The sequence below is a fragment of the Rhinolophus ferrumequinum genome, chromosome 9 (genome assembly GCF_004115265.2).
Source record: "Rhinolophus ferrumequinum isolate MPI-CBG mRhiFer1 chromosome 9, mRhiFer1_v1.p, whole genome shotgun sequence".
Lineage (NCBI taxonomy): Eukaryota > Metazoa > Chordata > Mammalia > Chiroptera > Rhinolophidae > Rhinolophus > Rhinolophus ferrumequinum.
In genome coordinates this window covers 83,595,290-83,666,565 of record NC_046292.1, presented here as the reverse complement: position 1 = coordinate 83,666,565, position 71,276 = coordinate 83,595,290, and the positions used below count along the sequence as shown (strand labels likewise).

The 71,276-nt window shown below is 45.1% G+C and overlaps 1 protein-coding gene and 1 long non-coding RNA gene across 6 annotated transcripts; one reads left to right on the top strand and one right to left on the bottom strand.

Moving 5' to 3' along the window:
- Positions 1 to 24,512: 24,512 nt before the first annotated feature.
- On the bottom strand, positions 24,513 to 47,389 carry TFAP2A (transcription factor AP-2 alpha). 5 transcript variants are annotated; one of them, XM_033115501.1, is made up of 8 exons: positions 40,334 to 41,619; positions 37,664 to 38,098; positions 34,469 to 34,520; positions 32,164 to 32,395; positions 30,132 to 30,250; positions 28,057 to 28,198; positions 26,111 to 26,395; positions 24,513 to 25,993 (listed from the first exon to the last, which is right to left on the bottom strand). In XM_033115501.1, the coding sequence occupies exons 1-8, from the start codon at positions 40,511 to 40,513 to the stop codon at positions 25,990 to 25,992; spliced, it is 1,449 nt and encodes a 482-aa protein (XP_032971392.1). In that variant the 5' UTR covers positions 40,514 to 41,619; the 3' UTR covers positions 24,513 to 25,989. The 5 variants fall into 5 exon arrangements, with proteins under 5 accessions (XP_032971392.1, XP_032971397.1, XP_032971394.1 ...); XM_033115506.1 differs by lacking the exon at positions 40,334 to 41,619 and adding an exon at positions 47,087 to 47,389 and having other exon boundaries at positions 24,515 to 26,395; positions 37,664 to 37,901; positions 38,041 to 38,098; XM_033115503.1 differs by lacking the exon at positions 40,334 to 41,619 and adding an exon at positions 47,087 to 47,389 and having other exon boundaries at positions 24,516 to 26,395.
- Positions 39,787 to 44,371, top strand: LOC117027588 (uncharacterized). Its single transcript, XR_004423946.1, has 3 exons — positions 39,787 to 39,908; positions 42,425 to 42,788; positions 42,995 to 44,371. It is a non-coding gene; the product is annotated as an uncharacterized LOC117027588 (long non-coding RNA).
- Positions 47,390 to 71,276: the final 23,887 nt, after the last annotated feature.

Below are 71,276 nucleotides of genomic sequence, written 5' to 3'. Positions count from 1 at the left end.
GATTTGAAAAACAAACAGAAAAACAAAGCTCTCTCCTTGGCCCGGCCTAAGCCCCTGGCTCTCTCAGTTTTCATCCTGCAACATTGTTAAGTGTCTTGCTCCATCAGCTCTGGACTCGCCATCATCTCCTCATCACCATCTTGACATGAAAGTGTCGGACAAAGTACTAACACTCAAGCCAATGAACTCCTTTACTTTGCATAATAATCCTCATTTTGCACATGATGAATCTGAAATACAGAGAGGTTTAGTAACTAAGCCAAGTCACCCAGCTAGTAACAGGAATTCAAATCTAAGCATCTGATTCCCAAGTCAATGCTTTGAATCAACCCCCATGCTTTGCTTTCCCCTCTCTCTTCAAATCAGAAATCTGAAGCCCATTGTAATTGGAGATCAGAGATGTGGAGGTCTGGCTCCTGCTGAGCATCCCACCTGACCAGGAAGACTCCCAGGAGATGGTAGAGACACGGAAGGCCAACTCATGCACGCTCACCCATTTACTGCCACTAACCCCTGAGGCTATTTGGGGCCTGGAAGCTTGAGTCTCAGGCTACCCTGATTTCCCTGAATCCATAACTTCTGATGTGAAGAGCAGTGCTCTAGGCATGCTAGCCTTGACTGACATATTTCTTCTACAGCTTATGAGCCCATAAACGCAGACGAGAAAGTCAGCCCAGTTCTGATACTGAGATGGAAGGTGACCCTATCTAAGTCCTTACTTTCCTTTCTCCTTAACCACGAAGCAGTAACAATAATCATCAGTTTTCATGCCAGAGAACTTTTGATTAGAAAATGATTGGAAAGCATGTTCCTTATCAGGAAAAAAAAGGCAAGATGAAGAACAATGGTATAATAGGTTCTTATTAAGTAAAGGGGAAATAAAAATCTATATTACGTATGTGTTTAAATTAACTAATAACATGAATGAGCATGGTGCAGAGCAGGGTGGGGCATGATGGGAAATGGGTAGATGAAGGATGGAATAAGAGAGAGAATTCTTCACTGTATAACTTTTTGTGTATTTTTTGACCGATGTACTATCTATTTAAAAACCAAACATATTGGGGCCGGCCTGGTGGCTCAGGCGGTTGGAGCTCCATGCTCCTAACTCCGAAGGCTGCCAGTTCAATTCCCACATGGGCCAGTGGGCTCTCAACCACAAGGTTGCCAGTTCAACTCCTCGAGTCCCACAAGGGATGGTGGGCTCTGCCCCTTGCAACTAAGATTGAACACGGCACCTTGAGCTGAGCTGCCCCTGAGTTCCCAGATGGGTCAGTTGGTTGGAGCGCGTCCTCTCAACCACAAGTTTGCCAGTTCGATTCCTTGAGTCCGGCAAGGGATGGTGGGCTGCTCCCTCTACAAGCAACAGCAACTGGACCTGGAGCTGAGCTGCACCCTCCACAGCTACGACTGAAAGGACAACAACTTGAAGCTGAATGGCACCCTCCACAACTAAGATTGAAAGGACAACAACTTGACTTGGAAAAAAAGTCCTGAAAGTACACACTGTTCCCCAATAAAGTCCTATTCCCCTTCCCCAATAAAAAATTTTTAAAAAGAAAGGGATGAAAAAAAAAAACATTCATTTTTAAATTAAAATCAAGTATTACGATAAGAAGTGTTAGCATTGATTGCTTCTGGACAGAAAAACCAAAAGGCGGGAAAATGGCATATTAGGTTCCCAAGGCTGCCATAACAAAGTACCACACACTGAATGGCTTAAAAACAACATAAATTTATTCTCTTACAGTTGTGGAAGCTAGAAGTCCAAAACCAAGGTGTCAGCAGGACCTTGCTCCCTTTAAAACTCTGGGTAGAGTCTTCCTTGCCTCTTCCTGACTTCTGGTGGCTGGCAATCTTTGGCATCCTTTGGTTTGCAGCTACATCACTCTTACCTCTGCCTCTGTTACCACATGGCTCTCCCCCTCTCTATGTCTGTGTCCAAATTTCCTTTCTTCTGTAGGGACACCAGTCATATTGCATTAAGTTCCCAACCGACTCCAGTATGACCTCAATTGAACTAATCACATCTGCAATGACCCTATTTCCAAATTAAGTCACGTTCTGAAGTACTGGGATTAGGACTTCAACATATCTTTTGGCGGGACCCCATAAAACCCACAAAAGGTGGATGGGGAGAAATTTTCATAGTGTCTCCTTTCATACTGTTTTATTATTTATTATTTATCACGTGCAAAAAAAGAAATGCGTAACAATAAAAAAATTGAAAAGACTATCATCACAAATAAACTGTGTACTGCTGGAAAAGAGGTGTTTTCCATTTGGGTTGCATTCTGAAACCTCACTGGATGAGAATTCTGCCTGCCCTTGTGCTTGCTTGGGGCTTCTTTTGTTTCGGGTTTTGGTTTTTGTTTTTGGTATGCTAAAATAAAAGTAAAAGTACATGCTAGGGAAGTGTATGTGTGTTTGTGCAAGCCCTCCGAAGCCCCAATCTTTTTGTTATCTTGGTGCATAGTGGGACCCCTCAGGTACAGAGTCACTTTAGTATAACTGGCCCCAAGCATCCTTCATTTTCAGTTTATGTTCTTCTCCTGTGAATACAGGAGGAAGCAAATATGTATCATCAGAACCACCCTCCCCACCTTTTATTAATTACCCAATAAAATCAAATGACTTCCTCATTAATTCAGATGATACCCATTTACCTAGAAAGCCATAAGAAATTCCAGGGGCAAAAAGGCCATGGGCCACACAGCAGCTGATATTTCAACTGCGATTACCTGGAGGAGTTCATTTGTCAAAATGAAAAAGCAGTTAAAATTGTTTGCTGGCAACAATTCCGAGTTGTGGGAGGTTTCAGGGAAATGGGAAGACTAACTAACTATGAGTACGCTGCTCCCAGAAAACCCCACATGAACACTTAGCACAGTCTTCACTTACAGAAGAAGTCAACGCAGGAATTTCTCTGAAAAGATGTCTTATTAAGTTGAAAAATCGGAGCCAATTCACAAACAAAGAAATCCAATTTAGTCATACATTTTTCAGGAACACATCTTCTCTCAAAGTATACCCATTTCTAAATCACGTGTGATTTTTGCCCTTTGTTTAACATCGTTCACACCAAAATAGCTAAGCCTTCATAAAATGTATCGCATTAACCTCACATTTTTTGTTGCTAATATATGCAAGGCTCTTTGCCAATCACTAGAAGGAACACAGATATAAATAAAGCATAAGTCCTGCCCTCTGTATACTTGTCATCTGGTGAAGGAAATAGACATAAACAATGAACCAAACACAAAGTAGAGTGAGAGTATTCCTTAGCTTTTATTAAACAGTCTCACTGCAGCTGGAGCATACACAGCATTATGTTTATTAACTTTACTATAACTTTTCAATAAATAATGATAATTATCATAGTAAGAGGGTTTAAATAGAATTCAGGCAAGGTTAAATAAAATTACAAGAATTATCCTATAAGAAATCTGGAGAAAAGACAATTGTTTCTGACTAGGGAGACTAGAGATGCTTTATAAGATGAATTTGTAAGCTGGGATTTAAAGGATAGGATTTTTATTTTTTTATTTTTCTGAGTGGGAGGCACAGCATTCTAGGCTGAGCAAAAACAGGAGGAATCCTGTAGTCCCTGATATATTCAGGGCAAGGCAAGAAGACTGGAGCAGCCAAAACATGGGTGTTTGGACGCACTTAATGAACCAAAAGTCTGAAAAGGCAGTTTGAGGTTGGATCAAGGGAGACCTTACCTGCCAGGCTAAGAGTTTTAGAAGTTAATCTTTACGAAATGGACACTGTTGCAGTTGTGTGGAGAGGAGATTGATATAATTAGAGCTACCTTTAGGAATATAAATCTAGGCTACAGTAAAATACTCAGCATTAATCCAGTGTGGCAGATGGAATGGGTGAAGAAAACCTGTATACTCGTATGAGGATCTTCGGGGAAATCTTGGTGTTAGCTCATTCCCACCGTCATTAGAAAGCCGTCTTAGATTTTCAAAGCACTCTGCAGTTTGCAGTATCCATTATTTTATCTAATCCACCCAGCATTCCTGTGAGATATATACAGTTTTGTCCATTTTACAGATGAGAAAATCAAAGCTCATAGATATTAAGTGGTTTGCCACAGCTAAAAATGCCCAGTTCCTCTGCCACGGCATCCTCTGCTCTTTCCACTGAACCACAACTCCAAACATGTCCATCTTCATTTTATAATGAAGATTATTTTCTCAAAGGTAACTAGTGTTGTGGATTTTTTAAAAAGGACATATTTGGCAATTTAAAAATGAGTTTCCCTTAAACAAAATTGCCTCTTCTGTCATCCTTGTGTGTGAACACACATATACTCACTCACTCCCCAAAATCTTTAACACCAAGATTTAAAGTGAAGCAAATGTTAGCAGTCAACTTTTAAACTTTTGAAAATGGTGTCATTAAAGGAATAACAGCCACAATAACAAGGCTACAATAAAACAGTCAATACTAATATGGTGTGAATGAGAAGAATTGTTTGCTACATTCCCTTAGGAATGTGGGTCAACCTTCTCAGGCCTCCCCTTCAGCCTTGTCTGAAACCTTAACAAATGGCTTTTGTGTCCCTGTCTGTGTGACCATGGTATGTGACTGGACAAGCAGCTAGTTCACACAAGAAGAGTTTATATATATGAAGTTTTATATCTACAGTAGCCCCTTCTGAGCCAGATGGATTGAAATGCTATTGAGAAGCACTGTGCAGTCCCACCCCTCCCTGCTTGGCCTTGTTTGGGAAAGTCACTAACTGCGCCTGACTCACTCTGCCCTTTGTTGGCAATGACTCCTAAGCCAGGATTCCTACGGCACCCCCAATGTGTTCGTTTACTCCTTAGGACTGCCCTGGATATCTTTGTGGGTGGGAGGCCTTTTTCATTTTTTAAACTTTGGTGGAAGGGGGAACAGAAAGTTCTATTATTCTTTTTAAATGAGGCCATTTCAGGTGAAGCTATTTTTGTGACCATCTTCATCCCGCTTCCCTTTCTCGGGCCATCTTTCTTCCTCCCTTTTCATTCAAGTTGTTCAGTAATTATCATCATTTCTTATTTCTTGATTTTTAAAGTCCAACTATTACATTTTCCAGCTTGTCTTATGTTTTACTACTTAAATGTCTTTGTAGAGTGAAAAATTCCTTCCAGAGCTGTCTCCAAAAATCTCAAATATTGGGTTCAGCAATTTCTTAGGTTAATTTTGGGACAAGATATTGAAGTGGTAATTACAGTTAGCCCAAAGGATAAAAACTGCAAACCAAAAAATAAATAAATAAATGATTTACAACCTTGCAAAGGAATTTTATTGCTTTCTCTGTGTATTAAAATTTGATATCTTAACCTTTACATGAACAAGAAGAAACATGTTTACAAATTCAGCAATCATCTATTTGTAATTAATAACATGGAATATCATCTTTCCAAAACCTCTCCTTTCTAGAGTCTCAACATTTTGCAGGAGGAAAACTGAGGCCAAAAGTTGGTTTTCCATGCTTTTCCAGGTAATTTCTGAGGTAACTACAAGAATATTTGAGAATTCACTTTCCTATTTTATGAGATTTGGTGGGGGCATGGGGGGTGTAGAATCTGTCTATATGAAGCCATGAATCAGGAGGATTTTTATCAGTAAAATGACAATTTTTTGGACAAATCAGCCCAATCAACTGCTGCTTTTTAACTGACTGGAAAAGGCAGCCACACAGCCAACATGCTAGCCTGAGACAGTCTCAATTGGTGGGGCAAATTCATCTATCTGGCCCAGGGGTCATCAGCCTTTCTTTCATTATTACTCCATCTAAGGAGAAAAACAATAAACTTAATTTAAAGTCTATCTAACAAAAGAAATTATATACAAAGGAATAAGATTTTGTCAAGTAGGGTTGAGCTTGGAGGGCCACACATCATTATAACATCTGAGATATTTTTGACTTCCAAGAACCAATGTTTGTCCCTTTGAGGGCAATATCTCCCCAGTTGAGATTGCATGCTCTGGCCTAATTTTATGTATCAAAATGATTCACTGATCCAGCCCTATTCTGTGTATAAATCTCTATTAGAACTTACCTTACTGTTCTGTAATTACATTTTTACTCATGCGCCGCTCCACCAGCACAGAAGCTTCTCGATGAAATTTTTGAATTCCTAGAAAAGAGCTCAAAAGTGTTGAATAAATGAATGAACACCTGAATGAATGAAATATAAAGACTGATTACCACAACAATGAAGAAGCCAGTGTGTCCTTAATAGCTCTGCTTCTTTATTCCTTGATTAACTGACCCGAGTTTCAAACATTAAAGACACCGCCAGGTGCTGCCTCAGACAAGGGCCTAGCGTGAAAATGTACGAAAGGTTTTCAAACATCCACAGGTTTTGCCCACTTTTTGGAGGGTGACAGGTGCAGTAGGCGGTGACAGAGACTTGATGCTCGTTTGATGTCTTTATGACCACTTCTCTAGCAGACACAATAAGGTATGGGAAGTAGTAATTATGTTGTCTCAAAGCAGCATTGCAAATTTACTCACAAAAATTAACACTTAACTTTTCTCACTGTTGTGCCAGAACTGGCTGCTAAGAGTGATGGCTCAGGCAAGGCAGAGCAGAGCACCCTGCAATTAGGAGGGAGGAAGACTGTGGAGGGGGCAGGGGCCTCAGACACCCACTCCTGGAAGACCCTGAGGTCCCACAGGATGCAGGGAGACTCATCAGGAAGAGCCAAATCATCTCCAATGGCTTTTCCTCCATTCAGCCTGCATGGTCCACATCCCAAAAGAATCGTTCAGCTAAAGTTTAATCAATTTCAGTGATTACCGCTGGAGAGTAGGTTATTGGAGGTACTCGCAATTACAGATAAGAAACAACATATAATAATAACAACAACAAAACCTGCCATATATTCATGCAGCATTTTAATATTTACAATGTGTTTTCATAAATGAATCAAATTTTGTCTTCTTCACACTGTGAACAATATAGACCAGGCAGTTTTTAGCTGCATTTTAGAGATAAGAAACCTGAGGACGATGGCCTGCCTTTGATCACAATGGCTGAAAGTCCTGCGGCAGTGCATTCTCCATTATAGTGTCCTGGGTTCCAGAGGTTACTCATCAGTGGTCTAAGATAAATTATTTACCTTCTCTTAGCCTTGGTTCCCTCATTTAAAAAATAAAGATACCAACAACAGCACCTATCTCAAAGGATTGTAGAGAGGTTAAATGAAGTAAAGTCCATAAGGCACTAAACACATAACTGACAAAAGATAAGGGCTAAAAAAGTATAGTTATTAGTATTAGTACTTATACTCAGATGACATGATATGTTACTTCACATGTGAAAAGTCAGAATGACTTGATTTTAGCAGCTCTCAAGGAAACAGAACAACATTCTCCTCCAGAAATAAAGTCATAAGACAAAAATGATACCATTAAAGAAATATAACACATCTTCCTTCAAAATATATTCCAGTGGAACATTATTAAGCCTTTAAAAAGAAGAAAATCTTGCCAGTTGCAACAGCAGGGATGAAACTGGAGGACATTATGTTAAGTGAAATAAGCCCAACACAGAAGGACAAATACACTGTGCATGAGCTCACTGTAACATGCAATGTAATATAGTTGAATTCATAGAAGCAGAAAGTAGAATGGTGATTGCCAGTGGCTAGGAGGAGGGGGAAATGAGAAAATGTTAGTCAAAGGCTGCAAAGTTTCAGTTATGCAAGATGAATGAGTTCTTGAGATCTAATGTACAGCACGGTGACTACAGTTTACAATACTGTGTTGTATACTTGAAATTTGCTAAGAGGGTAGATCTTAAGTATTGTCACACAAACAAAACAAAAATCAAGGTAACTATGTGAGGTGATGGATATGTTAATTAGCTTCAGTGTGGTAATCATTTAATTATATACATGCACAAGTATACATATAGATATCAAAACGTTAAGTCATACACCTTAAATATATACAAGTCAAATTTGTCAATCATATGTTAATAAAGCTGAAAGGAAAAAAAGCCTATTCTTTATACAATGACTTTCACCAGTAGACCTCACATCTCTTCACCTAAATTCCATTTAATAAAGAGGAATCTGGGAGGTGAAAAGGCATTTTTCCAAAGTTTGATAGAATGCCATTTGCCCGGCTATGTAAAACAATACATCTACCAAAACATCCCAAATCAAAATGTAAGCTTCATGAGGACAGGTATTTTTTGTCTGTTGGTTTTGCTTGCTATAATCCCCTGCCAAGAACAGTTCCTGCACATAGTAAGTTACCAAAAACTATTTGTTGGATATTGAAAATATGTAGTGCTTGGGTACCTCAGTCCATCTCCAAATGTTATCAAGTAGATTGTCTATTGAGTTATTTACCTTTCTGTTATTTGTCCACTCAATCATTCACTTACTCAACACATACCTATTAAGCACCTACTATGTGCAAACGCTGGGCTGGGTACTGAGGATAGAAACGATGCTTGAAATAGAATAAGAACTCTTGCTCTAAGAGTTTAGAGTCTGATGTACAGAGAGGAAGGACAAAAGTAATCGCGTCCTGCAGGTTGTCTGTGAACTTGCTGTCTCCCTTTCTCTTCTCCTAGGCATCCCTGTTGGGCTCCTCTTTCTGCATGAATTTTGAGGACGTTTGAGTCAATAATAAGCATTCTGTTGTATAAAAAAAAAAGAAAGAAAGAAAGAAAGAAAGAAAGAAAGAAAGAAAGAAAGAAAGAAAGAAAGAAAGAAAGAAAGAAAGAAAGAAAGAAAGAAAGAAACAGAGCAGCATTTCGTTTTTATTTTTCATGCTGATCCACCAGCTTCTGCACCTCTACAGTTTTGGTTGTGTTGTTGCTGCCAGGGTTATGCCGTAGTTGTTTCTCTCCAGTGAAAGAACCAGTGGCCAACCCAGATCGGATATAATGGTGCGACGCTGGACTGGGCCTCCAACCACATTAGCCATAGGCCGCATTGTTGCTGCCGCTGCTCTTATTTTAATTATGATTGTACGTTAACCACCACCTTCCTTCCTCTGCTTCCCTTCAGCTGCAATGATGTATGTTACTTTTTGGTAACTGGATTTCATTAACATTTATGAACTCTCATAAAGTAGTAGAAAAAGCAATTTGTGTGGAAGAATTTTCCACCTCATTAAACAGTGTTCTTTTGGGGGTCAAGCTGATATTTTTTTGTTGTTGTTGTATTTTTTTATAGGTCCTTTGTCCTTCTCTGAGCCCTGGGGGATGAAAGGAGAGCGGTCCACACGCGGCGGGGCTCGTGAGCCCTATAGAGGGCGCTAGACCCAACAAGGGCTGCTTGCTCGCTTCCACCTGGCTTTAACCCGCCGGCTTTTCAGACTCGCCAAGTCTTAGGTACCCACTGTGAGTCGCTACGGCCTTTTCCCTTCTTGGCCAAGTCTTATTCCTTTACCGCCTGTGGATGGTGTCGCCTAGCTAAGGGGAACGTGCGGCTGATCCGCCGGCCCGAGTACAGCTCACACCTGGGGCCTATAGGGATGCTCCGGGCTTTCTCCCGGGCGAGGGGGCACGGCATCCCCGCGCCTGGCGAAGACGATCCTTAGATCGGCTCTCGCCCTTCGATGCCCCCCTTGGCATAAACGCACTGGCGCCTCCCCCCATCCGAGCTCCTCGCCTTTGAGATAGGCTCCAAACCCCGGAAGAAAGGCCTGGGGGAAGTGGGAGGAGAGACCCGAATAGAGGCCCCGGCTAAGTCTTTTTAAAGCCCTTCCCCGTGTTTCAAGCTTAGATGCATCTTCTAGCCACGGTCTCCTGGTCCAAGCCGACTGGGTTCGTGTTCACACCCGGACTGCAGTCGGAGCTGGCGGGCAGTGAATGGCAGCCAGGAGTCGGACAGATCTCCGCCTGGTCACGGGCGACGCCTCTACTCCCCAGCCGTCCCCCATATCCTGCATCTACCCTCCGGGCCAGGGCCCCAAGACGAACCAGAGAACTCGCTGGAGTCAGTGGAGAGGGCAAGGGGAGCAATGCCGGAAGAGGAGCCTCCCCCACGCCCGGTCCAAAGGAACTGGGGAATATGACAGCAATCGCGATGGGCCTTTTAGAGACGCGCTCTATCCCACTCTGGGCCCAATATCCCGCCTCCAGGTCCCGGGGAAGAAGTAAAAAGGGCTTGACGGATTTGACACTTGGGGGAGTAAAGTGGAAACCCGAAGACGCCGAGGCCTGAGGGTGCTGTAAAGTAACCAAGGAACCAGGTGACAGGTGCTGGGGGAAACTAACATGTAAGGACCACCTTTTTCTATGCTCGATGTAAAACTGTAAAACGGTAGTTCAAACCCAAGAATCTGTGTCTACCTTGGTTAAAAAACTACTCCTGGCTCTCCAAGAAACCGGCCGTGTGATCCTTGTGACATGTTTTTCTGCCAGACAAATCAGATATTATGAAAGGAGACTTCTGAGATCTGTTAGCAGGTGACCCCGCAGGGACAGAAGCTCATCTGCGGTCCAGCCTCGAGAGAGGTTGTTCGCATCCGCGGGTGTGGACACGGTTCCCCGGCTTTTCTGATTTGCTGAGTCAACCGCGGACGGCGCGGGCTGTGTTGTTTCCAACCCAGGCGACTGTGCTTCGCTGACTAGTGTGTGTCGACTTGGTGGTGTAATTATTGTTTTGTTTTCTAATATGTAATTACTCTTTGTCATCGCTATTATGAATCCGCCGAGCCTGACTGGAGTAGCAAGATGGAATCAAGTTTGGGGTTAGGATTCGATGCGTGGGAATACTGATTTCTCCGCCCGCTGAGGACAAGGGGACCCCCTGTCTCTCCCCCTCCCCCCACCCCAAACCTAGCAAAAAAGAGGACGCTTGAAGTTCCCTCGCAGACCAGAGGCTATTAAGCCTGATCCCCATAGACAGATCCACTCTCTAGGAGCAGGAATTGCTGTTGCTGAGGTTCGTTTTTCTCTTTAGCGTATTTATAGAGGGTAAAAGAAGGATGAAGAGAGGGAGAAAAGGAAGATAAAGCAACAGAGGGAGAGACGGGATGGAGAGTTGAAGACAAGAGAAAAACAGAGGGGAGAAAAAGTGGGGGGAGATAAACACAGGTGCTTGCTTATTTTCAAATGTTTCCTTCCTAGATTTAAAATCAGATACTGGAGAGTTCCCTCCATTTCCCACTTGTTTTACCATTCCCTGCTTTAGCAAATCCCACTCCCCGTCCAAAGTAGCCACATAGTCCCAACACTAGCTCCCCCCAGTCTTGCCTCCCGCTTGGAGCCAAGCAGGCACAGTCCGATCCCCCCCACCGACAGGGTGACGGGTCGCGCCTCCCCTGAGGTGCCTCACTTGGAGGCCCTGAAAGGGCCAGAACAAAGAACTGACGCCGCGAGCGCCTCCTCCAGTGGCTGATCTCCTTGGGCCCCGCCTGCACAGTCCAACCCCTGGGCTGAGCTCCCCGGTGAAGGCTCCAAAACCCCCTTCGCGAGCGGAAGTTCAGCGCTGGGCTGGGCACCGCGGGACCAGCTAAGCTGCAGCGCGGCGGGTGCCCTGTCGGCCCGCGTCTGAGGCCTGCACCGCACGTGGAGCGGTCAGCCTTGCAGAGGGTCCGGCTGCCCAAGGCGGGGAAGTGGGGTCCCTGGCCGAGGAAAGCGATCCATTTTCTCTAACCATTTGCACGAGAACTGTCAGGTTAATGCTGCCTCTTTGGCCGCCCAGAAAAGAATGTGTTAAAATTCTTTACACGGGAGTCTCCCTAGACCCAAATGTACCAACAACCCTGTGGCACTCGCTGCGCCGACCGCCGGTCCCTAACCTCTGCCACCTTCTCCCGTTGAAATATGCACATCGCTCTTCAATAATTTAGACACCTAGGAGACTGGACAAGTATAATTTTTTTTCCAAACACACGAGCATCCGGCTTGCCATCAATCATGCTTTTGTTTTATGTGAGATGGGCTTTGTGTGTTTAGCTGCCCGGCTCCATTCCATTTGCATGCGACTATTTAATGGGCATTTATTTTAGCTTTGAAGATCTGCTTAAAAATCTAAACCCAGAAAAGAGGGAGGGGTGCCCCCCTTGTGGTTCGGGTGGATTTGCCTCGGGGGGCCCCCTTCCTTTGAGGAGATGGGCCCTGCGGGTCTCGATTACAGATGAATTTTGATTCCGCGGTGGGGCACATAATGGAACAGAAAAGATATGTTCTTTTTCCTAAATCTCAGGGTTTCTTTCTAGCAAACAATGCTCCAGTCAGTATTTGTGTATGAGACAAGTAATTGTGCTCCAAATGCTTAAATAAATCATTGATGGGTGAAATTACACATGCTCACTTAAAGTGTAATGTGATTAAGAGATTATGAGATTGAAGCTAATATCTTGTCTCCGCGCTCCTGGCCCCAAATCTTGACACCAGAAATTTATCAACTACAACTGTCCTGAAATTTACAGATACAATAGGTTTCTACTGACGACGAATCAAAGACAACCTCGAAAAAAATAAAAATATGTGTGTGTGTGTGTGTGTGTGTGTGTGTGTGTGTGTGTATCTATAGTGTTTTGGTCGTGGTTTTATTATAAAAGTACAAGAAAAGGAAAGAGAAAGAGATGATGATGGGGAGAGGGTGTTTGCTTGTTTTATCTTTTATTTTTAAAAAGTCAGTGGCGGGGGGCGGGGGAGCGTGGCGGGCGATACGTCTGCGAGCTGATTACTCCTCATCTGCAGGCCTCTCCATTTCCTGCACCGTGGGTAAGTCCTTTATCGGGGGAAGCCCCGGCCTCGCCCGCAGCCATCCTTCGCCTCGAGGCGCGCGCTGGGCCGGGGAGCTGGAGCCGCTCGGCGACTCCGTAATGACCTGGGTTCGCCGCAGCTGCGCCCTGACCCTTTGTGATGGCGCCGATAGCGCTCGGATGAAATTATGTCCTTCTCCGGGTGTGAAATTACCATGTTTATTAATTGAGCCAGACATTAGCTTTACCTTTTCTTTTTAAGCCGTGAAAATTTGTGATTCAGGGCAAATGATTCCCCGACAGACGCCGTGCTCTGCATTCCGCCCCCCCTTTCCCCGCCCGCGCCCCCCTCCTCTCCCCGCGCTCCCCTTCCCCCACGTCCCGGGAAGCTCAGGAAAGCTTTCTAGGTTTCCGTGCTGGAGAGCCTAAGGAGAGAAAGCCAGCGGGCCTGTGAGTGTGCGAGCGCATGTGTGTGTCAGTGCGCACGCGGGGTTTTTCTTCCTCGGGAACTGTTATCAAACAATAATAACAACCCCTGACTCTGAATTACAGCATTTCCCTCAGAATTGTTGATCAGTAAAACCCAAATCGTTTTCAAGACAAAGAAGCATCAATCAGCGACAAAGACAGATTTAACGTATTAAATCTTTATTAAAGTGAAGTCATTCTTATTGAAATGATGTATTGGGTGTGCAGAAAGATTGGTTTTTAGGGTGTTTTTTTTTTTTTTTTTTATGATGCTTAAGATGGAGATGGTAGCGGAGAACAAGCGCTGCGTCTTGTCCTTGTTCTGGGCAGGGGTTGGGTTCCTGGGGCTCTGCCCAGGGCCCTGCTACCGAGAACACCACTTTGGACCAGGAAGAGACGCTGATCCCTTTGCTTTGCCGGCCCCCACTTTGATTTCCCGAAGCACAAGTGTCCCAGGCCTTCTCAGAAACTTCCCGCCTTGGTCGCCGCAGCAGGGAAACTGATGCTCAGGCATGGCTGTCCATAAGTTCGCGAAGTCAGTGACTCCGGAGGCCTAGAGAGGAAAAGGAACGCCCAAGGTGTGCCCTGGTTCTTAGGAACAAGACTCAGTTCTCTCGATAGCCTAAAGAAAGTCCTTGCGCCCCAGGTCTGAAGGGGAACCGGAGCGTGTGTTTGCTCCCAGCAGGCTCTCGGGCAGTTTCCACAACCCTGCCTTCTTCTGGGGAAGATTGGAGGCAGGAGCTGACAGGCTTCCCGCTCCGGATGGACTCTAAATTAAATTGGCCTTTCGGACCTCGGATCCCGTCAACGTCGGGGAAACCAGGACGAGAGGGAGTTCAGAGAGGAGTCCTCTCTCAGGAGTCCGCTGGCCAAAGTTTTCTGCGTTGTATCTTAAATGGCTCAAATTCTTATCTCCCCAGGAAGGGGTGTGGGGCGGGGTTCTAAAACAGGCTGCTTCTCAGAATGGCAGCCACAACTTTAACAAGATGTATTTGTGTCTCCACCTTCAGACACACAGACATCCACACCGCCTGAAAATGAACTGTTGGGATCAATTTCCTTGGAATACTCAACTTTTTCTTTTCTATCATATTTCAGCAATGGGCTGAACACTATAGCCACTTGATTCAATTTAGTATTTGCATAACCAGGAGAGGAAGGTGGCTTTGCAGACTCAATGAATGGATCTCTTGTTTGTTGTGTGTGTGTTGTGGGGTTTAATTTTTAAATACAGGTAGGGGAGGAGGGCAATAGGAAGGCATCTCTAGGACTTTGCTGCTGCCCCAGGAGTCAGAAACAGAGAAGGTGACAGACTGTTGTTTCCTCGCTCCTCCAGGTTCTCTCCCTCTTTTCTCATACCCACTCATAGAATCCTCTACCTTCAAATACTCACTAATTGGATATTTCTTTCGTTTGTTCCAGGAAGTCGTGCTTTTAAAGGTAAATTCCTTTGGTAAACTGTTTGAAATAATTCTGTGGCAAGGAGAGATGGCAATGCTGTTTTATACGCTGCACGTAGGAAAAGAACAAGCTGATTTTCAGGGCAGTCTTCAGAAATAGAGCCAGTTTTAATAGGATTCCAACCAGTGCACTAATTAAATATTTCACAGCTCCCAAAGTTAATGTGCTAACATTGGGATTTTTTTTCCACCAAGTCATACAAATTGGCCTTCTGTAACACCATCCCCCACCTCAGCTACCCCCTCCCACACCCACCCACACACATACACACTCCCTGCCACAAACTCCTACCGGCCTTTTTCTGAATGGCATTACAAAGAATTTTGTTAAAGAAAAGTCAGACTAATTGCTGCCAGAAGACCCGTCTCTCAGAGAAGTCTGGTTTTCATAAGCCAGATTTAGTAAGAGTTGTGGTTAAATCTAAGCCTAGTAGAAGGTTCTTAGGCTTTCTCAGCAAAGGAGGGAAACACTAAGAAAGAAACACTAAGTTCAGTCGAAATACTCAGTGGGGAGAGAGGGGAAGAAAATGGGGTGAGACGGAAAATCAAGAGGATTCTCTGAATTCTTGTTTTCTTCTTGATTCATTTCCTTAGAAGAGCTTTCTCCAAACTTAGTGACACCCATTGAAATAGTTTTTTTCTAAGCAGCTCTAGTTTCACTGAGTCACAGAACAGTGACTTGATTCTCTTGATGTGACATGGCACGAACTTCCAAGAACTGGGAATTATACTAAAGGGTTTAGGAAGGGGATTTTCTAGCCCCAAGATTCTCTGAGGCACCTCCCTGCTCCAGTCTTGCCTTTAGACCTGATTGAGTTAGTGGCAAAAGTCCCCTTCAGAAACACAGGTGGATTCTTCCCTTTTTAAGCCATGTCACTGAGGAACACAAGGCTTTGCTAGAGTTTGAAGGGGCAGTGCCAGTCCAGGCTTCTCAGCCTTGTAACAGAGTTAGATATCAGCGGTGTAGGTGGAATTTGGAGAGATCAGTATTTCTTTGAGTGTTTAAAAAAAAAAAAAAAAACCACCTCTAAGAATGGTCTCATTTTGAATGAGCTAGTTTAATTTTAGGTTTTCCTCTTCAGAACTTTCCTCTATTCTGTTGCTCTTGGAGCTTTTTATAGGTACAGTCCTAGATGGTTAGAAGCCTCACGGAATTCATCATCTCCACATAATTGGCCTCCCCACCCCCACCTTGTTTCAGGCATCTCAAGACGCTCGAGTCACCTGCTTATGTCTCGTGATGAAAGAAGAGGGAACCCATCCAGTTCCCAGCCTCCGAACTTTGTGGGAATCTTCAAGACAATTTTGGCTTGGAGAAATATCCTCAAATTAGGATCACTCCCATGCTCCCTGACATGCCAGAAAACAGTTTCCCTCCTTGGATCCCGTTATTTTCAGTTCTTCCATTTAACTGGCTATGGAAGGTGTGGGTGAGAAATAGAATATGGAAGACTATGGTCTCCCCAACTGAAAGAGTTCTTCCAGTCCTTGCCATCCTGGTGTTTAGTATTTAACTTCTTTCTCCTTCCCAAGATTACTGCTTCCTACTGAATTTCCACCCCCACCCCACCCCCCACCCCCCGCATCTTATTGCAGGGATGAAAAGAGGATTGGAGGTGATCTTGGTTACTGTCTTTCTTTTGCTCTATAATTACAAAAAGATCATAATGTAAGCAAATGAATAAAAATTTCAAAACCACTCTCTCTCTCTTTCCCCTGACAATCCCCTGATGAGGTTTAGGTATTGAAGGATTTTATCCATTCTTTACTGTTTCATAACCATAACAAAGTAATTTCTTGTATATATGAAGTTCATGTGTCTCATTTTCCAGTTTCCAGGATGAGTAAGGACAGCCTTCTTCTCCCCAAAGTCCTATTATTTCCGATCCCACCGTCTGAACATTTTAGAAGACTAAAGCAGCCCATTGACAATCACCTATTGGCAACTGTGGTCGTGGAGGGTCTCACGTAAAAGAAGTACCAGAACCTCAACATTAACAGCAAACTTGCCTCATCCACTTGGTTAATCAGGAGACCTCAACGATTTCATCTGGCTCTGGAAGTGGATGAAGGATAGTGGGATTGGCATTGAAAGACCCATGTGAGTGAGAAGAACTTATCACTTGCAAGCACTTCATAATCTTCCTTAGCCTGGACCTGTAAGGAATAAGAGGAAGCACCAAAAAGTCCCGTGGTGTTTCATGCCATAAATGAGTGTTGTATTCTAAGGCTGTAGAACAAGTGCGATGTCCATTTGTGTTGACTTTCTCCTCCTTGATCATCATGAAATAAATTGTTGCAGAAAGAAAACTATCTAAGTCCCTTAAAATCAATCTCAAGATGAGGTGATCTGAGATTTGAAGAAAACTGTTCATTACTCTGACGTTCTCATTTTATAAACAAGCAGCAAAGCTGTGTTCCTATAATAGAACTACAATCTCTTCTGTTTGTGTGTATTTACATAATAATTGCTACACAAAATCAAACCTCATGCTTCATCTTTTGCGTTTGGCTTCATTACTTTCTTCTACCGCATCAAAAATATTATTTATATCAGCTTCTAAGGTCTTTTCCAGAGTTCATCTTTCACTCTGTCATTCCCCCCCCTTTTTTTCTCCTAATCAATAAAAGTTTTTTCTCCTGTAGCTAGGAATCCAGTCAAAATATTAAATCATGAGTGTGTAAGACTTCCATATTTACCAAAAAAGTATTATCATAAGGCAGACATCTTCAGATTCAACTTTGATTTATGCCTGTCAGAGGCCACAAACGAGAGATTGAATAGGTACATGGGAATCAGCGCTGGGGATTTTTTTTGTCAGAGCTTTTTGCTAAAGAGACTACCAGTAGTATCTTTCCAACAGAGTCCTTCCCTGTTCTCTGCCCGTGTCTCTGAGCTTGTTTCTGCCTGTCTTTTTATCCCACTGGACTGCCCAACTACTCCATGGAGGCAGTCAATTCTGTAATTTCAAAGAAAAAAATAACTGAGATGAAACGTGTTTTCTCTTTAAGGGTGACCTTTGACCTTTCCTTTCCATACACCTGACACCAAGGGTTTTAGAAAAAGACCTGTTTGGGTCTGTGATGCTGTTGCTTCTCTCTCTCTCTCTCTCTCTCTCTCTCTCTCTCTCTCTCTCTCTCTCTCTCTCTCTCTCTCTGTCTCTCTCTCTCTCTCCTCTCTCTCCCCTCCCCAAGCCCCCCTTCTCAGACGCTGAACTCAATGAAAAGTTGTTGCAATAATCGCAGCTCCGCGCTCCGCCAGGGCTGAGGGAGGCTGGCGGAACACGGAGGGTGTTTTGTTAAATGCTCCCGTCGTTCGCAGGGGCTGGGACTTGATAAAAGGAGACAGTTTTCTGAAAAGATTTGATTGAAATGGCGTGTGCCAGGGCTGATGGGAGCCAGCGAGGGACAAAGCGCCGCGAATCCATGGACACTCGAGCAATTATGCTTCCACGCTGAAGGTGGATTAGCGCGCTGGAAAGAAGCATATGTTTGGCCCGGGGCGACACTTCCCCCCGGCTGAGCTTAGAGAATGGGAGCGCGGAGAGCGGCTGGACCCGGAATATCAACTATCTGCGAAGCCCCCCTCCACAGCCCAGCCCAGCCCTACCAGTCTCCCGCCCCCGCCCCGAAAAGTCCGAGTGCATTTTTTATAAGGAGGGGAAGAGGACGAGGAGGAGGGATCTGAGAGGAGGGAAGAAGGGGGAGGGGAAGTCCAGAGGTGCAAATGGGCCTGGGATTGGCCCGGAGCGCCACCCAAGGCTTTCCTCTCGGGTCATCCTAATGGGAGATCCCTGCTTGGGTTGCATAAATACTCCCCCATAGAATTTCCCGCTGCTAAGGTAGTTCGGTCCTGGATGTTTAGTCAAACGGGTATTGGAAGGTCAACCAAATTGTTGCAATAAAACAAGGTGTTAATGACTTTTCAAAGACTCAAGTGGCTAATGGTCAACTTTGTGGTGGGCAGGCGGCTGGGCGGCTGCGTGGGTTCCCAGGCGCGCCTGGGGTCCAGGTGAAGGCAAGGCCTCGCCTCGGGAGAGGTGTCCCCGCATTTAGACGTTTGGTGACAGGAGTTAAGAGTGAAAAGCTCGGGGAGGCCTGGTGGGAGAGAAAGGGTGCGGGTGCCGGGAGGGAAGCCCCACGCAGCTCTCTACCTGCTTAGACACCCGGGCCGGGGATGCTGAAACTTCGTGCTGCCTTGGGAGTCGTGGAGCCAGAAAGTTTCCCCGATCCTGCCTCCAGTCGTTAATTAAAGCGAAAAAGGCCCTTAAAACTCTGACCTGCTGACTCCCGACTCCCCTCACTGCACCGGCAAGCGCGTGAAGGGAGGCGGGAGGCGCAGGCAAGTCCCAAACCTCTTTCTCAGGGTTTAACTGCAGCTTGATTGGGTCTAACCCGGACGCGAGCGCCGGTGGCCGCCGCCCAAACCTCCATCCCGGCTGCCCTCTAAGCCCCTGCACCCCACACCCCCGCTTCTGTCCAACTCCAGGCTCAAACCTCTCGTCCCCCATTCCATCTTCACTTCGCCCGCCTCCCACCTCCCACTCCAGGCCATCAAAATCAAGTTGCGAATTGCTTCTAATCGAAAGGGGCACGCAGGGGATTTTTTTCCGGGAATTTAGCTAGGCCGGCGCCCAGGCAGGCGGGCGGGGTCCGAGATGGGCCGGACCCGACTCAGTGAGGGGTGGGGAGTTAGCCGCCTCCTCCCGGGCGGGGGTCTTGGCTACCGGAGCTGAGATCTGGAGCTGGGACCGACTTCATGCTGTGGACAAAAGCGCAGCCGAGACTTGGGGGCTCCAAAATAGACAGGGGGAACCTAAAATAGGATTTGGTAGCTGACAAAGCAAACGGAAATTTGATCCTAGCATTAACTAAGTGCCTCAGGGGGAAAAAATCTTTTAAGCTATATTAGCTAAATTTAGTTTCACCAAATACTTCAAATACAAATATAAATAAATATCTATACATATAGGTGTGTATATTTCCCCAGGATAGCCTGAGTTTAAAAGAGTGATGAGCGGAAACAACTCAAGCGAGAGCCCCGAGAGATGTGCGTCCAGACAAAATAGGGGCCCGGTTTTTTTCACTTGTAAAAGTTGAGAGTTGTGGTGGACAACCCAACGGCGGGCCAAGCTAGACCACAAGACTCCACCTTTAGTTTAAGGGCTTTGTGTTTAGCGTTGTTATAGGAATTTAGCGGATGTAATATTTATTTCCATAGAAAAATCTCCCGCAGCGAAACTACAGCATAGAATCAGGCCACTTAAACAAAAAAATCCCTCCTTGAGGTTGAAAATATTCCCACCTCTAAAGGGACGTTAGTATAGAAAGTCAAAATAATCATAGGACGTTCCACCGAAGACATCAGACTCATTCTTGCGTTAAAAAGAGACAAAAGGAAGAAAGGAGGGAGGGAGGGGAAAGAGAGGAGAGAGAGAAAGATGAAGGAGGAGGGGGAAGAGAGAGAGGGAGGGCAGGAAAGAAAGAAGAGAGAAATTCCTGTTATAAGTATCCTTAGGTATCCACCATAGAAAGATTTTCTCCCTGAGCTTCCTTCTTCTCTAAGTAGATTTCTCCAGCAATATACTAAGTATTGCTCTTCTAAAAAAGATAGCATAGCACCAGCTTTTATTTCACAGAGAGATTTATGAAATAAAAGTTGGTGCTCTGCCATCTTTTTCAGACATCAAAGATGAAAAAGAAATAGTTTTGCACATGAATAATATTTAAGTTTAGTTATAAGACTCCAGGTTCAGCCTAAAATCTTTTATTCCCTCCTTTCCTCTTTTCAGTTATGATCCTAAAGAACAGAACATTAGTTTTTAAACACAGGAACTTTCCATATGCATGCATCACACAGTTTTCCATCCCAACATGCTTCTCTCTTCCCACTCTGATGACTATCCTACTGCCCTGGATGGGAAACAGCAGCTACTTCCTTGGGTGGAGATTTAACTTACTCACATATTCACAATTTGATTGAAAACGTTGCTCACCTATGTCCACATGGGCAAACATGAGTTTGGGCTATGCTTTCACAGAAAGAAGTCAATGTCTTGTTCAACCATACAAGTGCTCTCTGTTTATAAATACTGCACCTCGGACTAATGCATCCCTGCCTTCAGAGAAACAGTTGAGTAAACTCCCATCATCAATGGGGTCTTTAGTTCTAATTCGTAGTTAACTTACAAATAAAGACAAGCTTCTAAGAGGAACCCATAACGGGTCAGACTTTTTCAGGTTCTCTCCCACGGTGTGTCACAGGGAGGACGGGATCACTAAGAGTAGTAGTAGCAACAATAGGAAGCTGAGATGGCATGCCTGTGCGGCAACCAAGTTTAATACTAAAAAGTATTGTTCATTGAAATTCACAAGGAAAAATAGCCCTATGCAGAGGCGTGAGAACTACTATTGCCTGTTGTGCTCTGTGGATTCACTCTTCTGAGATGGGTGGTTGGGTGATATTTGGGGTTGACTTGGGTTTGTCTGTGGTGGCAGGTTTTCCTATTTTTTCTCTCCTTGCATTTTAGATTTCTTTTTCCCATCTAGCTCTAAATGATAGGGAAATATGGATGTGTTTCTTCAAATGCCCAACTTGGATAATCAAGCAAATTAAAGGACAAATTTTACTACTCTTTCCTCAGGACCGCTGCCATCTCTGCACCTGTAACTCAGAGAATGAAAACTGGTTATTTATGTTATACTTTCCGCCTCTTGGATCTCTAGTGAGTTGACCTGATTTTTATAGCCCTTTTACCCAAGCAATAGGGATTCTTCCCCTCACTTCACCTCCTGTCCTCCCCACCCCCATAGCTGAGTGGCTTAGGAGGAGACATGTAACTGGGATGAAGCAGCTGTTGGCTTCATGCCATCCTCTAACTTGGTTATTCTTTGGACACGTTAGGCAAGCATTAGTGATTGATAATGACGCTAATTAACCCCTTTCCTTTCCAAACAGTAAACTGCTGCCAGCAGGATGCTACAAACAATAAATATAAAACACTGCATACATCAATATCTGTTTAAAGAACAACTTCATGTGTGCACATTTAACCATACTGCTTTCAGTTAACAATTCGCTATTTATTCAAGCACTTCTCCAAAAGTCGGAGGGGGGAGGCAGAGGAAGAGAGGGGGTTAAGAAAAGGGGCCTGCGGCTTTAAGACCACAAAATGCTGTCATACCTGTCAGCTGCAGCAAAGTTAAGCTCTAATGGAAACCATGCGTAATTTTTTTTTTTAATTTCAGGTCAATACTTTTTAAAAACTTAATTAATCCAGCTGTTCCTAACCTATTTAAACTTAATTCAAGGCTGATGACCACATATGATTTTTTCTTTGTGGTGGAAAACAACTCTCCTGACTGACATGGAATTACTATAAATTTACTTTTGATTGAGAAAGGAATAGGGAGACATTGTTTCATAAAGAGTGGTGAAATTTAGATTTTAAGCAGGATTTGGGGAAAACCAGGGCAAATTTGATCTGATTGTGCAGTCTAACATAACCTGAGTTGTAAAGAAATGTATATTAAGTTTGGAATTTTGATAAATGAATATTCCTAGCAAGTGAATAAAATGTATTCAATTAACTAAAACCCTGTGCACTTCTGAACTGAAGTGGAATCGACTGTAATTGATTTATTTGAAACCAGAGGTTAAGGACTGAATTAGCTAAGTACAACTGGGTATTTCAAGCCACTGACTTCTCAAATGTCAAATCCCTTCTATTTTAAATATTATTTCAGCTGCGGGGCATTGCAGTCCTGATGGTAGTTCCATCACGAACTCAAATTATATTAATATTCGATTTTGGGGAGGAAAGGGTTGGATTGTAATTTTTAAAAGGTATTGAAGAATAGAAGGGATAATGAAGGAGCATTGTGTTTCCATAAAAATTGGGCGTGGTAATTAGCATAGTCTAGCAACCATTCTTATAATTCAACTATATATCCTAATTTGAGTTAATCCAAAGAGAATCATTGTTGTTAATATATAAACACGTGACCTGTCCAGTAATCACCATTAATCAATGTGTTTTAGAAAATACACATTGGTCGCAACAGAGAAAGCCAAACATCCACATAGTCTTTGATTAGTCCCACAGATTTATTTTTAATAACCCCTGTAATCCTCTCACCCCTTAAAATATATATAAGTTCTTTTAAATTTTTTGTTAAAAAAAAGAAAAAGCAGTGGCAATATCGTGATCCTCAAAACGTCCAACTATGGAATAAAAATAACTAATTCTGTGCCTTTGGAAACCATTGTTTATTATGACCTTGTAATGTTCTAACCCACTATTTCCTTTCTGTCTTTCTCAGGATGCAAGGATTATATTGGGTTCAGGTTTTCCAACATAACAAGCATCTGTAAATCCAGATATGAATGAATGGTATTTAATAAGATTGTTTTCGTTTTAAAATGAGTATTTATGGGCCGTTGGAGAAAGAGCAGCAATGTATGGCTGTTTATGGATGCTTTTGTGCCTGAGGTTAGGATCCCCCCACACAATCTGAGATGCAGCCAAGAAAAACAGCCCTGATAGACAATGCTTCACTTCACCTGCTACGATGCTGTGTGCATTTCATTTCTGTCAAGAGTATGTACAGTTAGGGTTCATTCGCCTCATTATTTTGTTACATCTACGTTACACTTAACCAGTCTCTCTAGGAAATAATAAATAACCGCTTTAAAAAACAATTGCCATCTTGCATTCTGAGGATACACTCTCCATTTGAATTTTTTTTTTTCAACCTACTATTGTTATGAATTCTCTGGCTTTGGAAAATAGAATTGAGACTCCACCAACTCTCGTTCATCTGTTGGGATTGATTTTACACTGCCTTCCATAAGAAGATTAGAAAGCAAGAGGCTGCAAAATGGACACTGCCTAATGCTTTGCTTCCTTAGTCCTTCAGAATGTCAAACCGGATGAACAAATGTTCAATCTCCAGTATGTAGGAGATTATACCTATACCTAGACACTTTTTCTATGACCTTTCCTGTAACCCACCTCCATTTTCTTCTGAAAAAAAAAAAAATCATTAGAAATCCTCCTCACTTCCAAAGCAAAGACTTTCCCAACCAGTTTACAAAAGCTCTGAATTCGCCATTTTTTATGTACAGGAAGTCCTTCCTTCTGTAAGAGCTAAGCACAAGTCCTGTCATTGCAGAAAGACAGATAGGAGAGGTCTACAGAGACCCTCCCCCATTCTCTCCACCTCAGAGAACATTTTGTTTCTAAAAGGTCCTAGGAGAAGCCACATGGTGATAGAAAGGGGTGGGTCGGCATATAGGGGGCAGACAGAAAGGATTCTGGAAATCCACATAATTTCCCACTTCCCTCTGCTACCACGAGAGCTAGTAAGAAGAGCACAGTAGTGACTCATCTCTAAATGAAATATTTAAATACACGGGCAACAATTTGCCCTCTGTCTGCCCCCAAGTACATTTTTGCCACTATTCCTGTTCTCAGGAAACTAGAGCTAGCTTTAGCTTATTTACATGTCTTAGCCACTGAGAAGCCAGAGTGATCAAGTGAAGACTGAAGTAGTATTTCCTTTGTGCTAATGAACTAACAATTTCAATTTCAGTTATTCTCTGAGATAGATTCCATAGTAGTTAAGGTGGGGAAGGGAGGGTGTCTTCTGTTCTGTGCTCCATCTTCCTTCTCATCCTTATTGTTTGGTTCTGAAGGCTTTATATTTTGGTTTCCAAAACACAAATGAAAACCTAAAGGATCAACATAAATAAAAATAAAACTTTATTTTTAATAATAAAATTAATGTTTCTAGTAAGGAAAAGATAGTATGTCATTCCTTTAGCAGTACAAACAATCTTTTATCCAAAAGAATACATTGGGCTTTATTGTGTCATTTGTCTGAATACAGACTCAGTGGAATATCTAAATGATACCCTGCTCTGAACTCCAAGTTGAAAGTAAGTTTTTATTATACTTGAGGGAAACAATGGGTTCAGCTGCTTATTGCAAGGAGCAATTGCCAAGGGAGAGTTAAACTCAATTACTGTAACCATACTGAATAAAAAATACTGCCAAGAACAAAAATACGCCTGGGTAAAGACAGCCACTGAATAAAAAAAAATCGACATAAAGCGTATCAAATATTTATTTATCTGGGCAACAAAGGACTATGATACATTGACAGGCTTGGAAACTACTGCCAGCACAACTCAATACAATACAACTAGAACTGCTTCCAAAATGGCCAGTGAAAATACAGAATACCAGGTGGTCCCAAATGTTTGAAGTTTTTTGAACAAAAAGAGAGAGAGAGAGAAGAGAATTCCCTAACCCTTGGTTTAAGGACAATACTCATTTATTGCTCAAATGGTGCTTTAAAGGGAGGACAGTGGGAAAAAATTAACTTTTTTTTTCTCCCCACAATACATAGAAGAGTTCTCGAACCATTTAAGTTTAAAAATCTTTCCAGGATCCAATATCAATTTCTCTTTCAGTTCAATGAAAAGCTAAATGTAATACTAATTGTATATAAAATTTTATTTTACTTTTTATTTGTTCAGCTGTTTCATTGTCGTCTTTAACATGCTACAACAGGGCTAAATTCATGAATCCCAGAGGAAAACAAATCCCCCAAACCTTGAATTTCTAAATAAGTACCATGAACCACATGAAGAACTAATAGGGAAGATTCAAAACCCACTAAACAAGAGGTAAACGGGATCACCAGATAAATAAAAAAAGGCTTAAAACAGACTCACCATATTTACAATTCCCATTAAATTACACATAAATAAATATATACAGAGACATGAACACTGATTCCCTTATATAACTGTGAATCGTGTTGCCAGAGAAAGTTCAAGTTGGTCGCTTTACCTTGAAGAGGAAAAACTTCTACAACTGAAGACATGACATGGAACTTCGTGTATTTGTGTTCAAGTTTATTCACAATACTGATAAAAATGTCATTATCCTTTTTGCCTGTTTTTTTAAAGTATGGCTACAATCTCAACTGAAGTATGTAAAGGAAGGTGGTGATTCAGTCCCATGAAGCTCATATAATTTTTTTTTTTACGTTCTTTTTTTAGAAAAAAAGTTTAAATTTTTTGTTGTTGTTGCCATTGTTGATTGGGGGGGGGAGGCGTATTTAAAAAAAAAAAAGGTTCACAAACTCGGACAGAACTTTTCTTTGCTGGCTTCATGGCCTGTCCTGTTCTCTTAGGCTCCACATGAGGGCAAATGGGAGTTGGTGCTGACGGGAAAGTTGAGGCAGGGGCTGCCCCACTGACAGTGGAGAGCAGTCCCCAGACTCCCAGACTGGAGGACTGAAGGTGGCAGCAGTAGCAGCAGCAGCAGCAGTAGCAGCAGTAGGGGTTTGCTGATCCCGGAGCTGTCACCTGCCGGTGGTAGTTGGTGGGGTGGAGACTGAGTGGGTGGGCGGGCAGGGGGGTGGGGAGGAAAGGCGGGGGACCTGGTGAGGCCTGGGAGGGGGCAGGGCGGGAGGAGAGCCTCACTTTCTGTGTTTCTCCTCTTTGTCACTGCTTTTGGCGCTGTTGTCCGTGTGGCTGTTGGGGTTGTTGCTGAGGTACATTTTGTCCATGGCCTTGAGGGCCTCGGTGAGATAGTTCTGCAGGGCCGTGACCGCGGCGCACACAGCCGGGCTGCCGAAGCCGTGGGAGATGAGGTTGAAGTGGGTCAAGCAGCTCTGGATGCCGGGCTCCAGGATGGGGTTGGGCCGCGAGTTCCCCAGGGGAGATCGGTCCTGAGCCAGCAGGTCGGTGAACTCTTTGCATATCTGTCTGCAGCACAAGTGAAGCAGAGAGAGAGAAAGACGTGAGGCTCCCCTGTGGGCAGAGCCAGCAGCAAAGAGAACCTGTCTCCGTGCAGTTACCTCTGCCGGAATCCAGCGGACACTGACCTGACCCAAGGCCCAGAGACAGACTTGCGGTGGCCGCATGCTGGGCGACCCAGTGTCCACTAAAACATCTCTCCTTCCTTAAACCTTTCCACAAATGTCCCCTCTCTCCTCTCAGCTACACCAAACTTCTAATCCCCTTTTCTCTCACTCACACAAAACATCCTAGGCACAGAAATAACTTCACACATGAGAAGAGAAACAAAGGAGAAGAAGAGGGACAAGGAGTCAGAAACAGGAGCCTCTCTTCAATAACCAATAGCATGCAGCCATCAGCTATTCTGTTAAAAATAGGATAGAGCCCTCTTCTCTGACTTCTAGACACCTCAAGCAGCAGTCTGTGGGATGAAGTCGCCACTCATTCATCTTCAAATCAGTTGGATGTGAACAGAAAGGCAAAACTTTTCTTGGGATTAGTTTGCCTTTAAAAAAAGGCAGGAAAAACCTATTACTTGGGGATAATTCAGAGTGGTTTTGGGAAGAAGAAACAGACATTTCATTTCCCAGTCCATGTCTTTTCCTACACATCAAAATAAAATAAAATTCTCTAGGGAAACTGTAATAATGGATGTGCTTAAGAAGCTAAGGGAAGAGAAAAGGCTGAAATACAGGCAGATGAGGCCTGCACACTGGAAGCTCTGTCTCTGAACCAGGGAAACAAGGACTAGCTAGGGCCTTGGAGGGTGGGCCGGGGAAGGTAGGGAGAACCGGGAGCAATGCAGACTGCCTTCTCCAAGGCCAGCTGATATCCCCAGGCCAGAAACTGTCCTGCCTGAGGCCTCAGCCTCTGCCCTCTGGTTCCATGCCCTCCTGTGACATGGACTTTGATAATTAAGGGCTTCCAAACAAGCCTTTTAATTTCCAGAAAACACATCAAAACAGTCATTTTCTTTTCACACACCACCTGGAGAAGCCTATTCAGCCCAGGCACCCATGGGAATAGAACTTGGGCCATTTTGAGACCTACTTGACATCTTGCCTGTGGGCTAAACTTCTGGGTGTGTGTGTGTATGTGTGTGTGTGTGTGTGTGTGTGTGTGTGTGTGTCACTTTCAAGGAGGGAAGAGAAAGGAAGGCAAGAAATGGGATAAGGGATTAGGGTTGAAACTAGGGCAGATTCTGGCTTGCACATTTTGCAGGCCACTGTTTAATCTTTGCCCTTGGAGAACACTGATAGACAAAAACTGATCTAGGCAAGCCTGTTACCCCTTTAAGGACTTGATTCTGGCCTTTCTGAAACAACATAGTCACAAATCCACACTCAGCTTCAATCAAATCCCCACTATTCCCCACCCTCACACACAATTTTTTTTTTCAATGAGAAGGAGCAGAAGAGAGGGAATAAATGGAAACACACAAACAATTCTACTGGTGTTTTCCCTTTAAAATAGATTATGGTTTATAAGATTGTGTTGCGACTTCAATATTTACAACAAAGCCGATTAAAACAAAAGCAAAGAGAAGAAACGTGAGAGCAGAAAATGATTTTGATTTTTGTTTCTCTTCACAATGAGACACAGAGACCCTGAAGAGGTAAACGCCTTACTTTGTAGCCAGGAGCATGTTTTTTCTTGTCACTTGCTCATTGGGATCGGAATGTTGTCGGTTGAGAAATTCAGCTACTGCTTTGGCAGGAAATTCAGTTTCGCACACGTACCCAAAGTCCCTGGCGAGGTGGACAGCTTCTCCTGGCAAGAGGTGAGAGGAACGAGGCGAGTACAAGAGAATGAAGAGTTGGGATCAAAACTTCCTCCCAAATCCCTTATTTTCTTAACCCAGATGTTGAAGGAGACACAAAATACTTGTTTTCTCATTTCAGGCATTTTATTTCCTTCTCTGTAGGATCTGGTGGATATAGTTATCAGGAAAAATGGCCACCTATCCTAAAAGGCCAAGATGATTTGAAAATGTAAATCCCATGCACTACCTTCAAGTCTGTTCCCCCACCCTAATAACATTTTCCCAACTTCTCTTTTAAAATGTTTCTTGTATTCCAACCTCACACCTATCAACACATTCATAAATGATATTCATAATTACTCCTCGAGCTTTTCTGCAAGGGAACAGCTAAGGGTTTACATTTTAACTTGATCGCATATAATTATCTGTTCATCCAAACCGATTAACCAAGAGGATTTGAGGGTCACTCCACTGAGTCTGTCTGTGTTGTTGATTTTCGAATCTTTGGTTTTAATTTCCTGAACCAGTTGGTTTTTACTGCAGGGCTTCCTGCCATTAGCTCCAGCTCCGGAAGAACGCATGCGCCAATTAGAGCATCAAAGCCCTCTCCACAGAGCTTGTTTCCATAAAATGGAGCGGATCACAAACAATAACAGTTCTCCAGAAACTGCCTCTGCCTCCCTGCTACACGACTCAACCCCCAAACTCATACATGCTTTTACACTACCCCCAAAGCCACTACTACCATTTTCTTTGCTTTTATAGTTCTTTGGGGGTATGGATAGAGTGTTCTCTATGTACTGGTATTATTTTTAATATATTGAGTATAATGCTACTGTAGATGAGTTTTTAGCACTAAATAATTGCTTCTTATTTAAGTTATATTATTATCATCTTTGACACCATTAACAAGTGGTTCATGGGATTCCTCCTTAAATATATGGCCTTAAACATTTTTTTTTAATTATTCAAAGCTAGAACTTGAATTTAACTGCAATATATCTCCTCAAATACAAGATATAAATAAAATAAAATGCCTTCTTTAAACATAAAAAAGCTGCCTGATAATTTAAGTGCCTTTTTTCTTATTGGCATAAGACATGTCCAACAGAACACAAAAATGCATGAAAGCTATATATTTATTCCAATACACTCAAACTTAAGCCAATTTAGTATCAGAAAAACTTAACAGGAATTTAGAGGAAGCAGGAATGTAAGTGGATTCTGGTGACAGTACATCTAGAGCAGGGAGTGAGGACAGAGTTAGCTTTTGTTTTCAGGGGCTTGGAAGCTTGTATATATGTGGTGCATGTGTACATGCATGCATGCGGTGGGTGCGTGTGTCTTAAAAACTGCCATGAGAAACTTTCTGTACTGCTTATATTTCTTTTTTTCTTCTCCTATTTAAACAATTCAAAGTCTAAAATAGCTCACTTTCTTCCCCTCCAGTAGAAAGGCACAGTTAAAGGAGAGATAAGGGAGCATATGTTTGGAAAACAAAAACCTAAAAGGGCATATAACCCTGAGCTTTCAGGACAGTCTTAAATCAGGATGCAGGTCAAAGATTCCCAAATTAATTCAGGAAGTAATGGTCACGCATTTCTCAAACGCAGATGTCAGAATACCTTAAGTGATTTACTGCTGAGCTCTATAAAGCAGACAGGAACTTGGAGAATATGCAGTTCTTAAATTTTCACAATTGTTTAGGTCAGAATTGAGCTAGGGAGGTGTAATTTTGTGGCAGAGGGGAAGAAGAAAGGATAAGAGTAAATGCAAATAGTTTTCTGACATGCAAGACTTCCGTTCACTTCCTCCTTTATTCTCTGGAAAAAATGGAACTGCCCAATTGACACAAAATGCACAACCAAACATCTGGCCACTCAGTATTATCCATTTTCCCAGAAGAAAGTTCCCTTCTTGTTAGCAAGTAAACTCACTTACCCTCCACTAGTGATGTGAGCAGAGTGACATTGGCAGCTTTACGTCTCCCTGCTGGCAGATTTAATCCTATTTTGTCCAGTTTTTCTCTCAAAGATCTTCCTCCATTTTTAGACTTCGCCCTGTTTTACAAATATATATGAGAAAGGGATTTAGAAAACATTGGGTTACTCTGCATCCCATTACAGTCATTGTAACAATTTCCTAAAATGTGCTTTTAAAATGAAGACTCATGCCCCGAGAGATATTTAAAGGAGGGAAATCTAGGAAGGGATGGTACAAAAAGATTGTAGGACATAAATGTTTGTTAAACTGTAAAACAGCCCCTGTGTTCAGTTATTATTGCAACTATTATGCCAGCTTGGAAGGCTTTGATTTCCCAACTCTCTAAAAAAAAAAAAAAAAAAAAGCAATAAACAAAAACAGCTCTCACCTCTAGGTTTGAGGTGTTGTTTTTTTTTTAAGTTCAGCTGATTACTGTATTTTCCTTTTGTTAGAATCACACAAATCCCAATGGGGTGTTTAAATTGTCCTTGTAAGATCTGCTGTTAGGTTGTTCAGAATAACCAAAGTTATCATCACTCTCACGTTTCTTGCTCTGGCTTTAGCCCCAATGGGAAATTCATTTCACCAACTGTTTACATGCCATGTCACCAGCCTAACTGGAAATGTCAAATGCTGGTATCAGCGGTTAAAAATTCCACTAATTTCAGAGACAATGGAGGCAGTTCTAAATAGATGTCTAAATAGACTCCCATAATCAGAAAGTGGTTAAAATAAATTGTTTAAATAAAACAGCAAATTAATTAATTTCAGATTTTATTCCCTACTCAAGTGCTCTTTAATTGTGTGGATTAGATTATACTCCCCTAGGTAAACAGTCTCCAATACTGGAGATGGGGGAAGGGGAGGAAAAGGCAAAGGGTAGATTCAGATCTTTGACAGTGAAAGATTACAAAGGGACAGCAAAATGACTGTGAAGAAAAGATTAGAATAGCTGATGTTAAAATCTTCAGAAAACGGTTTTACAGGCTTTGTATGGGATATACCCATCAGAGTGGAACTAAGAGTTCATAGATAGATAAATGAATAAATGTCAAAAGAATGAAGTGTTTGGTGTATGTTCTTCTTTTTTAAAAAAAAGGAAGAAAAACATTGCCTGGGAATGTTCAACACAAAACCCATCACTCACAACGTTGGGTGGGACTCCAGGAGGAGGAAGGCCACAGGAGGAAGAAACCTGCCCTGAAGGAAGACGCTTCATCTCGCGGACCCTTATAAAACCTTATCTGTGAAATGAGTCATTCCGACCTTGTGGGGGTGAGATGAGAGTCCCTGGTCACCTACGTAACAAGCATTCGTCGGTAGCGACTATACATAACGCACTTAAACGTGCCTTGCACGCTGCCCAGCACACATCGGGGACGCTAAACATTGCAACCATTAACGCCAGTGCCTTGGGCACCGGGAGTCGCCGTCAGGCTGGAGGCGGTAATGGCGGGGGCGGGGGGGAAGAAGGGTTGCGGACTCCAGAGAAAGCCACTGTCTTCCACTTAAAACCCTATTCAAGAGACGGTGGGGTTACCGTCGGAGACCATACACGGATGTACAGTGAGGAGCCCGAGAGGAAGTTTTCCAGGGCCCGAAAGGTGTGTGCAAGGAGGAAAAACACGGCTGCACTGCGCCCCACGGCTGCAGCAGCCGGCACTGAGCCCAAGACGGTTCTAGCTGCGCGTGCGCGCGGAAAAGGAAGGGAGGGGCCGGAGTGCCGGGCGAGCGCGCGGCCGCGGCCGTCCCATGCGCGCGCCAGCAACCCGCACGCGCGGGAAGGCGGCAGAAAGCGCAGGCGCGCGCCGTCTCACCCCGCCTCCAGCTCCCACCCACCCAGTTCCACGCTTTTCTCCCCGCCCCTTTCTTTTCCCGCGAAGGGAGGGCTGTGGCGCGAGGCCCGTTTGCGTCGCCGCCCCGGCGCAGGCGCAGAGTTTCCCCGGGCCGCGGGGCGGGGCAGGTCGGGCTGGGCCGCACCAGGCCTCACCTCCGCAGCACTCCGCCCAGCAGCGAAGCATTGAGACACTCGGGCGGTGAGAGGCGCCGCTGTACTTCCGCCACCGTGACCTTGTACTTCGAGGTGGAGCTGAGAAGGGAGAGACGACCCGGAACTGAACAGAAGACTTCGTTGGGGTTCACGACGCCGCCGAAGAGGTTGTCCTTGTTAATGGGGATGGCGGAGACGGCGTTGCTGTTGGACTTGGACAGGGACACGGGGCCTGCGGAGACAGACCAGGAGGCCGCGTGTGGGCGTCGAGGATCCCTCCCAAGTCTTGCCTGACTCCGGCTCTCTCCCCGGCCGTGGCTGGCGCCCTTGCTTGCGCCGCAAACCCCACTTTTCTTCCATCCCTGCAAATTCCATGGCGGTTTACCTACATCCTGCCTTATACTGTCCTGGGGATCGAACCTCTGCCCCTTGGTGCGCTTCACCCCGCTGCCGGGAGGCGACCCCACCAGCCCTGCCAGACAGGCCTGTGCTTCTGCCCGGACCCTTTCCTTTTAGCCACAAGTGCACTGTCTAGAGATTAGAGATGGTCTTGAAATTGCGACCCTCTCGGCTCTTAGCATCCGAGGAGAGTGGGCCCCAGACGAGGTGCTGGAGCACCGGTTTAGAGTGCAGGGGAGTGGGTTACGTTTGCAAACCGAGAGCAAGCTATGTGTACTTGTGAGTTTTTTGAAGTGAGGGTTTTCGTGTTGGGAAGAAATTGCCTCAAAGACCTATAATTAAAATCAGCCCAGAGTTTAGATGGCTAAATCAGCCTGTAAACGAGCCTTTCAGTGAAGGCACCAATCTGGGAAGTAGCGGATTCCGTTGTCACACACCACACATGCCCCATCCTTTTGATAAATAGGCCCTTTCCTATGTTTAGTTTTGAGAAAGACTCGAATTTGGGAAATTCATGACAAGCCCCGTTTAGAACTGGGAGTAAGGATAAATAGGCCTACCATAGAATACTAGGAATGGGACCTTTTGTTGAGCAAATAGTTAATAGACCTTCTCCGCTGAAGCGTCTTCATTGGGAAGGGGGGAGGATATATTACTAAAATGATAAACTCTTCATTGTTGGACCCACCAGTTAGAAAAAAATTCAAAGCCAGCAGAAAGTACATTAACATTACATTTCTCAACACCAATATAATTAAAGTGCATTCACAACAGTTTTAAGTACAGTATGCATTTCTATTTTTGAATTCCACGTGGAGACATACAATATGTATCCATCCTCATCACGGTACTCCTCCCTTTCTAATGGGGGATATTCTAGACGTATTGGGAGGTGGGGGTGCTCTAGGTTTTGGATAGATCACTTGTGACATTAATAGCTCTGGGGAGGCTAATAGAGACAATAGGAGTTAAACGAACTCTTGAGAGATTACTAATAAAAGAGCCAATTATCATGTCGACTTGGAAAGAGCATCTCTTAAGATTTATCCCTTGCACATCTAATTTGACGTGACAATGACTTCACAGATGCAAAAATGAAACTTTAAACGAACTAACAATATACTGATTGGGGTTAGAAATGGGAACAGTTTTATATAGCATCATCCTCTGGTGGTGCCTAGAATCCTGAAATGTAATATTGCCACCACAACAACAACAACAAAAAAAGCTGTGAATAGCATTTTATTTCTACTCACTAAATACAATACAATATTACAAATCCATCCAAATCACTTGACGCTTTTTTAAAAAGTTTTTCCTCTGAACAATTATGCTAACAATCCTGACATCTTCAAGATGCTAATTTTAACCAAAAGCCAAATTTTTGTTAACCTAATTCACAAAGTTTAAAAACCCTTAAACAGCTAATGAGAAATTAAATTGAAGAACATGGAAGGTTTTTTTCCCTCTGCTAAGGAGTGCTATGCCTTTTTATCATCTGCCCTTATATTAATATTAAATTATTTGCACTCTTTTAGCATGTTACACTTCTTACCTTTCTTAATTATACTCATGGCCACTCGCACAATGGATTAACTAGTAAACTATTAAAACGTGTCAAAATTGAAACGCCACTTCCAAATCACTTCAACTATTACACATTTCATGTATTTGTCCCTATATCATTAAATTAAATGGTCAAATCATGAATCAGAACAAAGCTAGCCTGTTGCCATAACTAACCTACTGAAAGCCAATCATTTAAGCATTGCTGTTCTATGCCTGTTTGCTAATTCTGAGCCTTTAGGAAAATCCTATTTGAAAAAATAAATACAGCTCTGCAAGTTCTTTTAAATAGCACTATGCCTGTAAGGACATGCTTGGAATGCAGAAGGAAATGGCTTACCTTTCTTAATTACAGTTTGATCTGGGATGTTAATACCCGGGTCTTCTACATGCTGCAACAAAAGGATACACATGCATGTAAGTGTGTAATCAAAACAAAAGGAAATGAATATTCTGTGCAAGATGGGGGGAGGGGAAGGTGTAGAATCCAAATTCCCCCCATATAGTGACATTTATATATAAACATCTCATCTTGGCTTATTGGAATTTGGGGCTTTGCAACTCAAGAGGTTTTACTGCACACCCACAGCCAATTTCTCCTCCCCCAGCAAATAATCCACGGTTGAAGGAGGTGGGGGTGGGGAATAAAACTTTCTTTGGAAATTAAAGCAAGTTTTGGAGCACCTAATCTTTCTCACAATCAGTTCAACCTTTTAAAATGCACCTAGCATTAGTTTGGCGCCTCAGCGGCTTCGGACTTTTAGCGATTCCAGTGCTCAGGAAGCAAAAAACAGAGAAACACAATAGAAATGACAGAAGCGGGAGTAACAGGGGAGTGTTGGAAACGTTTTAGGTGGGGTGGCAAAAAGCAAACGCATATACACACCTTCACTTGCGGAAAAATGAAAAAAAAATTTTTAAAGGGCTACTGCCTTAGCTGGGTATCAGATAAGAATATGAAAATGAAAAACACAAAAAACGTTTGAGGTTGTTTTCCTGTTGTCCAGCAGCAGATTTGTTGATGTGGGTTTCTTTCTTTTCTTTCTTTTCCTCTTTCTTTCTTTCTTTCTTTTCTTTCTTTCTTTCTTTTTTTTTTTTTTACAGATGGGTGAGTATACGTGTATGCCAGAGTCAAAACGTGATTAGAAAGTAAAATGAAATCATGTTTTCTAATGCAGAAACTGACAGGCAATATAATGTCTGGCTGTGTTTACAAATTAGCACCAGGGCTGCTGAGATAGAAGATTTCGCAATTGTTACCAAACACAGGCATTACCATTTAAAAAACTATTACTTCCTTCTCTAGTCTTTGTCCAACAATAATACTGATTTGAACATTTTCCATTCTGTCTTGGATTTATGCTCCTGTTAATTGTGCCTGATCGCTATGATTCCGGGTGGATGGTACTAAGTTGCTTTATTACAGGTTTTATTATACTCAATGCTCTCATTTGTAACTTGCCTAAAGTGCTTCTGGATTTAAGTATAATTAAATTGAGAAATGTTCAGAAATGACTACTGCTGCAGTTCTTGTGTTTTAACTATATGGGGAAATATGATCCCTTTATGCATGCACCCTAAACCCATAAAGTAAATGTAGTGTGGCATAATACTTTTATTTGTGTTATTTCTAGACCTTGTCCATACAGGGAAGACTGTTAAGTTTAAAACCCCACTGAGATATTAATGATTAAATAATTTTCACCATCGATTTGATTTTCTTAAATATTTAGCAGTCATTCTTATTAAAGGTTAACTGTTGCAGCAATGGGGAAATTGAAAACAACCCTTTTCCTGACCCAAATTCCTTTGAAAGAATTTTTTTTCTTAAAAGTTTGGGAAGGGAGGGGGAAGAGCAGCAACTGGGTTTCCTTGTTTTTATTTGATCATTTGGTTAATTTTTTTCTACTGACCAATTTCACCACAAAGTGTGACTACACAGGTGTTAAGAATTCACACCAGCCACTTTGGAATTTTTGCAAAGTAGAGCGATTGTGATTCACAGTAGTTCCAAAAGCTTACCACGTTATTTTGCAATTCAAATATTTCCAAAGAGCCGGCTAGAAAAAGGATTCTAGAAAAAGGATTCGGAGACTCTTTGGGAAGCGGAACTAAAATGACCACAACTTCCAGGTTTGTTTTTAAATTGCTTTTTTCTCAACTATTGCTCCTCTCATTTTCTTCCCCACGAAATAACACTGTTCAGTATCAGTTTCTGAAAACAGGTTCGAACACACACACACACACACACACAATGCTTACTAAACCCCACATTGGGTTAAGTGCCTACTTTCCTGCTTTCCATGCAAGTCTGCTAAACATAACCAACAAATTTCAGTGATTAACTGGGCTAAATGAGAGATGTAATAAATCTTCTATTTTCCTATGTAACATAAATAATGTTTTAAATTCACCAAGCAAGCAGGTAAGTTCATCTGACCATTTTCTTTGCAATCTAATGCAGTAATCATTAAACTGTCAACGGACATATTGCTGCAATATTTGATGCAGTAATTTGAAATAGCATTTTAGCAAAAATCACATCCAGATACATTTCCTCTCCAAAGAAAAGCAGCATTAACAGAGCCTTTACAGCTTTAATAAAATTATTGGCTTGTTCTAATTCCATTTCAGGAAGGTTGTGAGGAAACCATAAATATGTAGAATTGAAGCAGAGATGCTGGTTTAAATTTAATTTCAGAAAGTATTTTCAAATTATCAATAGCCTGGTTTACATTGTAAATAGTAAATGTGCTAATACCATGCTTATTAAGAAATCATTTTTAACTGCATTTATTGATAACCGAATTAGAACTCAAATAATGTATTGCCCAATAGTCTCAAAACATTTAATTTAATATGGGGTGTAGCAGGTTCTGATAGGCATTGGGAACCCAGCTAATGATTTATGAGGTCAGCACTTAGCACCCCTAGGAAGAGAAGGCTGCGTTTTAATGTCCCTCTGCTCGGATTTGCTACTTAACTATTCTTTAATCAGGGTAGGGTATACACATAACTTTCAGACATGACTGGTGCTTACAAAATCCGGTAAAAATAATTTTCTTAGTATGTCTTTTACACGTTCTTTTAAATTACTAGGGCATTTAATGAGCTCTTTCGGTTGAACTTAACATCCTTTTCAGGACAGGGAGAAATTACCATGCCAGGACTCAGCAGTGGAATTAGATCCTCTCCTAATCGAAATAGTTTACTGTCTTGGAGGGGGTAAGATATTGTTAACGGTGACATTTGTCTGATTTATTTGTGTTGGTGGAAATGGTAATGCAGGCATTGTTTGGAGGAGCTCCAGGAACCATTGTTCTAGGGGCAGAACTCTCAATTTCTTTTTAATTTTTTAATTCGGTTGTCCATGTGGGTCCTGAAAGCGCCCGCCCAAAATCTAAAATGACATTTTGAAAAAGTAAACGCCACTGAGGAAAACCCGGGCCCACCGGCTGTATGTTCCCGACATCTTCTCTAGGGGTGGGTGAGTAGGGGCTGCACTCCCTCTCGAGCCATCCGCGCGGCCTCTTACCGGGACGTCCTCGATGGCATGAGGTAAGGAGTGGATTGGGAGGTCTCCGAGTCCTGAGCCAAGCCCGTGTGGGCCGTGCAGAAGGTCCTCGTGTCGCCGGTAATCCCTGCGAGGATCCAGGCCAGACAACTGGTGGGGCAGCCCCCGGTGCGTGTGCAGGAGCCCTGACTCCTGGCTCTGCCTCTGGCCGGGCCAGCCCGGGTGCTGCGGCTGCGGCTGGGCGTGCAAGGGGTTCAGGCTGTAGGGGTCGTTGACGTGGGAGTAAGGATCTTGCGACTGGGGGTAGATAGGCTGGTAGGGTGGGGGAAAATAGGGGGGCTGGAAGTCGGCATTGGGGGTGTGGGACAGCGGCGGGGCGCTCGTGTAGGGAGATTGACCTACAGTGCCCAGCTGGGGCAACCGTGCAGTCCCGTTGCTGGTGCCGTCGTGACGGTCCTAGAAGAGAGCGAGAGCAAGGGGGAAGAACAAGAAATCAGGCGTCGAGTTACAGCTTTCCACACTAAATCCACTCCGCAAGACTGGGTGGGAAACCGCCCCTTCCCGACGGCAGGCCGCCGGAAGAAATGAGCTCTAAGTTGTTCATTTCGGAAAATACCCCCGAAGTGAAACGGGCCCTTCCAAAAACTCAAGGAATTAAGCTGTGCAAATGTGGAGGCATAAAAGAGAGTCTCCATAGCCTTTTCTTTCAACGGGGGGAAAATATAAAAAAGGGCCTCCTAGAATACAGCCCGTTAAGCTGGGGTGTGAAACCTCCCTTAAGCAAGATTAAAATCCCTGCCAAATATTAAGCAGTAGAAGCGGCCTTTTCTTTCCCCCGTATTTGAACTTGCCTGCTAGTGCGTTATTGTTTACCCTTTTCCATTTATTTGGAGGAAAAAATCATACACGTTCAAAGACTATTGGCATTTCATGACTATTTAAATAGAAACATATTTTGTAGAGGGGCTGTAAAGAAAGCACACGTTCAAATTACCAGCTTAAAGAAGGTTTTAACTGCAGGTTGGGGGTCTGTCTTTTCCGCTTCCTCAGTTAGGAGCCTTTTTCTCCACAGGGTCGGTTTATGATATGAATGGGGAGAAGGGGACTTCAAGTCAAGGTTTAAAATAGAAAGATTCAGCCTTATTGGGTTTAAAAGAGAGAAGTGCACCCCGGGGCGGAGGCCCCCGCCCCTTTCACCCCAGCCCCAAAGGGCAGAAGAAACGCCTGACTTTATGTTCCTCTATTGCAATTCACTTGCAAAACAAGCGAACAGAGTTGGTTCCAGGGAATGCCCCGGCCCCGAGGGTAAGGGGCACTCTGGGCTGCGTTTTTACTGCAAACGGATTAAGCTTCAAATGTTGAGCACATCTCGAGAACAAGTGAAGACGCAAGGAAATAAAGATGAACGTGGAGAGAAACATGCCTTGGGAAGTAGCTGCGAGGTAGGTCTGCGCGCGGGAGAGGTGGAGCGGGGACGCGGGGTAAAGCATTCGATTTGAGAATGGAAGAGAGAAAAGTGGAAAGAAGAAAATGCAAATGGAAAGGGGTGCCCTGATGGAAACCTGGGCGTGAAACCCGAGGTTTTGGGCAGCTCCGTAGCACCAGGTTTCCAGAATAGAATTCCTAAGGAAACAGGGATGGGGTGGGGGATGGGACTCACCATAGCTGAAAAACTGTGAACTAACATCTGCGAAGAGTCTGGGGTAACGAGTCAGGGTGGAAGAAACCAAGCAAGCCTGGAGAGCCCGGCTGCCCCGCCGCCCGAGTACGCCCCACACAAAAGGCGCCGGGAGCCCCGCGCCACCCAGAACTCCAGTCACCGCGCCGACGCTCGCCCGAGCGCTGGAGCCCCGCTCTGGTCCATCCGAACTTGAACCACCGATTCGAGCGGCGCCTTCAGCTTGTCGAACCCACGGTCTCTATCCTGCCGTGATCGGTTATGATTCAAAGTTCCTTAGAAAATGAAAGGCCCCAAAAAAGGAAAAGAAAAAGTGTGTGTGTGTGTGTATGTGTGTGTGCGCGCGTGTTCCTTAATCCGTGTCTCCCCCTCTTTTCTTAGCGGCGGCTTCGCTTGAGCTTCTAATAACCACGCTGGGCAGCGTTCCTGGAGCCTCCTAATAGCAGATATTCATGACTATTAATATTACACGAATACTTAATAAGGGAAGAATGCCTGGAAATCGAGCGTGAAGCGGAGAGGCAACTCGCGCCGGAGCCGGCTCTCAATGCAGTCCATTGACGGGAGCCTCAGTGTAGCAAATCGGAGGTGGGGAGCGGGAGCGCGAGAGACAAAAAGCGGGCGAGAGAGGGAGCGGGCGAGCGCGCGGGGGGCCGCCGCGCGGCGTCTGGCGAATCACAGGGAAGGGGCAACATTTTAAAAGGTTGCAGGGCATGCAAAAGTGAAAGAGAAAGAGGGAGAGAGGGAGACGAAGGGAGAGAGCGCGGAGAGGGAGAATGTGTCTGCGTGCGTGTGTGAGAAAGAAAGTGTGGGCGAGGGAGAGGAGCCCGGAGTGGGAAGAGGGGAGGGAGGGAAGGAGGGAGAGGCCGAGAAAAGGAAGGGAGGGAAAGAGGGAGGGAGGGAGGGAGGGAGGAGGGGGCCGAGTCGGAGCTCACGGAGGGGGAGGCCGCGGGGGAGGGGGAGGGGGAGAGGAAGCGAGAGAGGACAATCGGACCTAAAAGACTGGGGCAGACCTCGGGATACCGTGGGGGCCGTGCGTCGCGGACAGGAGCTGCCGGCGACCGCGTCCAGGCGTTCATCCGGCTCTCGGCACCCGCGGTGTTTCCCCGCCCTCTCCGGCCGCGGGCTCCTCCGCTCCGCAGCCGGGCCTGGGACTTGGGATTCTGCTGCCGGCTGCCGCGCCGCTCCTCCATAACTCGGCGCCCCTCCCCGGACCGGCCCTCGCCTCCGCCGCGGAGCGAGTTTCCCTCGGACACCCTGCGCTGTGCTCTCTGCGGCAGCTGCCGCCCCGCCCTCGGCTCTCCAGGGCAGGGGCTCGGGGACCGGAGCCCGGACGCGGCCCGGGGCAGGCAGAGATGCGAGGCGGCCCAGCCTGGGCGCTGCTGGCACGGGCTCCCGGCTCCCGGCACAAACCCGTCCGACTGGCTGGGCCACTCCCGCCCGACGCCCCCCCTGATGACACTGCTCGCTCTCTCCCAGCGCGGCAAGGCTGCCGCCGCTGCCAGTCTGCCCGCCGGGTTGTCAGAACAAGCGGCACCTCGCCTCCTGCGTGTCTCTGCAGAGCCCCGACATAATTAGACAGCCCCAATCCGGCTCGGAAACCCGAAATCCCTGCTCCGGCGCTCTCCCACCGCAGTCAAAGTTATTGAAACAGCCTTCACTCTATTCTCTTCCTCGTCTCGTTTCTGTTTTCCTTTTCTGCCTCACACACACATTCACATGCGCCCCCACAGGGTCTCTCTCTTGGGGTGCAAATTCATCGCCTCCCACCTAGGTCCCATAGGCACCTAGCGCGGCGTGGAAGTTCGGACTCGGCGCTGGAAGCTGGGTTTCGGCCTTCGCGAAAGTGAATGCCCGAGCCCCGGGCTACTGCGGCGACCAGGACAATAAACCCTCGGAGACTTAGGGGCAGAGTTTCACCCCGACTAGTTCTCAAAGGTTCCCCCATCCTGAAAACAAAGCAGCTGGTCTGACGTGGGTGTCTGCGCCCTGCACTGCGCACCACAGGAGTCCCCAGAGAAGCGCGCGTCCCGGTGGGATGTCACCCCTTGCCCCATGGGGGGCGGGGAGCGGGGTCGGACGAAAAGGAAGGGCCCGGGAAACGAGTGAGATTTCAAATAGTCTACAGAAAGAACGGGGGAAAGGGACGGTGACACAACGTTCACATAAAACCAGGTTCTGATTTCAAGTGAAGACAAGACCCCCGCCACTGCGTCCTCACAGACCTTCACGCCTGGCTTTCCCACTTCAAATGCCAAAAAGAAAAAAAAAAAGAAGAAGAAAAATAGCCAAAGCAGGGACTCCCACCTATTTATTTAGGTAATCTCCGGCGCGGCCCCCTCCATCTTCCCCTCCCGTGAATCATCGGATCATTTCAGCGGGGATTGTGAGGGAGGTTGGGGCGGCGGCCGCCAGGCCGGGTCCCAGCGCCTCCCGCGGGCGGACCGGTGGTGCTGGGGCTTCCCCGGCTGCCCCAAGAAGCCGAAATCCGGAGACCCTGGGCTTTTAAATGGGTTCCAGTGCGGCGCGCTTTATTGGCCCGGCGGGCTCTCCGCACTGGAGGTCGCATGCAGCCCCGCCAGGTCACACAGCCGAGTGCTGGGCTCCTGTAGGGGCAGATGCGTGGGGACCCGCAGCCAGCAGACTCCGTGTGGCTCAGTCCTCCACCCCCACCCCAGGGATGCGCCGACCAAGTAGCTCAGAGGGAGAAGCGGCTTAGAACTTCTTGAATAACGTAGACTACCTGCGGCGGGCCCCGTTGTGATTTGGGAAATGAGTGCTCTCAAAGTGAACCCGCTAACTAGGAGATGCAACCCAGGCTCAGACCGAAGTGTGCGGACCCCTTCTCCAAACAGAAATGAGCCTTTTAAGAAAGGGGGGCGGGGAGGACGGAAGCAAGGAAAAATAAATAAATAAAATAGGGAATATTAAGGATCAGAAAGGAGGTTAAAAAGGGGAAAAGGGTTTTTTTCTCTTTCCTTTCTCTTCCTGGTACTTGGGCCCCAAGAATCTCGCTGGTGAGACACGCAGAGTGCACAGGCGCGTGCCCAACTGCCAGCAATTGCTTCAAAAAATCCATGCTTGTCTCTTCGCTCTACTCTTAGACACAGCCAACATTGGTCAGAAAAAGGGAGAAAGTGGGACATGGGCTTCCAAGGAGGGAAATGAAAAAGGGAGCATCCAACATCCTCCCTCTCCAGCCTCTCCCCTGCGTTCATCGGGCGAATCCGAGAGGCGAGCGCTGCGCTTGGGAAAGTTTGTCTCACCCGCGTTTCTCAGCTGGAGGCGAGGAGGTGCGGGAAGGTAGAGCTCGGAGCCTGAGGCCGCGAGGATAACTGAGCCAGCGCCGCGCTTACCTCGCAGTCCTCGTACTTGATATTATCCGTCAGTTTCCAAAGCATTTTCATGGATCGGCGTGAACGGATTTGCCCCCTCTCCGCCTCGCACCCAAGTGGAGCTACTCTCTGGGTAAGCGCAAAGTGCAGGCTGCGACGGGGAGCGGAGGAGGAGGAGGAGGAGGAGGGAGGAGGAGGAGGAGGGAGGAGGGAGAGGAGGAGGAGGGCAAAAAGGAGGAGGAGGAGGGTGAGAAGGAGGAGGAGGAGGAGAGAAGGGATAGAGCTCCCGTGTGCGCTCGGAGATCTCCCTCTAATGGTAGAAACTTTTCCTTTTTCCAGCTCTTTACCAACAGCCTAATCGCCTCATTAGCATATCAACAATAGTCCAATTACTCGCCAGCACCACAATCTGCCGCCGGCCGCTCCGACCCAGGTATAAAGGCCTCTCCGAGCCGCGAACTTGCTCCTAGAGCGCACGCTTGCCTGTGAGCCGAGGAAATCTCCCCTAGCGCCGCCGCACACCCCTGTCCTAACTGTGCCACCCCCCCTCCCATTCCTCCCCACTCCCCTTCCCCTCCGTCGCCTCCTCGCGGGAGATGCCCTGAGCAAAGGCCGGACGCTGCGCAGGGCCCGAGCGGCCGCGCCTGGGGCTCGGCTCTCAGCACCTTTTTCCCACCCCTGCTGCCACTAACGGCGCTGTCCTTTCGGCCCCGTCCACTTGTATTAGAAATTATTATCTCTTTCGCAATTAAATATAACCACCAAACCAAGACCAGCGAAGTCACTCCAGGATTTTTACCCAACAAGAGATCGCCTCCGCTCGGGGCAGCACCACCTCAGGCCGCAGAGCCTTGGGAGTTTTATTGGCTTTGCACTTTCCTCCAGGTTGGAGATTTTGCCAAACGGTTCCAGTCGCTCGGCTGGGGTTTGCGATCCTTTAATTGCCGCGTGTAAAATAAAAATTGTACCCTGAAAAGGTTACTGAACAGCTCTGGGGGTTAAATGATCTTCCTCTCGTTTGTATGTAGCTAGGGCCGAGTGACACACCAACATGGTGTTTGGGCTGAGGGTTTCCCGGATGCGACATGCAGAAGGACACAGAACTCCTATGGAGACTCACAGTCGCTTCTGGAGTTGAGCCGAAATACTGACATGTGAGCACTGTGTCATGCATGCATCAAAATAAATCGCTGGGAACCAACTCTTCGCTGTGCTAATCTGCTCCAGTTTTCCCAAGATCCCCCTTTTTAATTAAAGCAGGAAGAGTTCCTTCATGATTTGGTGATGTTACTAACGCGGGCGCACTCGCCGCGCGGTGCCCGGCTGACGCCGAACCCTGAGGCCCGGCAGCTACCCCCTCGTGCAGGTTGGCCAGTCTAGGCTATCCCGCTCTACACGGGAGCCTGCTCGCCCCACCGGGGCTTTACATTTTTTTCTTCTGTTTTAGTGAATTTTTTTAAAGGAAGAAATAAAATACAAAGATGTGATTCTCGAAATACAGAGTAATTCATTTCTCTGGCCGAGCTTCCTCATTTGTCCTCCATAAAAAAGTTTCGCTCTGTCTTTTTCCCACTCGAACACAGCAAACTCCCCAACAAGAGTAGGTCTCGCCTCAGAGCTGCTCTACTAACGACCCCTGTGCCTTCTGGGCCTGTTTTCTGCAAATCCCCAGGCCTCCCAGGTTTCCATACTGCGAACTCGAAGTGAGGTAGAAACTGTTGAAAATCTGAGCGTTCCCTAACAGGTGGAAAAAAGGCAGAAGGAGAGAGTGCCCCTCTCCGCCCCCCTCCCCCAGCCTGGGGAAGGGAAATTCTCCCTCCAGAAGACCGCAGCAAATTTCTCAAGCCACGCAGAGTAGGCCAGAACCCCTCCCCCACAAAAGTTAGGAGGACTAGGGCTAGAAGAGGGAATCAGAGCCCGGGGACTCCCTCCGGAAGCCCTGGGTGTTGCCCTGCCCTCCCTTCCCTCCCTGAACACTAGCACAGTCTCGAGGCTGAACCTAGTTCTCCGCTCCCCACCTCACTCCACTCTGGAAAGTCAGCTCTAGTGCTAGCACCACTCACTCTGTGGGGCTGCCCTGGGGTTCACCTCAGCGGCTTGAAGTCGGGAGATGGGCCGCCTGGGGGACTGACACCTTCCCAGCGGTGGCCGCAGCCGCAGAGCGTGATCTGTAGGCCAAATCGTAGGCCTGGGAGCATGGATTTTCCACCCCCAGAAGTCGCCACAGCGTGCTTAAGGGAACTCTAAGTTTCGCTTTCTTTCTTTCAGTTTGTGGGCTGAGGAAGGCATTGGCCCTTCATCTTCTCCACGACCCCCCACCTTGCTGTCCCGCGCCCCGCAGATCTCCGGCTCCGCACCCGCCGGGGCTGCTAAACTGTTGTTGTATTCCCGCCGAGGGCGCCTTTGAGGTGCAGATCGGGGCCTGCGGGCTCAGCGCCGCCGCCAGTGTTATGGGCACTGAAGAAAGGCCAGGGCAGGCACCCCGGTCGCCCCTGAAGCCAGCGGAGCCGCGTTGGTGTGAGCGTCATTACCACGACAAGTCGCTTGATTGCATGTCAATGCTGCGGCCTCGCCCGGACCCCAGGACAGCAGCGCCAGGCCTGGGGTTAGAGGTGGGGGTCCAGGCCCGATTTGGGGGCGTGGGGGGGAAGAGCAAGTATCTGTATGAGAGACAGAGACACCAAGAGAAACAAAGAGACGGCGAGGGGCCACAATGACTCTGTTCTCTCCAGTTGTCACCACCCAGTAGGACCCCGGAGCCCAAAAGGCCAACCAAGCTCGGCGGAGCATCCCGCCCCTCCTGGTCCCAAATCTGCCGTACCCCCACCCACCCAGATCCCCGCCTGAGCCAGGCCCATGGCTCACTCCTTTCCTCTTCAGGCTGTAATCTAGCTGCTTCGGAACCTTAGTCGGGCCCACTAGAGGCCCAGACCCAAACCCTGCCTGCACTCCCAGCGCCTTCTCACTGCAGAGGAATTCTGCAGCAGTTTTTCCGCCTCACAGAGGAAACCCGAAAAACCTCAGCCAAAGAACTTTATCCAGTTTTCACCCTCCAGAGAAGAGAATGAAGGGCCCTGAGGCCCACAGAAGCAGGGAGAGAAAGGTGTGCTTTCCCAGGACTTGTGTTTGGTGTGGGATTTGTATCCTTAAACCACAAAGTTAGTGTAACTTTGGGGAGGAAGTTTCATTTAGTGATATTTAACTGGGGGCAGAGGTATAAAAGAGCTCACGGTTGATAAACACAACAATTGAGCGCAAGGAAAGAAATATTGCAATATGACTTCCTTTCCCCAACCCCAGGGAATGTGGTGAAGACCGAACTTCTCCGAACTTTACTTCTAATGGCCTAAATCTGAAACAAGCGAAAGAACTCGCCCCAGAAGGAGCAGGGCCTCGACTTTTCTTTGGCAAATCGGGGCGTTTGGTTCGAATCTCCCTACACACTTAGGCGAGCAGAACCTCGCCCTTATCAGGCCTCGCTTTGCTGGGGCGAAAAGAGGGCCCCGGGGTTCCCATTACGAAATCGACAACAGGGGAGAGGCTGCTACCCTCGCCAACCTGGCCAAAGCCGCCCTAGTTCCCACAGGGGAAACATCTGGAAGTTAGAAGGAGAGCGCTGGGCGAATGCTCCCGTGGCCGGGGTCCGGGTTCGTGGTTCAGGGCGGGCAGGATCCGGAGCCTAGTTGGCCTTGTGGTGCCTGCGGCCTAGCAGGGCCAAGTGTAGCAAGCTTTGGTTTCGGCAAATCTTAGACCTTCTTCTTTATAATCCACCATTCAACCCCCATCCAGTCACCCCCATCCGGAGCCCAAGCAGAGAAAACTGGCTTCAGGAAGCGGACTGAGAAGCTAAACTTTGCGCAAACTCTTTGAAGTATATCCGAAAAGAACGTGCTCGCCGCGCGCCTCTCCGGACCCCTTTCCATTCTCCACACCTCCTAGGTCCCCAAAACTTGGAGGCACAAGGAGAGACAGGTGCACCAGAACCCCACCTCACGCGCAGCCCTGGGGTCTGGGGCAAGACCTAAAGCATTGCAAGCAGGGAACACTCATCACGGCGCACCGCAGCCTCCGCCCTGCGCCCTCCCCACTCCTGAATTTGTCATCCTCCCCAGTTTCTACTTGGGGTTTGGGAGAAGGCTGTAGCGCAAACCACAAGTGACCCCCAGGGCCACTTGTAGAGCGTACGCCGAACTTTCCCGAGAGCCGGGCCCCGCGGGCAGCGCACGTTGCCCCCAGCGCAGCTGCCGCCGCCTGCGCGCGTTTTTCCTGTCCTCTTTCTCTCCTGGGAACACTCCTGGGCGCTGCCAGGCGCGCCTCACCTACTACTCTCCTGCCCTGGGCCACGGCTCTTCCTCTCCGCCTCCCCCTCCCGCCCCCCTCCCCCGCTCCACCCCCGCCCACCTCGGCCCCAGCCCAGTCAAACCCCCGTACCTGCCAGTCCCCCATTTTGGCAAGTATGGACATCGCGGCTCGGCGCTCCTGGCGACTGGTCCCCGCCGGGCATGGGCTATAGGGCTCGACCGGGCCCGCTCCTTGGAATCGCTTGGGCAAATCCTCCTTTTTTACCTGCTCACCAACATCTCACCTGGTCATAAAGAGCTGGGTTGCTACCTGCCGACGCATGCGCGTTAGCCCAGGAATTCACTCCGCCAGCCCTAGTCCCAAGCGCCTCGCGGAGCTGACCTGGGAAGTGATGGATTTATAGCCGCGGCAATCTCGCCATCAGTTCCAGCTTTTCCCAACAGCCCCAACCCGCTTTCCCGGTCAGTCCCTGACCGGGGAACCGAGGCAGACTGCCTGCTGGGGTGTGCTGGGTGCGATGTGAGCGCGAGTGGCTGTGTTTACGCACTCGAGCAATAGGGGCATCTACACTCTTCCCATGGCTCTCCTCCCCCTCGAAACTTTGGGGCTTGGAGAGTCTCCACCCCGAGATGGGGGGTTGGAGGGCTAGGCCGGGAGATGGGGCCAGTCCCGATAGGTCCCGCGCATCTGGATGCAAGCAGTGGGGCCCAGATCCCTGTCCCCGGTTCCCCACCGGCCCACCAGGTTCATTCAGAACAGTCCCGAGGTTCAGAACAGTTCCCGGCCTCGCGAATCCGAGTCGGCAGCCCCCAGGGGTGCTTCAGCGTCGGATCCCAGATCAAAGTGTTTCTCAGTAGGTGAAGAAGTTCACGATTCTGTTTCATTTCTGGCTTCTGGATTTAGTCTCCTCCCACCGCAGACACACACACAAACACACACACACATGCACACTGACTTGCACACTCATACACTTGTATTTAAGGTCCACCTTCTCTTCCTTTCACAGTTTCCCGCCCCTCCCCCACCTCTCTATGCCTTCCCAGCTCTTTATCTATTTCACTAAAAACTTTTTAAAGGGAGAAATGGGGGTGTTGGTGGTTGTGGGATGGGCAACTGAGGTTTGGGCTGGGGTTTGCTTTCCCATGACAGATAAAATCACTCAAGTGATTTCACCGCTGCTTCTAATTAGAAGGGAGCTTTAAAAGAAGCCACAGGATTTTGGGCTCCGAGGAGCTCACCTCCCCGGCAGGAACCACACCTGGCTGGGAGGGAGACGAGAGTGAGGAGCTTAGCCTCAGGCCGCGCTCGCCGCGAGACCGTGCCAGGTCCATCCCGGCAGCCACGAGATCAAACTGTCCAGGGCTGGGGCCTGGGACGACTGGGGCAGGCCCAGTTACCCTCCCCGGCTGCGTCCGCGGGGACCGGGAAATGAACAAAGAACCGGTTTCAAATCGTCTTCTCTGACTCGTCAGGCAAATGTGTGTAAAAGGTCAGCTCCGCGCTGAGGAGTGGAAATCTGTCCCCACACCAAGACCTCCCCTTTCTAACCCTGCGTTTGTGCCTCCATCCATGCTATGGCCTGCGCAGATGGCCCTGCGCCCTCCCGGTGTTCCCAGGGATAGTGTGGTGGTGTCTCTCCAAAGAGTCACCATGTCGCCTAAGCATTTTAATTGTCCCTGGTCTGAGGGACTTTTATCTCGGTGCCGATTCTCGTTGATTTGAAATTTTCTTGGACCTGCCTTAGAACCTTGCTCAAGTTTTGGCTTTTGTTTGTGAGTGTTTTTTTACTTCTGAGAATCTTAAATAATTAAAATTAGGGCGTTTTAACCCATAAGCGTCTACACTTCACTTTCCCGGCTTTTTCCAGGTTATCGATTTACGTTGGTGAAATCCGAATTCTTCAAAGTCTAAGACTCTCACTGAGGAGAGTGATTGTAGTTCTTTGAGATTCCGGCGGGAGGCGCTGTGCTCTCAAAATGAACACGATTTCAGGCCCAGGCAGTCACGCTTCTCCTTTGCGCTCGTGGACAAGAACCGGAGAGACCTGATACCCGGCTCTCTGGGTCAGGCCAAGCCAGAGAAAGACGCGCGAGCGTGTGCGGGGGCAGGGTGAGACGCGAAAAGTGCCATTTCCAACTTCGGTACTTTTTTTTCTCTCTCTCTTTTTTTTTTTTTGGTGGGGGCTAGTGTGCGGAAAAGAAGCGGCAAAGCTGCTACGTAGTGTTGTTAAGCGGGAGACCAAGCCTCCACTTAGGGTTGGATGGAAGGGGACAGGAAGATTTGGAAGGAAGCAGCCCAAGCCTTGGGCTTGAGGGCCCTTGGTGTCTGCTCAGTTGCTAGGGTCACCGGCGGGGTTGGGGTGGGTAGAGCGGAGAGAAGGGATGAGGGACTCGAGGAACCCGAGAGCAGCCGAGAGCTAAAATTGAGCTTTGGAGTACGACCACTTGGGATCCAAACTCTGTTCTGTCATTTACATTTATGGGCTGAGTGATCTAGGGCAAGTTACTGAACTTGTCTGAACCTTCATTTGCTCACTTATAAAATGGGTAGTTTGTTGTGAGAATTCACTAGGAGAATGTCCGCAAAGCGCTTAGCACAGCACCTGGCCCACCTTGTGCTGTCAAGAACCGCTGTTGAGCCTGATCAAGGACGGTCTACTCCGCCCGTCCCCCACCCCCACCCAAGACCGGTTCAATTCCAGATGTGATGTCAATTCCATTGCTTTCTAAGGGGTCAACTGCAAGTCCCGCTACTCCCTCCTGAGAACCCTGGTCTTCCCGGTTGTGCACGCTCCCCCTGGCGCCCCAGACACCCGCTTCACCCCTCAGGGCCTTTCTCCACCCTTACCTCCTCCCTAGCCCCTCTCGTCCGACTCTGCCGCCTCCAGGCGAGAGCCGTGGCGGGGGAACGGGCAGGGGGGGGGGGCGGATGTCTCCCAGCTTCATTCCGTGCCCATGATCCAGTCAGCCACCCTAGCTAGCCAGCTGCTCCCAGTACCAGGGCAGGCCCAAGACCACTAACTGCTTTCGGCGGCCCGCCTCAGCATACAAGCGGTCTCCCGAACCGCGGCTCCTGGCCTCTTGCGAATCAGAGAAATAGCGGCTTTTTAAATAAATCGGGTTAGGACAGGGAGAGCATCAGGAGATTCCCCCCCCCCTCATACACACACACTTACACAAAGCAGGTTCCACAGTTAAACTGGTCCTGGGATTCTTGGCCCAATAGGAAACTTTTCTGTGCACCGTTCAGTCTAGACGACCTGAACTGCAGGAAGGAACTGGATGAATTGGTGCCAGATTGCCAGGAGCTCCCAGCTTCAGGTAATGCTGAGCTCAGGCTCTCTGAGGCCCCTGGTCTTGGGGGATATCCGGAGGGAATGTACTTCTATCCTGTAACCCCCCCTCCCAACTCCATCAGCCCCCAAGTTGCAGTTGGAACAATCTTTCCCTTAGGGTAAAGCTCTGCTTGAATTGCACTTACCCCACCTCAGAACCCCCCGAACTCTTCCTCCACCTTTTCATGCATCACCAAGTGCCGAACTCCCAGCGCCCCTTTGGAGGCTCCTTAAGGCACTTGGAAATCTAGACCTGAGTCTGAGGAATGGGTTAATTCGGAAGTTCACTCCTGTAGTGGCCTGGGCTTCGCTTTCCCCTTAGAGTAGTGGGGGAAATGACTGACTGCTCACTGCACCTCAGCCTCTTACCTTGCAGAGGCTCATCTTCCCCGTCCCTGGGCCTGACAGAGCCCAAGTCAACTTTGGGTCTTTCTTGGGCCCCTTGGAGGAGTAAACTGGCCCCCAGTCTCAGAGCAGGGAAGGGAGAAGGTTGGACCCTCAGGGGAAAACGTGAAGGGAGTTGAAGATGTCTTTGCCACGCCAGGACCTGAAGCACTCACCTGGAGCGAGTCTTCCAGGGCTCAAAAGCCCGCTGACTCTACAACTGGATTAAGGCGAAGGAGTAGAATTACAGTAACCACAGAAGAAAGAAGCCAAACCTCTTACCAAAGGTGCCCAGGGCGAGGGCAGCAGGGAGGCCCGGCGACTCTGACGTGTGTCCACCGGCGCCTCCCAAGCCTGCTCTTTCAACTGGGAGTTCTTGGATCACCGAGTACAGAAGGCCCGAGGTGTGCAGCAAGCCGGGAGGCCCAGGGACGGAAAACCTAGAGATGCCCTGGAGGCCGGAGAACTGTGACCCCGCTAGGTGCACTTCTCCACGCGCGGCCGGGGTCCCTCTGGCCCCAGGCGACAGGTGCAGCCTCAGCCTCCGCCGCCCGCTGTGCCAGGGCGGCTGCCGCGCACTGGTGCGGAACCACTATCGGAACGAGTTTGCGCTTCTGTTTACAAAGCAATCCTGCCATCAAAAGAGGAACAAAATCACCACTTATCACACCCTGTCATAAAGTAATCTGCCCTGAGGGAAACCCTAGCGAAGAACCGCGCGGAGTTGGGGAGGGGGAGAAAAAGGGAACTCTCCCAACTCTCTTCTAGAGTGAATCGCTTGGACACGCTCTAGGTACCCCCCAGGCCGGGGAAACACAGAGGATAGCCCGCGTGCTACACAGAGGGGAGCCCAGCCTGAGACGGGGCCGGGCAAAGCACCGAATCGCTCTCTTGGCTCTATGAGATCCGTCCATCTGCAGCACCCCACTCTGACGTCTCCTTTTCTAGTGTCTTCCAAGACGCTCCAACTCCCTCACCTCCAACAAAATAGATGCTTGGAAAGGGGAAAATGAGTTCTTGGAAACTGAGAGGTCCCTTTTAATTTATTTCCCCGCAGGAGCACTGCAGGGCCCAAAGGACAGTTTTCAGGAATTCCTAGCCAATGGGAGAGGGTTTTGCGCCCCCTAACCCCCAGGTGTTCCCCCACGCACTTGTTCTTGAAAGGGGGGTGGTGTTAAGGACAAGCCAAGCAGTACCTGTCAAATGGCCAGGAAATGGGGGACAGGGAGAAGTCCCAGGAAGTTATAAGAATCCCTGTGGGGACCCAGTCCCTTCTGGTTATCTCTCCCCGTCCTGGCTTGTCTAGCGTAAGGTGAAAAACCCTTAAGGTAGCTGAAGCCATGCACAGCGGGGTGATTCTGGGGGACTCCCCTGGGTACGGGTGCCTCTGTCTCTCCTGTTGTCCTTGGGAAGAAGGAAGAGAAGAAGCTTTCTCACCCTCACCCCTCCTACTCCCCCCTTCTATTTCACTTCAGATGACTGCTGTGAAGACCTTTCTAGTCTTGGTATCAGTAATTCACCACTTAATATAACCAGAGTTTGGGTTTGTGCGTGAGCCGTCCTGGACATCATATACTGCTCCCCCAAACCCCCACTCTCCTAGCTAAGGGGGAGGTTTCCCCTGCAGCCGACATTAATCTAGCAGGTCAGCGTTTGGTGGGTATGCATGCAAGTGCTGAGATCCAGCCTGGAGTTAGGGCTCTTGGTCTCTGTGACTCCAACCCAAAAGTCTGCAATCATTAACCCTGAGGGATCACTTTGGGATATCCTGAGCTGGGATGGTTGAAGAGGCTTCTATACAGGGCCGACAGAATTATCAATGTTAAATTATCATTTGTGGTTTTTTAAGGTCTTGAGGGGAATGTTTCATTCTTTATAACTACTGTGTGGTTGATGAAAGGGGAGAGTCAGTGTCGTGCCCGTGTCACTGCAAAACATCTGTAAAGTGAAGGTTTTTCCTTTCCAAAGACTGGGGAGCTAGATCCACAGCCTGCAGAATTGCCAAGAGCAGGATGGGAGAAGGTCCCTGTCCCCTCTCCCCCCACAAAAGTGGTGTCGGGGCAATGGATGATCTGGAGCAGTGGTATTCAAACTTTGCGGTATATCTGGATCACCTAAACAGTTTAACAATCCCAATGCCCAAGCTGACCCAAACATTAACATTTTAAAAAGTACCCCAGGTAATTGCAATATGCAGCCAAATTTGAGAACCAGTGTCTTAGGTCAGTGGTTCTCAAAGTGTGGTCCAGGGACCAGAAATATCAACATCACCTGGGAATTTATTGGAAGTGCAAATTCTCAGGCATCACATTAGCTCTACTGAAAACTCTGAGGGTGAGGCCCAGCGTTCAGTATTTTAACCAGCCCTCCAAATCGGAGCAGGCTAGTACATGCTCCAGTTTGAGAGCCACTAACCTGGGGAAATGTGTGCCTCTATCTGAGGCAGGGTTTGGGGGTTGGCTTCCTAATCTGCAGCTGTTTTTCATTTTTGGCCTTGTGAAAAACTTGAGACGCCAGCTTTCCCTGCCTATCCTTTGGGAAGACAGGGCGTTTCTCAGTCCTAGGTACAGGGAGATGTGAATCTCTCAAGCAAATGGTTCTGCATTAGAATTAACCAACTTAAGAACAAGTTCAACATCACTGCTAAACAACGGCCTACAAACTCAGCGTTTCCCCTCCTCTCTCGGTGGCGTCAGTGGTTTTCGCGGGATACAGGTTTAGAACCACACCAGGGTTTCACTTGGGTGCTTGGGGCCAGGTGTAACTTGTACTCAACCTCTGAGCTCCGGGCTTCTTTTTCTTCCGGAGTCGACTCCCTCCCTCCCTTCTCAGCTCTCGAACCCTACTTGGCGTCGTCTCACTCGCTCAGGCCACGTCCTTGGAACTTGGCCTCTTAATCTGAAGTCCGAAAATAGCGTATCCTCCAGTCGCCGACTTTTTCCTCCCTGGGAGGAGTGAAATCCCCGCCCTCCGTCAGCTCCATCCTACCCCCAAACTCGTCGGGTGAAGTGTACTGACCGGGTGCGCACGCAGTCGCAGCACCCTCTCTGACCCCCATCCTGTGCCCTAGGGCAAGTCTGCCACACCTGTCCGGAAAGGGCTCTGGGCGGGCTGGCTGCAGTAGCTCGGGTGCCTTTTCTGGGCGCCCGCGGGCGGCTGGACGGCGGCAGTCCGGCCTGCAGGCTAGCACCGCGGGCAAGCGCGCCCGGCCCTCGGGCTGCACCCTCGCGGCCCCTTGGGCCATGTCCTGTGGAGGAGGGTGTGTGTCCTGGGTGGGGCCTGGTCTCCATTCGGACCACAAGTGTCTTTCCTTGGAGATGGTGCTATCTGGGCAAACAGGTGGGCGTCCCTCCCAGGCCGCGCGGTGCTCTGCGGCCGGGGAGCCGCGCGCTCCGGCTCCCATCGCCGCCGCCCCACTTCGCACTTCGGGCCGAGTCGGCTCCGGGCGGCGGGGCGGGTGCTTGGGGTTGCGGTGAAAGGAGGGGGCGGCTGGCCGAGCGTAGGGCGCCCCCGCGGGGAGGACAGTCCCGGCTGCTCAAGAGCCTCTGTCCCGAGGGAGCTCTGGCGCCAAACCCCGGCGGGCCGAGGGGCGGAGAGCCGATTGGGCTCATTCATATTCAGAATTGAGAGGCTGGTGGAGACAGTCTCCTACGTAAATTGATGCAAGCCTCCTGAAAGTCTGCGAAGGAAGCCTCAAAACTTTCTGCCATGCAAAGCCCGGGCTCTCGCGAGGGTCGGTTCTGGTTCCTTTTGTGCAGGCCCTTAAATGTTCGCCCCATTTCCCGCTGCTCGGAGGGGTCCTGGGTGGTGGATCAACTTCGCCCAGGTTCCGTTTACTTTCAGTTTGTCTTGGTTGGCTAGTGGCGGAACAGGCTGTAATTCGTGCTCTGAGATTTCTCTCAAGGATTTGTCACTTTGATTTAGAAGTGAGGTAAGGCCTTATTTTAAAACGTGGGGATTACTCGCTTTGCCTTTTCTGCCTTCCTCAGGGAAGCTCCTGATGTGCTCAACCAGACCCGCCGATACCAGATTCCACGGCTTTTCCACGGGACCACGGACTTTAAAAGAACAAATCTGTGAGACTTCCATGCTTTAATCTCTTGTAATTTCTCAATAATGGACCCTTACTGATTTTTGCACGTGCTGCTGAAAGGCTAGCTCTACAGTGTGGGTGCTCTGCTGTGCGTATTTTGAGGCTGGACACGATTATTTCATCACAGAACTCAAAATGACAGGCCAACTACCTCTGGATTTCCAATGACATTTTCAAAAATCAAAGATGCATGTATTTTGCTTCTCAAGTCTAGAGAGGTTTCTAAAAAGTCATTAACTCTTTTTCCAAATAAAACAATACTTAACGTGGTTCTGGAAACTTGGGGAAGCATTATTTAAATGGCATTGTTTTTCTGTATTTATTTCAACATGGCAAGTTGCATTCGCAATTTAAATGAACAGTTCAACAAGGCTAGATCCAGTATATGAGGTTTTTTGAAAAAATGACATGGCACACGTCACTTCATCAGTTTCCAAACTCAAAATGTGTTCTTTCTGAATCTTATGATGTAAATTGTACAACCTTTCTAATTAGATAATTTCAGCTCTAATGTTGTGGACATAAGAATTGCACAATTTTCCTTTGAAGTGTGGTGATGAGAAGAATGAAAAGGAAGGTTTTTTCCTTGGGAAGTGATTAAAAACAAACACCAAAACCTGACAGTGTATACACATGTTCTGGTCTTGAACCTGACAGTTCCCTTTCTGACTTGACTCTCCCCTTTGAGAATTACTATTCAAAATACCAAATTGAAATTGTGGTCTTCATTTTAAATATTTTTATTTCTAATTTTGAAAAACTGGTTTTCATATGTCTCAGGGACTTTTAAAGGCCAACTCATGTAAGACACTTGGTTGAACAAAGATTCAGACAATAGCATTTGACTGCCTTCAATTTCCTGTTATCTTAAAATTTAAAAAATTAAAAATTACAGCTCGAGTAAACCTCTCAAGTGTACTGAATAAAGGTAAAAATACCAAAAACTGTTTAAATACCTATTTTCTCCTTTCATGTTTGGGACAGTTAAGCAACCATTATATAAAATTCAGGTTAAGTGAAAACATGTTTATATATTCTTATTGTGTTCAAATATTAATACAACTTCCTCCTTCCCCCAGCATATTGATGAGATTTTTAACATCTTTTTTCTCTTAATTACTTTTACTTCTAGAAAGAGAAGCTAACAACCAAACCATCTTCACACCATAGGATTTCCTTGGTCTTGTGTCCTAATGCCAACACTAGATAGGAAAAATCTGACTTGCCAGATTCAACAGCAGCCTGGCTCACACCTCCCAAAGAGAGGGAATTCAGTGTGCTTTCCACAGTTTCATCCTGGGGAAGAAATAATTGGAATCACAGAATTTTAGAGCTTTCGCACTCTTATCGTAATACTCCTCACCACAGGTGTGTGTTCTGAGCCCAGCACCACTCAGCTTGCTGGTGACCAAAGGGGTCCAGACTCAGTGCCCAGACTGGTGGCCTTCCCCTCACCACCCCTGTTCTGTGCAGTTAGCCCACCATGCTACATACTGTGTCCCAGGTTGTGGTCAGGATTAAAGGCTCAATTACGAATACCTTTTGACTAAGTGTTTGTAAACCTAAAGCATCCAATATGCCTTAAAGGAATTAAATATGACTCCTGCATCCATTGTTACCTGCAAATAGGAAATGTCCAGTGTTGATAGAAATGACCTTCAAAGCCTCGATTCTGGATGATGTAGCGAAATGGCTCTTGGGTTTAATGGTGATGTTTCATTGGTGACTGCTCCCCATGAATGAGTTCAATCTCCACTGAAAGCTACAAGAAGACCAAACATGTAAGCTTCTAGTCTGAATATGCCTGCAGTTACCTGTCTCTTTAATGTGTCTTGAAAATTGTCTGGACACATGCCTGATATTTTATAGCACAAAATTCCAGTGCAAGCATTCCGCTTTTAGTAATAATTAATAGAAGGAAAACAGGAATAATCCGTCAGGAATCCCTCCTTGGGAGTTAGTAGAGAGCAATAAGAAACGACTGACAATAAGAAAGAAAACATTAAATGAGTGAGGAAATAAAAAATAGAAGTAACTACCAAAAGAATGTTCTATTCATCAGTAATCGTAACAATGACACTGGGTTATAATAACAGCTAAAGGAAATCTTCACCAATAAATTCACCTTTACTTATTCCACTCCATGTGACACAAAATCTCATTAACTTCTACAAGGAAGGTGTGGCTCAGTTTTAACACACAGTCTGAAGACACGCTTCCTATATATAAGGAGTGCTTTTCATAATCTTTCAGCAGTGACACATTTGGAAGCAAGATTGAATCATGCTGACTGCTACTTTTCTCTGAAATCCCAACACCTTGTTGAAGCATGTGGATCGTAAGCAATCTCAGTACCATCAAATAAACAAACCAAAAATCCCCCAAATATTCCTTTTTCAAAATCTTTTGAATATATATATATATATATATATATATCCTGCACAAGTCAGAATTGGAATTTTTTTCTTAAACATTTGCTGCCCCCACGTGTCCCTTTAGAAAACTGAGTTTGAAAGAGAATCATGTTTATTTAGCACCTCTCTATACGGCATTCACAATTTAGATACACAGAACTACAATCAGAGAAACACTAATTATTGTAAGAAAGAGAGCCAAAGACAGGGAGGGAGAACGGTGGAGCAAAAGGCTACTTTTGCCACAGATTCCTGATGTAATATTCCGTAATTACATAACTTCTCTGTGCCTAGGTCTCTTCAAATATTAAAATGGGTAGCAGGTTGGCAGGATGGGGTGAGTATGGGAGCTAGATTTAAAGGTGCCCTCTACTATTTGGTCCCTTCTAGTCTAATATTTGGTCATTCTCATTGAGGATACTAAAGCAGAAGTAGGAGAATCTAGTTATCCCATTTCTGGCTAAGTCAATTTGGAGGTGTGCCAAAAACTCATGAGTGAATTTCCTGTTTCGTCATTGGAATCCTCTGTCATCTTGACAAACCTGCTTCTCAATGTCCAAATAGCTCTGAGCCTAAGGAGACAAGAAGGAATTCATTTTCTTTAATGACCAACAATTATGCAGTAGACTGCTGTGACTTCAAAAATGAAAATCATCTTCAGTGTTTATAGTATGTATTGGGAACAGGTGCTTCTACAGCTCTGACTAGTTCTTAAATCTTCTCTGTAATGCCATGATGGACCTAGCAAAGCCATTCTCTCCCTACTTCCTTGATAACAGAACTCCAATTTTGTTCAGTTATCAGGAAATCATGTGTTTCAAGAAAGGCTGGGTCCCTCCCTTACCCCAAGGGGATGAATCATGATTCATCTAAGAAGTAGACTTCACTGGTTCTGACCCCTCGTTATTTTTTTATTCAGAAGTTTTTGTTTTATTGTTATTATCATTTTTTAAATTATTGAGATGTAATTGATATAACATTACATTAGTTTCAGGTGTACAACATAATAATTGGATATTTGTATATATTGTGAAATGATCACAATAAATCTAGTTAATATCTATCACCATAATAGTTTAAAAACTTTTTTCGGTGATGAGAACTTTTAAGAACTACTCCCTTCGCAACTTCCAAATATGCAATACAATATTAACTATAGTCACCATGCTGTACGTTACATCCCATGACTTATTTATTTTATAACTACAAATATGTATCTTTTGATCCCCTTCACCCATTTAGCCCATCCCTCACTCCCTGCCTCTGGCAATCACCAATTTGTTGTCTATATCTACATGCTTGTTGCTGTTGTTGTTGTTGTTTTTAGATTCCACATATAAGTGAAATTATGTGGTTTTTGTCTTTCTCCGTCTGACTTATTTCACTTAGCATAATGTCCTCAATGTTCATCCATGTTGTCACAAATGGCAAGATTTCCTTCTTTTTTTTAAGACTAAGTAATATTCCTCTGTGTGTGTGTGTGTGTGTGTGTGTGTGTGTGTGTGTGTGTTACGTTTTCTTTATCCAGTCATTGATTTAAGGACATTCAGGTTCTTTCCATATTTTGGCTATGGTAAATAATGCTGTAATGAACAAGGGAGTGCATATATCTTTTCGAGTTAGTGTTTTCTTTTCCCCCCTTTGAATAAATGCCCAGAAGTGGAATTACTGAGTCATGTGGTAGTTTTAATTCTAATATTTTGAGGAACCTCCGTACTGTTTTCCAAGCGGCTGCACCAATTTACATTTCCACCAACAGTACACAAAATTTCCCTTTTCCCCACATCCTCGCCAACACTTGTTATCTTGTCTTTTTGATAACAGCTATTCTAACCCCTCATTCTTAATCAGCGTCTTCTTGAGAGCGCTTATAAAAATATAGGCCCACCTCCAGAGATTCTGGTTAATTGCTCTAGAGTTTGAGATATTTTGAAAACTTTCCAAGTGTTGTCAGTGAGCAGGTTAGATTGAGAATCACTTACCTAAGCCAATGATGATGGTTCCCTTCTCTGCTGATTGGTTTAGGAATGAGCACATGACACAATGTTCAGCCATATGAAAGGACATCTGATTGGGGGTGGGGCATCTGGGATTGTTTTCCTCATTCTTAGAAAGGAACAGAAGATAAGGTTGTGTCTTTACTTTCTCTTATAGGTTTTGGTTATTACCCAGTGGGGATATAAAGGATGTGATGTCTGGAGTTGCTGCAGCCACATTTTGACCATGAAGGAAGCTCCCACATGCAAGGTGTAGCAGAGTGAAAAGAAGGAAAGAATTCTAGGTCTTTGATGGTCTTGTTAAGCTACTGAATTAACTGATCCTGTAGCTGTCCTACCTCAGGACTTAATAGGTGAGTGTGTCAATAAAAGACATTTAATTTAGTTGGAGACAAATCATCTTAGCTTATACCCTGATAATTCTAAAAAAGTAGGCAGGCACACATTTTTTAAATTGGGTTCCTGAAACCATGTCCTTGGAACTGCTGGGTCCCATGGGATTTTGCTAGTATTCTATGAGGACATTTTATAAATAGGATTTTTGTGTGGATGTGTATTGTTTACACAGTAAAATGTTTGAGGATATAATTTCAGAATGTTATTCCTTTACACTTCTGTCTTCGAAGTAAAGCAGCTCATTCATTTGCAAATAAAGAACAAGGACTGGAGCAGAGATGACCTACAAGTGGGAAAGTTCTTATTTGATCTGGATGGGATTAAACCTAAAAAAGGAAACCTTACAATTCATACGAACTTAATCCTTAAACTGTCATAATACGTACAGCTGTTACTTTTCACTACTGTCATTTTTTCTGTGATTATGAGTGACATACACTTCATTACCACTCGTCTTTAATAGTTTACCATCATATCAAGGTTTTCTAATTGTTTCTTAACCGTTGTTTAGTTTGAATGACTGCAGTGTTTGAAAACTTCTATATTAGAATCTGTTATTCTTCTAAAGAGGTGTGTTTGAAGCCTTCTTTTTTACCTTTTGCTTTTGTCATCATTTTCGTCATTAACGTATGCATCACTACTTAATGACTGTGAAACCCTTTAACTCTTTTCTTTTGTGTCTTACTCTTTGCATACCTGAAATGTTAACAAAATAGTTATGCACCTAAAGCACAGATTCTAAATCATACTTAGATTTATGAACCCTACTTTAAATATCATATATTAGTGCTAGAATTGTCATATGCTAGCACACTATGCTTGATAAAACAATGTGATAAGTGATTGCACCATTTATTGCTTGGAGGAACTGGATTCTCATCTAGCATGCTCATATTTCCTAAGCATACCTGCATGTTAGTAAAACATGCATCTTATTATATGAATTATATGCATGTGTACCCTGACTTAAATATGTGCATATGTATAAGACAGGTATTGCTTCTAGCCTGATCACCATCTATTACAACACAAAACTTAAAAATTCAAAGCCCCAAAGGCAGGAAATGCAACATTTCAGGTTAACTTAGGCAGATTTTCAAATGTTTTCTCCATTACCAGATTGCCTAACATAGAACTGAATACAAAACAGACTTATGGTGTAGAAAATATTCATGTGTCCTTATCTGAATAAGGATTCCGTTATTCTACTTCTTTCTCTGTACAAGAAACCAATGAAATTTATAGAGATTATTGCCAACTATAATCAGGACTACCTGGTGAGAGTCACAGATGTGATATTTGCCCTCAGAGCCAGGTGCACAGTGACAGACATGAAGTCATTCCCTTTAGAGCCACAGTTGAGTTTGGAGCAGGAGCAAAGCACCAGGACTAACGGCAGTCCACTCTCCATTACCGGGGTTTCTTCTTTGCTGCAGTGATTCTCAAATGCTGGTCCCCATCCCCATGCTGTGTCCATTCTTTCCCAAAGCCATATGATCTTAAATACAATACAGATCCTTCTAAAAACTGCTGCTGTCATAGGTAGGGCAATGCTCAATTTACAAAGTTTTGGAGTGTTCATAGGTTTTCTGATTAACATGGTATAAAGGAAGGAGACCCAGACTGGAATTGGAAGAACAGGAGTCTAGCATCAGCCTTGCCACAAGCTACCTGTATGTCACTGGGCAAGTTGCTTCATGTCGCCAGGTCACATTGCCTGACTTATGAAGCAAGCATGTCAGTCCTGATGGTTTCTGAGGCCCCTTCCAACTCTAAAAAGCCCGTTGAGTCAGATTCATATATCTGTCAGCTAAGTTCTAAAACAGCCTAGAAACAATTCTAGAAATGAACCACACAACTAAGAAAGCACAAGTCACAAGACTAGAAGACATCGTCTAATATATTTCGTCACCTTCAGATGGAACTTAAGTAAACAATTGGTTACATATGAGTGTCAGTCCTAATTTTAGGTTTATCATTATTAGGCAGAGCATTTTTCATTTATTTGTGTCTCATTCCTTTGATAAGTTAGGGACATACCCTAACTTATAAAACCCAGATAAGTGATGCCTGATATGGAGATAATATGCCACTTCATCACATTATTGACTTCATTGAACAGAGCTATATAAACACATGCCAATAATATTCAGGGATATCGTAAAAATTACGACATTTCCTTAAGGGAACTGATTCATACAAACCTATGAATGGATTATATACAATAATCTTTATAGGCAAGTCTGATAGTATATTTACTTTTTAAAAAGCAGGATTAATCGACAATCCTCTTTGTTGTCTACACAATCCTCTAAGCATGTAAGAATACTGCATTTGGATATGTAAATGCACAAAAGTCAGATGAAGACACATTTACTTTAGATGCAGATACCTGGGCCTGGAAGACCCTGAGAAGCCAGTCAATTGTGCCTTTCGCCTTTACACACAGCGATGGTAAGTCAATAGCACCAACGAATTTAGAATCTATTTTCCAAGGTCTGCAGAGATTTACTCGTGTTTCTTTATAGCTGATTGCCCCACTTAAGAATACTTAATGTCTGATATTTGTAGGAATATATTTTTTATTCAGTCGAATCCTTCATGTAGTGGATTACATCATTTTTTCTTGCTCGCTCTGTGTGAGATGTGGAGAGTTGTTGGGAGTTTTTTGCACAATAACCTTTCTCATTCTTTGTCGTTATCCCTAGGTGGGCAACATGGTATGGTTCTTTCAATCATTCCTCATATACTCGTTGAGTGTCTTCCATATGCCACGTACTTACTGTTCTAGATTTGGGGGCCGGAAGAATGAAAATAAAGGACAAACATTTCTATCCTTGTGGACTTCATATTCTAGATGGGAGGAAACACAATAAACAAGACAAATAAGTAAAATATTTAGTATGTTAGATAACCATGAAATGAAGGAAAGGGAAATATAAATTTAAAAAGGGAGTTAGGAAGTACTGGGAGAATATGTGATTTGCAATTTAGATAGGAATGCCCCCAAGGATAAGATGACATCTGCGTCACCAGGGAAATATTCCTTGAGAAATCAGCACGTACAAAGGCCTTGAGGCAGAAACATGAGGGGCTTAGGTGGGTGGAATAAGTGAGCCAAGGAAAGAGGAGTAATAGATCAGGCCAGAGAGAGGTGGAGAAATGGCAGGGGCGCTAGAAGCTAGAGAAGCTCAGAGTGCAGGGCCTTGTGAGCCATTATAAAGATCGTAGTCTTTCTTCTGAGGTAGAGGAAAGGCTTTGGAGGGGTGTGAGCCAAAGAATGACACGATCTGACTCATATTTTAACAGGGATGCCTTGGCTGCTGTGTCACCATAGGGGGACCAGTACGGAGGCAGGAAAACCAGTTTGGAGGCTGTAGCAATTACCACGAGACTGGTTGAGATCATCCCAGGAGTGCTTGCAGATAAACAGGGAAAGAGGCCCAAGACTGAGCCCTGGGGCTTCGAGTCAAGGAAAAGCAGGGACCCCAGCAAAACCCACGAGGAACGGCCAAAGAAGTAGGAAGAAAACCGTTGGGTATGAACTCTGGAAGCCGAATTTCTGGGAGAGGGAGTGAACATCTGGGTCACGTAGTACTGACAGGTGGAGCACAATGAAGACAGAAAGTAGAGCCTTGACTTTAGCCACAGAGAGAGGTCATTGTGGTGGAACCAGCAGGGACATGGCAACGAGGGAGTCCTTCAGTTTTAGCCAAATTCACTGGATACTGTTAAGCAATTTATCCCTCTGACCCTCCGTGTTCTTCTTGGTAAAACAGATGTAGCAATTCCTACCTCAGGGTGGTAAGAACTTAAAGATGTAATGTTAGGGAAGCCTGTGTTAGTGGTCTTGGGCTGCCATACAAAATACCACGGACCGGGCGGCTTAAATAACAGGAATTTATTTTCTCACACTTTTGGAGGCTAGAAGTCTAAGATGAAGGTGCCATCATGAATGGTTTCTGGAGAGGACTCTGCTCCTGGCTTGTAGGCTGCCACCTTCTTGCTGTGTCCTTATGTGCCCACAGGGAGAGAGAGAGATCTCTGGTGTCTCTTCCTCTTATAGGGACACTAGTCCTAGTAGATTACGGCCCCACACTTATGACCTCATTTAACCTTGATTATCTCCCTAAAGCCCTGTCTACAAATGTAGTCACGGAGGGGGTAAGGGTTTCATACGAGTTTTGGGGGTCGGTCCATAACAAAGCCCTTAGCACAAGTTAGTACTCAATAATGTTAATTAATCACTCAATTACTCTATTATTGTTTATGTTATTTTTCTTATTTTTACAATTTATAGCACAATGTATCATCCAAAAAATACATTCAATTCTTATTTAGAAATTTAAAAAACATATCTAACTTGCCCAACGAAAGTGTAATTAGCATCTTGAACTTTTTGTTTTAAGAAAAAAGTTGGCCAATACTGCCACCTACTGGAATTTTGTTCAAAGCTCATTTGTTGGACAATATTCATCCTTTGTCAATACCGTGTCTTATATGCTGCCATGCTTATTTCTCTCTTTCTCATGACTGTAAAATTGGATGATTTTTCCCATTTAATCCCTCTAAAAGTATTCTAAGAAATACATAAATATTCTAACATAATAAATATGATCTTTTCCTACTTCCAAGACCCATTCTGAATTTGACAAAGGTAAGTTTTAGACAGGAAGATAAAGGTGGAAAACCTCTGTTCCTGGAAACAACTAAAAATCTCGTTCATATTAGTTTTACTTTTATTTCTCAATTATAATGTTGGGTGTTCTGGCCCACTTAATCCACAAACAAAGAGAGCTAGTCTCGGGAGCCTGGTAATGGACAATGGGGTTTCCGATCTTAAGCTGACAAATGTTCACCTGCTGATTCTGAGGACCAAGTTCCAAGAGCATAGCTGGTTTCAAAGGCTGTGTGGCAGGGGTAAGGGTGCTCAGCCTCACAAGCGAAATGCAACTTGTATTGTAATGCTGTACCTTGATGTTACTGTCCTTGAGGCTGATCATAAATCAGCATTCTCTGCCTTCCCCGGAAAGAATGTAAGACGGTGTGGCCTTTATGTGCAATATATCCAAACACATGTGTGCATATCCTTTAACCTAGTGTTCTACTTGTAGGAATTTTTCCTACAGATGTAGTTGCAAGCGAGTGAAATGATGGATGGAGAATGTATCATTTTTTTTTCTTATAGCAAAGATTGGAAACAATCTAAATGCTATCAATAAGACACTTTAAATAAATTATGTTACAGTCATATAAAGGCGTACCGTTCAGCCATTAAAAAGAATGAGGCAATTCTCCATACACTGAAATGGACGAATTGCCAAGATACATTGTTAAGGAACAAAGCAAGGTGCAGAGTACTGTGTAGGATAGACACATCTGTTAAGAATGGTGTTTTCTTTCTTTCTCTCTCTCTTTCTTTCTTTCTTTCTTTCTTTCTTTCTTTCTTTCTTTCTTTCTTTCTTTCTTTCTTTCTTTCTTTCTTTCTTTCTTCCTTTCGTTTTATAAATTTTATTGAGGAATATTGGGGAACAGTGTGTTTCTCCAGGGCCCATCAGCTCCAAGTCATTGTCATTCAATCTAGTTGTGGAGGGCGCAGCTCAGCTCCAAGTCCAGTTGCCCTTTTCAGTCTTTAGTTGCAGGGGGCACAGTCCACCATCCTGTGCGGGAACTGAACTGGCAGCCTTGTTGTTAAGAGCTCCCATGCTCTAACCGACTGAGCCATCCAACCGCCCCAGAACTGTGTTTTCTTGGAAGTAACAGTAACCTTGTAATGGTGGTGGCTTCAGCTGTTTCTCTCGCTGATAAAAGAAAATCCAGATACAAGAAGGTCATGGCTTATAAGGGGCTCCATGATCCTCAGGACCCAGCTTTCATCCTGTAGTTCTGTCGTCTCAAGTGGGCTTTTTTGTGGTCCAGGAAGGCTGCTCACACTCTAGTTGGCAAGTATACAATCCAGCCAGCAGGAAGGAGGAAGACTTTTGAGAAGTGTCACATGGACTTGGACTTTCATTCCAGTATCTAGAACTTGGTTTCATAGCCAATATAATTAGCTAAAAGAAAGGCTGCAAATGCCATTTTTTAGCTACACAGCAATGAGCAATATTTAATAAATTTGGGCTGCTGTTTTAAGAAGAGTAGGAGAATGGCTGTTGGGACAAGCAACTGTAGTCTCTGCCATGGTGTGCTAACATCTAAGTGGTGGGGAGGAGACAAAAATTGAATATATACCTTTGAAAAAGCTTGGGATATCTAGAAATACACAAGTACCTAGTAGCAATATTGTCTTTGCAAAAGACTGGATGACTGAGGGGAAAGCGAGAACAGAGACCCTTTTTGCAACTTACCGTTTGGTGTCTTTTGAATTTTAGAGTATGTCCATGTATTTTCTGTAGAAAAAAATTTAATACAAAAAGGTGTTAACCAAAAATGTGTCTGTAAGTGTGTATATGCATGATAAAGCAAGCCCTGGACATTTTGGAATTAGTACAATTTCGTAGAGTATGCGAAGATTTGGCCTATTTAATGAGGTAAGGGATGTTTATAAAAATAAATCTTATTCAGGAAAAAAAAAGGTGTTAGCTAGCTGTGTTAGTAATCACAGAGCAATATATAAATTTATCAAACCAACACATTGTATACCTCAAACTTATACAGTGTTACATGTCAATTATATCTCAATAAAAAGGGAAACATTTGACTTTGAGATGTTACACTGAAACCTGTTTTGTTAGCTAAAAGTTCCTAGAGGGAATAAAGTGGAGAGGAGAGGTGAAATCCCTTTGGTGAAGGAAAAGACCTAGAGAAATATGAACTGTGTTTTCATTGTGACCACTGGGAAGAAAACAGCTGGAGTCCCAGCTTCAAATTGACTCACACACCTTCATGTGACTATGGCTAGAGCATGTGTTTCTTAGCTGAGATGAGATGTGAGAAGCGTTTGCAAGAATGGAGAGAAAATAGAAACTCAGTGGGTGAAAATAACGTATTTGTTCTTCAGCATTACTACCTTTTCCTTTGTTACGTCTGCACTCTGATACATACACCAATAAACTATTTAAAAAAAAATTTTTTTAATTGGGGAATATTGGGGAACACTGTGTTTTTCCAGGACCCATCAGTTCCAAGTCAAGGCGTTGTTTTCAATCGAGTTGTGGAGGGCAAAGCTCACTGGCCCATGTAGGAATTAAACCGACATTCTTGGTGTTATGAGTACTGGGCTCTAACCAACTGAGCCAACCAGCCGCCCCTATATGTTAATACATTTACTAATGAAAAGTACACATTTGAACATTGGAATCAGGCACCCTGGACCAAAATGTTCAAATCAGTTGAACACATGCTTAATTGTTCTTTTCCCCAAGAGGAAGATTTGGGGAGCTTGAGAGGTGTGCCCAGTGGATCAGCTCAATAAGAGGAAGGAAGGTCGTCCACCAAGGGGGCCCTGTGGGTGACTGCATCACGTCAGTGAGTGGCAGCCTACGGGCCTGTGCCTGGACTGGCCTGTTACCCCACCTGCTTGTTGATGCCTGGAATTCCTCTAACACAAGATAAAACCTCTCATTCCGCAATTTAGAGATAAACCTTACAATCTGAGGGTGAGGCAACTGAAAATGAGGCTGACATGAGGCCCTCAGCATGCTGTTGTCGCCACTGAGAAGGAAGGGAGTGTGGGGTATGGAGAGCACAAGGTAGAGTGTTATCAGAGAGCAGGGTCTTTCTGGACTGATGCGGAAGACACTCAGCCTCAGGCCCTGAGATAGAAAGACGTTTTTAAAGGAAACTTCTATGACCCAGGGCAGAGAGGCATATAGGGGAAAGGTGGCAGGGCTAAGGAGAAATGGAACTACATTCCATTTTGAGAGGAATATCCGTTGCCATTGGGAACAAGTTTAGAAATTTATGTAGTCAAAAGATACACACTTCCAGTTATAAAATAAATCAGTCCTGGGGATGTAATGTACAGCATGGTTGACTACAGTTAATAATACTGTATTGTATATTTGAAAGTTGCTAAGAATAGATTTTAAAAGTTCTCATCATAAGAAAAACTATTTGTAACTACCTGTGGTGATGGTTAACTAGACTTATTGTGGTGCTTATTTCATGATATATACAAATATCAAATCATTATGTTGTACACCTGAAACTAATATGTTGCGCATCAATTATATCTTTTTAAAAATGATGTAAAATTAGTAATGAAGGTGCCCACAGCACAAGTGGCCTGTGATTTAGAGAACCCCTCTTGGCCTCTTACATGGTTTTCTTTCCACTGGTTTATGTAAATAAGTATTCACCCCAAGAGTAGAGGATGTTGAGACATTTAACATTGATATATCTATATGTTAATGTTTTTGTTAATTTACATATATAATACTTTCATGCTTTATCAATTTAAAAACGGATCTTTAAAAGGATCTGGCAGTGTCTTATAAAACTGAACATTTATCTACATTATGACCCAGCAATTCCATTCCTAGATATTTGTCCAAGGGAAATGAAAGCGAATGTCCTCAAAGAGACTTCTTGAAAAATGTTCATAGCTTTATTCATAATGGCCCCAAACTGAAATCCGCCCAGTTGTCCATCAATGGAGAATGGACAAACCAAATGTGGTAAACTCATACAATGGAATGGTATGTAGCTTAAAAACAAAAAAGGGATGAATTGCTGATGTATACAGAAACATAGATGAATTTCAAAAATACTACGCTGAATGAGCAATGCCTTACACAAAACAGTACATACTATCTCCATATATATATATATATATATATGTGTATATATATATATATATATACACACATATATATGAAATTCTAGAGCAAGCAGAACTAATCTATGGTGGGAGCAGGGAAATCCATACTAATAGTTGCTTCTGGAGGTGGGAGGGTGGTGGCAGGGCTTGACTGTAAGAGGCATCTGCAGAAACTTCCTTAGGTGGTCTTATGTACTGTATCTTGACAGGGGTTTGCATTGCACAATATGGCATTCCTGATGAACACTTAAGAACTGTGCATATTATTATATGCCAATTTTACCTCAAAGGAAGAAACAGTAAGTGAAAACCTCACTCTGATAAGTGATATGCATGTTGGAGTATATGGGGAAAAGTGTATTGCTGCCTGAGACTTACTTTGAAATTCATCAAAAAAAAGAGAGAGAGAGAGAGAGAGAGATTGGTAGGTGGATAAAAAAATGGCTAGTGGATCAATATGCAATAAAGGCAGCATAGTAGAATGTGAATTGTTGAATCTAGTTGGTGAACCTATGGCTGTTCACTGTAAAATTCCTTCAACTTTTGGAATATTTAAGAGGTTTTATAATAAAAATATTGATAAATTGATCTTGAGTTAGGAGTTCTAATAAAGAGCTTGGCCTAGACCTTACATATGTGTGATCAACAAATATGGTGAATATTTAAATTTAAAAAATTTTTATTACAGTAAAAGACACATTGCCATTAATCTCCCTCAAAATACTCCCCCTGGCTTTGAACCCACTTATCCCATTATTCTTGCCACTTTCTGAGTCAGTTCTGGAAGTCCTCTTTCGTGAGTGTCTTTAGTTGCACTGTCGTGGCTGCCTCAATGTCCTGAATCGATTCAGAATGTTTACCTTTCATGGTCATTTTGACTTTGGGGAAGAGCCAGAAGTCACACGCTGCCAGATCTGGTGAATAAGGTGGATGAGGACACACCGTAATGTTTTATTTGACAGAAATCGCCATACGCCAGAAGCGATGTGTGACATGGAACCTTTCCGTTGTGATAAAAAAATACGATGAATGCTGAGTGCCATCCAACAGAAAGGCAGGGATCTTCAGTATAGGAAGTGGCGCGTCAAACCTTAGTAACTGTGTGACAAGTTTCAACTTGTTTGGTGCTGTCAGTCGGGTGTGAGTTATGGTTGAGAGGTGTGTTTTAAAGTGTGCCGTAAATCATCCTCCAGGATGACAATACTCCGTGTCACGCATCGCTTCTGGTATATGGCAATTTCTGCAAATAAAAACATTACAGCGGCTGGCCCGGTGGCTCAGGCGGTTGGAGTTCTGTGCTCCTAACGCTGAAGGCTGCCAGTTCGATTCCCACATGGGCCAGTGGGCTCTCAACTACAAGGTGGCCGGTTCAATTCCTCGACTCCTGCAAGGGGATGGTGGGCTGCGCCCCCTGCAACTAACAACAACAACTGGACCTGGAGCTGAGCTGCACCCTCCATAACTAAGATTGAAAGGACAACAACTTGACTTGGGAAAAGTCCTGGAAGTACACACTGTTCCCCAATAAAGTCCTGTTCCTCTTCCCCAATAAAATCTTTAAAACAAACAAACAAACAAAAAAACATTACGGTGTGTCCTCAACCACCTTATTCACTGGATCTGGCATTGTACGACTTCTGGCTCTTCCTCAAAGTCAAAATGACCATGAAAGGTAACTGTTTTGAATTGATTCAGGACATTGGGACAGCCACAACAGTGCAACTAAAGACACTTACAACACAGGACATCCAGAACTGCTTCAGAAAGTTGCAAGAATGATGGGATAAGTCATTTTGAAGTGAGGGGAAGTATTTTGAGGGGGATTAATGGCAATGTGTCTTTTACTGTAATAATTTTTTTAAATTTAAACATTCACCATATTGTTTGATCACACCTCGTATATATAGGAGGAATTTTTGTGAAATGGGGGTGGCAGGCTGTAAGATCTATTGGCAACTGTGAGCCCTTCCATTGTGCTTGCTTGTTTCCCCAAAGCTAGCATATAATAGAGCCTCAATAAAAACTTTTGAATGAATGAAATGAATGAATGAATGAGACGTTCCTAAACCAGTGACTGTGAACTACGAGTATAAAGGAAGAGTGATCCCAATGTGAATATTACAGAAAATTCCATGAGGCAACATACTTAAACCAAAGGATAAATAAATGTCTGAAATTGTCAGGTCGTTTTTTGTTTGTTTGTTTGTCTTTTTTAAATTTATTTTTCAAATACAGTTGACATACAAGATTATATTAGTTTCAGGTGTACAACATTGTATAACTTATGAAGTGATCACAATTGGAATTGCTGGGTCATAATGTATTAATTCTAGTACCCATCTGACATTATACGTAGTTATTACAATATTATTGACTATATTACCTATGTTGTAGTTACATCCTCATGACTGTTTGTATAATTGGCAATTTGTACTTCTTAATCCCTTCACCTTTTGCACCCATTCTCTCTATACCCCTCCCATCTGGCAATCATCAATTTGTTCTCTGTATCTATGAATTTGTTTCTGTTTCGTTTGTCTATTTTGTTTTTCAGATTCCACATGTAAGTGAAAAATATGGTATTTGTCTTTCTCTATCTGACTTATTTCACTTAGCATAATAGGTTCATCCATGTTGTCGCAAATGGCAAGATTTCATTCTTTTTTTATGGCTGAGTAATACTCCATTATTGATAGGTATGTAGTTATTGCCATTTAATTGTTTCCTGATTGTGTTAGTGGTTGTTTGTTTCTTTCCTACTCTCTTGTTCTCTTCTCTTGTTTGTTGATGACTTTCTGTACTGTTATGTTTGGTTTCCTTTCTCTTTCTTTTTTTTTCTCTTTATTTCTTGTAAATCTCTTATAGATTTTTAGTTTGTATTTACCATGTGCTTCATATATACCAAACTATGTTTACAGCAGTCCATTGTAAATTGATAGT

Bases quoted from the DNA above. Each gene is read 5' to 3' on its own strand.
- TFAP2A (XM_033115501.1), bottom strand. From the start codon at position 40,513: ATGGAGGAGCGGCGCGGCAGCCGGCAGCAGAATCCCAAGTCCCAGGCC. The intron at 34,521-37,663 runs GTAAGAGGCCGC...CTTTTGTTGCAG, and splicing joins ATGCCATCGAGGACGTCCCG to CATGTAGAAGACCCGGGTAT. The intron at 28,199-30,131 runs GTAAGTGAGTTT...ACCTCTTGCCAG, and splicing joins GCTCACATCACTAGTGGAGG to GAGAAGCTGTCCACCTCGCC.